Source organism: Oratosquilla oratoria, chromosome 37, assembly GCF_046742065.1.
Source record: "Oratosquilla oratoria isolate Oo_2021 chromosome 37, ASM4674206v1, whole genome shotgun sequence".
NCBI classification, from domain to species: Eukaryota; Metazoa; Arthropoda; class Malacostraca; order Stomatopoda; family Squillidae; genus Oratosquilla; species Oratosquilla oratoria.
In genome coordinates this window covers 18,218,239-18,290,327 of record NC_134813.1, presented here as the reverse complement: position 1 = coordinate 18,290,327, position 72,089 = coordinate 18,218,239, and the positions used below count along the sequence as shown (strand labels likewise).

General features: G+C 40.5%; 2 protein-coding genes across 8 annotated transcripts in view; one reads left to right on the top strand and one right to left on the bottom strand.

The window, feature by feature from the left end:
* The window catches only part of pds5 (cohesin associated factor B pds5), a 78,647-nt gene extending 68,178 nt beyond the window's left edge, over positions 1-10,469 (bottom strand). Inside the window, exons 1-3 of one of the 5 annotated variants that reach the window (XM_076175277.1) lie at positions 10,297-10,469; positions 2,158-2,460; positions 1,793-1,977 (exon numbers count right to left, since the gene is read on the bottom strand). In XM_076175277.1, the coding sequence (XP_076031392.1) occupies positions 1,793-1,977; positions 2,158-2,451 (479 nt within the window). In that variant the 5' untranslated portion in view covers positions 2,452-2,460; positions 10,297-10,469. Of the gene's footprint in view, positions 1-1,792; positions 1,978-2,157; positions 2,461-3,950; positions 4,237-9,828; positions 10,216-10,296 lie in introns of those variants that run through there. The other 4 variants (XM_076175279.1, XM_076175280.1, XM_076175276.1 and 1 more) reach the window with 4 other exon arrangements.
* Positions 10,470-32,928: 22,459 nt separating this feature from the next.
* On the top strand, positions 32,929-55,052 carry Vps29 (vacuolar protein sorting 29). 3 transcript variants are annotated; one of them, XM_076175273.1, is made up of 5 exons: positions 33,027-33,044; positions 35,272-35,301; positions 43,758-43,949; positions 50,154-50,386; positions 54,156-55,052. In XM_076175273.1, the coding sequence occupies exons 1-5, from the start codon at positions 33,042-33,044 to the stop codon at positions 54,274-54,276; spliced, it is 579 nt and encodes a 192-aa protein (XP_076031388.1). In that variant the 5' UTR covers positions 33,027-33,041; the 3' UTR covers positions 54,277-55,052. The 3 variants fall into 3 exon arrangements, with proteins under 3 accessions (XP_076031390.1, XP_076031388.1, XP_076031389.1); XM_076175275.1 differs by lacking the exon at positions 35,272-35,301 and having other exon boundaries at positions 32,929-33,044; XM_076175274.1 differs by lacking the exons at positions 33,027-33,044; positions 35,272-35,301 and adding an exon at positions 35,099-35,122.
* Positions 55,053-72,089: the final 17,037 nt, after the last annotated feature.

Sequence of the window (72,089 nt, the reverse complement as noted above, 5' to 3'; positions counted from 1 at the left end):
ATACCAAAAAGTCTTTATGCCCTTATAAGGAGGGTGGCTAAGTCAAAACATACACCCATCCAAAAACCCGATTATTGTCCATCTTGAATTCAATGCCCATTTTACCCCAAACATCCACTTCATTCTTGGTCTATCTCTAAAGTTCCCTCTATTCATTCCTCCTCTTCACCCTCTTTTTCACTCATCTCTGTTTACTCATTCAAGCACTGTCATCAATGCTATCTTCCACTCTCTCTCTCTCTCTACCCCAATACTCTCTCCACCTCACCTCTAAATTTCTCAATTTATCCATCAGCTTACCCCCCCTTCTACTTCTTAAGCACTTTATCTCAAACATATACATACATACACCAAGGCTTTCCCCCTTACAAGGGAGGTAGCCAAAAAGAAAAAGGCATAAAAATCATTCCCACCCATTCCATCCCTGAATACACTCCACACCCCTCCACCCTCCCTCTTATCTTAGCACCTCCCAGATGATGGGTCATCCCTGCACCTTGTCCACTGCCCTGGGTCAAAAGCAGTGTCGCAAGACAGCACATCCACAGCAAGGCCGCTTCATTAAATCGGCGACCCCCCCTCTCTGTCCACCCATGCAGAAAAGGAGAAATCCCTTCGGGCTGCGTCAAATTTTGCTCACACATACTACCTCACCCCCCATCCCCCCGCCCATTCCACCTCATGCATCACATCATCCATATACAACCATTCTCCATTAACCCCTGTCTTCTGTCCTCTCAAACACATTAGGACATATTTTTTCTGCCTTCTTCAAATTCAAAATATCCTCTCCATACAGTGGTGTGAGCTCAATCACACCCTTGTACAGTCTTCTATTTACATCTATCATGATATTTATTTCTCAACACTTTTCATCCCCCCCCCAACATTTACTTCCTTCCCTTACTCTGTAATTCACCTCCACCCCCATTCTTCCACTTCCTGCTGCATGTGATCCACCATACTTAAAGCTCTCCACCTCCTTAAGCCCCTTACCCATTAAAATTACCTCCAATCCACCTCCTCCATCACCTCTTGTACATTTATCCCCTTACATTTACTTCCATTGTCCTATTCTCACATACACTTCCAAAATGTGCCACCACTTCAGTCTCTGACAATTACTAATGCAGCGTTATCTGCAAAGAACTAGTTCACTTTCCGCTTCCCTTCAATTAGATATTACCAATCAAACTTTGTACCACAACCAAAAGGAAGACACATGCACACACAGAAAGAATGGAAAATGAAGATAAAAACAAAAACGAGGCTTTGAAAAAATAAGTGAAAGAACAAATAGAAGTGGTGGCCAAGAAAGTTGGAGTAACAATGTGAGAGAGAGAGAGAGAGAGAGAGAGAGAGAGAGAGAGAGAGAGAGAGAGAGAGAGAGAGAGGGGGGGAGAGAGGGGGGGAGAGAGGGGAGGGAGAGAGGGAGGGAGGGAGGGAGGGAGGGAGGGAGGGAGGAAGGGAGAGAGAGAGAGAGAGAGAGGAGAGAGAGAGAGAGAGAGAGAGAGAGAGAGAGAGAGAGAGAGAGAGAGAGTGGGGGAGAGAGAGAGAGGGGAGAGAGAGAGGGGAGAGAGAGAGAGAGAGAGAGAGAGAGAGAGAGAGAGAGAGAGAGAGAGAGAGAGAGAGAGAGAGAGAGAGAGAGAGAGAGAGAGAGAGAGAGAGAGAGAGAGAGAGAGAGAGAGAGAGAGAGAGAGAGAGAGAGAGAGAGAGAGAGAGAGAGAGAGAGAGAGAGAGAGAGAGAGAGAGAGAGAGAGGGCAACTATAAAAAAAAAAGATAGTTACTTACTTGACTATGTTAAACATAAGCTTGAAAAGTTTACAGAAAATTGTCTGGCAGTCTTCCAATTCAAAACACATGTTAAAAGACTTAACATAAGCTAAGTTCTCCAGCAGGTAAAAGTAGCGTTTGAATGCCGGGTCTTTTGGGTCCTTTAGACCACCAAGTTGTTTGATAAGAAACATGAAAATAGTCTGAAATGGAAAGAATAATTAAATAAAACCTAAATAAGCTCATGGTTGTAACATACCAAAGTAGTCACAATCCCTGGCATATGCTCCCAATCGATGAGGAAAATCCTTACAAATGATCAAAAGCTAATAATAAATTACTAAAACACATCAAAGACAAAAATCCATTCTTAATCAATTTACCTTGACTTGGGTGGGATCCTTGTATGGAGCCTCTGGGGCATACACACGGAGAATGTCAGCTATGCAGCAGGCGATGAGGAGCTGCACATCCCGACTAGCATATGACAAAAAGAAGTCATCTGCAATGTGCATGGCCAGTGGAATGTATTCCTGGTAGGCACCATCATCTTGTCCCATAGACTGAAGTGTATGGGCCAATGTCTTCAGGCGACGGATCATTTCATCTGGCCCCAAATCCTCCGTCACCTCTCGGCATCCCGGAGGATAAATAATAGTAAGCGTGTTCCGGGCCATCCCGAGAAGCTGTGGAGGGTAAATGGTATAAATTAGTTATATTTCAAATGATTCTCAAGATCAACTGTTGATAAAATGTAGCATCTAATGCAGTAGGCCATAACTTTTGTATTCACTAGTTTCTAAAATAATACAAGCCAAATGTGTGAATCAACTGAGTGTGAATTTCTATGTTTTCAAAACTAATTCTTAGGTTATGCCATGGGGCTTGTCCATACACCCCATTTCACTCCACAACATGCCACACTCAAAATTGTCCAACTTAACATACTTTTTATGAATGCATATTGGAAACACAAATTAGGAAATTAGGGCAGTACTAAATGGATCTGTAGCATTAAAAGCAATAATATAAACCCGATTGAAAAGTTAATAAAGAAATAATAAATATAAATAAATCCTACAACACACCTTTGTTCTTCAAGGTTTCCAAATAATTCTTCCCTGTAAGGGAGCCAAAGATTTATTATGCACATACACACATATACCAAGGGCTTTTTCCCCTTTACAAGGGAGGTAGTCAAAGTCAAGGGCATAAATCCACTCACATCCATTTCATCCCCACATACTCCACCCCCATTCACCACCCCTCACTCTTATCTTGGCTCCTCCTGGATGACAGGTCATTCCTGCATCTCACCCACTGCCCTGGGTCAGAAGCAATGAGGCAAGACACACAACATCCACAGCAAGGCTACTTCATTTAATCAGCAACACCCCCTCCATCCCCTCATGAAGAAAAAGAGAAGATGGGGAGAAATCCCTTCGGGCCGCATCAAAATATCATTCACACATACTCCCTCACCCCCCATCACCCACTCACTCCCTTCCATACATCACTGCATCATCCATACACAACCATTTTCCCCAACCACTCACCCCATCTTCTGTCTTCTCCCATCCTTCCTCAACAGACATTCCCCTCTTACCCCATCCATTCATCTCATCCTTGGTCGGCCCTTCATGTTCGCTCCCTCCACTTCTGCTTTCCACACCTCTTTTACTAGTCTTTCTTCACTCACTCTTTCCATGTGTCCAAACCATCATAATACTCTTTCATCAACCCTATCTCCCAGCTCCCTTTCCATTCCTTCTCTCCTCCTTACCTCTTCATTCCTCACTCTATCCAGCCTAGTAACCCCTACCATACTTCTCAGGCATTTCATCTCAAACATATTTAACCTCCCCTCTTATGTTCCATGTTTCAGCCCCATACAGTGCTGTCAGCACAATTGCCCCTTCATACAATCTCCCCTTAGCATCCATTCCTAAATGCACATAAAAAACTAATATCACAAACTATGCCACCTTCAATAAGGATGTTCCTATGAACTCCTTCCTCAATAAGGATTATCTATCATTTTACTTTAGCTGCTGCTTGGCTATTCCACCTCTGTCCTCCTCTTTCAGTAAAGAAAAAGCTACTAGGTTACTTTGGGTACAATGCACAAGATTATGTTACAAAAACACATCAAGATGATATGCACAATAAGAATTACCATCATGAAGTGGCTCTTCTAAGATGTACAGTGTTTTCACAATCCATACTGGTCTCAGTAAGGTATATATGACAGCAGACTCCATTTATTGTATAGAAGCAGGAAATCACTACCCCTATGGATCCTATCCATACGATAGACACATGCTATACAACTCAATACAAATTCCTTAAATAATATTAAGGAGGGTCAGACCATTTTTCAATTTTATTTTGTCTAGAAATGTTTAATGTATGGGAAATATGTTTCAAGATACCAAAGTTTGAAAAATACCATCTGACCGGGGGGGGCAGTAAAATGACCCTTGTTATTCCTGCTTTATGGCTACTTTTACATTGATAATCCCATTATTACCTGATGGAGACATTTGACAATAAGAACATAAGAAATAAAGGAGACTGCAAAAGACCATAAGGCCTACACTAGGCAGCTCCGTATCCATCACCACCTGTCATCCCCATCCATAAAATTGTCTAATCGTTTTTTAAAACAATTGATGGTTTCAGCAATCCTTGAACTGGGGTATACAAGAAGGTAAATTGAAAGAGGCTGTGGCACTCTAATCTTCAAAAAATGAGCATGTCACCCGAACCCCCTCTGTACACTTTGACGGGTTATAAATCAAAACTAAAAATTTTACAATAAAAAAATATCTAAAAAATCTACTTGTTTTATTCCCTTCAAAATTGGCAAATCTGTTCGTTTCGTAGTCTAACTCTATGAAAGCAATTTTAAATACTTGCATTATATGAATGGAAAGAATAAACAAACTACCATGAAGTTCTAAAACCATCTTTGAAACATTCCACAGGAAGCAAATCCATTACAAAGGCAAAAGGGGAGAAAGGCTTGGGAGGGTTGACAAAAGACAACTTGTCACCCGACAATATCTGCAGGACTATGGAAGAGACACATGGACTGCCGCAGAACATTACAATGGCCTTTTACTATATGGATAAAGATATGATGAAAAAAAAAATTATAGAAACCCTGCCCCTCCAACACTAGAATATGCATCAACAGCATGGTCCCCACACAGTGATGGGTATAATCAGGATCAAGAAAATACAAAGCCAACCTAACTGTTTTCCAGCCTTACAGATAAGTCATATGAGGAGAGACTTATAGATCTGTGGCTACCAACATTGAATGCTCAAAGTGAAAGAGGTAATGTGATAATAGTATTCAGGTCGCTGAAGAGGATACATTACTGTGAGAGATGAGATCTTTTGATTTGGGATAGGTGGGCTTTAAAAGGTCACAAGAAGAAATGAAAAAAATGCTAAATGTCTAAAGAATGTGAAGATATAGTTTCCCACATGGATGCATAAATACTTGGGAGTAACTTAGGTGATATAGCCCATGCTGAAACAATCCATGAATTCAAATCCAAGAATAATAATTAATTGGAAAATAAGAAACGATACATGAATTTGGAGCTAAGTATGACAAACTGGAGTGTAAGAGACAGGACCCCCCTAACATGTACTGCTCCTTTCCTGTATACTGCAATTTGGTCAAAGAAAAGGGGAAGAAAACACACAAACACACACTGGATACTAAAAGAATGTACAGTAAACCCTCGATATAATGGATGATATGGGGACAGGGGTCTGTCGTTATACCCAAAGATCCGTTATATCCGATGGAAATACCAGACAGATCCATTATATCCCTAATTTTGTCCAGTATTAGAAATTAGTAGGATTAAGAATTACAGTAAACCCTCAATATAACAGATGATATGGGGCCAGGAGTCCATCATTATATCCAAAGATCTGTTATAACCGAGGATCCCTCGCTATAACGGATTTTCATCCGTTATAGTGGGGGTTTGTCAGGTCAGATTTTTTGTCTGTTATATCCGATATATCAAGGGTTTACCATATAGATGAACTAATGGACACAATATATAAGATAATAGATTGCTCACTCAAAGAGAGATACTGCACGACTGGAAAAATGCCAATATTGTGCCAATATATAAAGGAGATAAGGAAGACACAACAAACTATAGACCAGTCTCCCTTACAAGCACAATAGCTAAAATATGTGAAAAAGTCATCAAAAGTAGATGGACTAAACATCTGGAAGAGAACAATACACTAAATCCAAAACAATTTGGTTTTAGACAAGGAAGATCACATGCCAAACTTCATTTGTTTTTATTCAAGGTTAATAGATATAATGCAAGAAAGGGATGGATTGGCAGATTGTGCTTTCTATGATTTACAAAAGGCATTTGATAAAAGTACCACACAAAATAAAACTATTAAGAAAACTCGAAACAAATAGCAACTGCTCCCCTCCATCTATTACTTTAAGTCAATGACACATACTGTCCCACACTAATACAATACAAACAAGTCCAGTGAGATCTATGGGAGACTCCAAGTACCACTGCTATAAAGCTGTCAGTTTCCATTTAGTGACAATTAATCAATCAATCCATTATCCTTGGTTTCTTTTGCAATTAACCTGTTGCCTCCACGTATCCTGCTACAGCCAGCCTCCTGGCAGGTCCACAAGCCACCAGCGCAAATACTACCTACTGTTTTTAAATATAATATCTGGCTGCAACATCAACTGTATATCGACACTCAGAAACCATTGCCCCCCCCCCCCCAAGGTGAAGGTAATACGGAACCTATGCTTGGAGGCACACAGCTACAGCCAAAGCCGTCATCTTTGCCTTATGTACTTTGGGGATTGTTAGGGCAGGGTACAGTCACTAATGGAAATGGGAATCAGAAGAGTGTGTAGGATTTGAACCCAAAATTAAGTGAAAGCATGACTATCACACTTTCAATTACGCCACCAACACACTAACAGAGCTGCACAATATATACTATGCAAGCACCCTCAAATCCTTCACATCATACAAATACAGCTCACCATGCACACCATAAAAACAACTTCAACAGCCCTCTATTCTAATATCTATGGCCTATCAAGAGTAACCCACAAGACATCCATACAAAATAAAAACATGTGACAACCAAATTCTATACTTCACCACTCCCTCACAAATCAGTCTAACAGAAAGATCACTCCCAAGACAACATGCACTGGCTTTCCTACATTCCTGTCACCATCCTTCACTGAAACAATAACAACAGAGAAATGGTTTACAAGCCAATACATCCCTAGGATACAATCACACTATTGACCCAGGTCTTTCTTGCAGGAGACCTATGGCTTCCAGGTAACCAGCAACAGCAACAGTGGCCCCTATGAGTCACTAGAGGAAGAAACATTGTGTTGCTGTCTGAGTTTAGCTAGTGTAAAGGCACAGAGGTATTCTGTCTTATGTGTGATGGTTGCAGCAGGAGCAGCTTGTTCCTGTAGCCAGGCCTATTCTGTGCTAGTACTTAGAGCAGGATCATAATTTGAATACAACCATGCTAATGTGGTTCTTGCTTATCTGTGATTGTCTGGGAGGTTTGAGGGTGTTGGGATTTTGGAGGCTTAAAGAGATTGGTGTTTTTTGTTTTGTTTTGTTTTTTCAATCTGAACATGAATGTTTTGGTGTGGATGTAATGTGTGGTACAGGAAGGGCAATCACCACCACACAGTGGACAACATGATTTTATACTATGCTGTCCTTCATCCACTTTACTCAGATCAACAAAATCTCTACATCAGTGACTTATGGGTACAATGACTAGTCACTTTTCTTGGGTTCATGGACTTCCTGCATGATAAAACCAAGGTAATGGATTGATTAACTGATTTGAATTCATAGATCAAAACCACTACCAAAGTTAGTACACAAAAGCATGGAAAACAATTACTTCACCCTTAGCTTCAATTCCTAACAAAGCTATGCAGGAGTGACATTCTATTCATTCCAACTGCTACCAGACAACTTTGTTCTAACAAGAACACCCCCACCTAATCAAAGGGTCAAAACTTTTGTGAAATTGAAGGAAGCACCCCCATGACAATAGAGCTCAAAAAGCAGTGAATCTAATGTGGAGGGGGACCACAAAATAACAGCAATGTCACCTCAGAAACCCAGCAACCGCCATGACGCTTTCATAATTTCTATGGGAATAAATTTTGAACTGTTGTCAGTGCTAGTGAGTCTGTTTGTCACCTACAAGCAGGTGAAGAACAGACGCATGTCAGCCCTCATTATGTGAAAAAGTTATCAAAGGTGATACGTCCCACTTCTGAAACAGAGTGCCAGCCCATCAGTTCATCTTTGGATGGAACTGAGCATGCTCATGGGTTTCAAGGATGGACAGCAAGGAGGCAATTCTCTCAGCCATCTTGCAAGACCACCTCCGACATATCTATTGTTGGTTCCTGAAAAGAGATTGCCCAGTACAAAAAGAACGAGTCTTGACCCTTTCTAAACTGAGAGTTGTTGTTATGGAATGTAGTTGACCTTCACCCAGCACACTGGCCTCATGAGTCGTACTTTTGCCAGCATATTTTTAAAAATGCAAACCTATACAATATAGGAATAGAATATTAAATAATAACCTTATAAATTATAATACATCAACATAATGTTATTCTTGATGGAAATTAATACCAGAAAAAAATTACTAAAAGCTATACATAAAGAAACATAGCCGTTTCAGCTGCTTGAGACACCATCTTTGTTTCGGTAGATGCAGAGGTCAAAGAAATTAAAGTATGATAAATTCATCTATTCTAACCTAACCTACCTGCCTACCCTAATCTGCATTTTCTAATTCCGTACTTGTAATTCCATAGCTCATCTGGGTTGTCATCTTCAACCTCCAAATCTACCAAAACAGAGATGGCATCTAAAGGAGTCAACATGACATTACATTGATATATCATAATTTACAAAATTAATATTTAACTTTATAATGCTATATTGCGTAGGAGTGCACTTCTGAAATAAATACCTTTTTGCCTTACTTTACAGTACTGCAAAGCTTCATAATCCTATTAACCAATATATTACATTTTCCTCTCCTGTAGGCAAGATTTTTTCCGAGATTTATTACTTCACTAAATCTATTTTTAATAGATAATCACAGTTTTTGTGACTAGTAATCTTGTATTTGCATGCATTAAGGTACAAATTTACCTCTATCTATAAAAGGATATACTCCTTAAAATAATTTCATTATAGAGAAAGTGATTGTGAGGCTACGCATTTTGTAACTAAACCATTTTTTTCTCTCCACAGCTTTCTATATCATATGTTCACCCACTGACTCCAAGGTTTAGCCATTACGATAATACTGCCAATGCTAAAAAAAATTAAATAACGAAATAAATAAAAAACTTAATAAAAATAAAATAAAATATCCAGCATTGGGCCTACTCAGCTACTGCAATGAAAGGACATGGATTTTGTCCACCTTAAAGTCAAGTGTTGTTTTGAATTTCCTTTTATTTTTATTTACAAAATACTAAGGTTTATAATGGAAATACCAGAATGGGTTTTATAGTTTTGGATTTTTTTTTATGCAGTGTATAGGAGAAACCAGAAAAGTCTGTGTGAAGTAGCATCACTTTTGTCTAAAAAATAAACAAGACCCAAAAGTTTCAGAATGAATGAGTTATTACAGATGAATACAATTATTTTAACCAGAAACAGATGAAGATGGCTTATACCTAATCATTGAAATCAACCAAATCGGTTCGAAAGCGAGATATGCCTACGGAGTATGACAATATTGCTCTAATTTCATAATCGTGAGTACCATATTTACTCCTATTTCTGACCATGAATGCTTATATAATCCTACGTTTACTGTTTGTTTCTTTGGGCAATACGCTGACCGTATTGCGTAAAACCCCATAAAAGAGTGAAAGAATAATTTGGTGATTTATTGCTACAGCTATATGATTTTGTAAAGTCGAGAACATGGAGAGCTGGTCACGGCACCTTGTTGAACTCGTCTGTAGCTTTACAGGTAGAACGCTTGGAGTGATTTTCCAAAATTCTTATAATTTTGTCTTACTCGTTCGATAGCCCCTTCCTACGTATAATGGGGCATAAGATCTTGTCTTCCAAATTTCGCAATTCATGGAAAATTCAAGTCTTCAACTTGTTCGTAGCGGTCCAATACAAGGAAGTGTTCTATAGATCTCAAATGAGGTATACATCCGTTACTTGCTTAAGGTACGCTAGGGCCAAGTACATTCCGTGACCAGGTCACCCTTGCCTTCACCTAATAAACTTTTTGATTAAACGACACAAACAAATAGTCATGTTAAGAAAGTCCGGAAACAGTCAACACAAAACATAGTGGTCACTGCTCCTGCACTCGCTAGCAACAGTTGTAAAAATTTTCTTCAAGAGATGGCTCTGACCACAAGTGTCACAAATTCAATTTTGCTTAATTCCGCTTACCTGTTTAGCTTGAGATATAATGCCGTTTCATTCGTAAATATAATTACTACTGGCCTGACATGCCAGGATGCATTTTACCACACTATTGGCAAAGATTTCTACGTAAAATATAACAAACTTCAGCAAATATGGCGGGAAAACGTGAACACCAGCCGCTCCTTTCTTTACAACTACACAGGCTTACAACAGATGGCGTTAGTGAATGTGCGGCGAAATTGGAGGATTTTTAGTGCATTTTTTGACTAGATTTGTGTATGTACGTTATTTACTCTTATATATCCGCTATCATTATGCTCCAACATGCACCATCTATAACCTAAATATCATAAGAATTTGTAATACCTCTTAGTTTAAATGTGTTCAAATAACTACTCGCGAATAATTATTGATAAACAGAAAATTTAGTTTATCTTGTCACCAAAAGATGGCTCTTACATTTGTCTGCGAAATTTGAATATCATAAACTTTACTTAATAAGGCTGAATAAAATACTACAATATATATTTTTTCTAATCCAAGTAATGAATTTCATGGAGGATAATATTTCATAATTTTCTGGAAGAGTTGAAAGATAAACATTCAAGTTAATCAGTTATATAGAGATGTATTTACTTACACTATACCTACCATTAGGTCTTGTTTTTGGTATGAAGTTATCTCAATTAACCCATTCTATATTGAGAGGTAATTTTTCTTTAATGATTACCACCAAACTATTTCAAACATTCCCATGTTCTTCAGTATGGAAGACGTTCGACCAAAATGGAAATCATACTTCTACCGCCATAAGAAAAAAAAATTATTGTAAGTAAAGTACACCAGTATGGAATCCAAGAAAATTAAATACGTTGGGCAAGGTGTACGACTTTGTATCAGAAGATATCAACAACTTGGTCATTATCCATGACTAAAGGTAATCCATCCAAGATTTTTATTTGGTAAACAGAATATACAATAATACGCACCTACTTGCCGTTCTTTCATAACTTATTTGTGTCGTAGAATGCATTATGTCAGCCATAATTACTATACATCTGAATACGATAGCCAACTTGTGATACCATCAGTATCGAAGAAAAGGATGCCACAGACCTGATAAAAATCGCCTAACGGCAAAATGGTGGGGATGAAAAGACTGCCATCTATATAATGTGTAAAAGATTGCCCACAAGTTCTTTATAAAAAAAAATCCTAAAAAATTGTACATCTCGCAACATTTGTAACTGTTATTATTTATTATTTATCATTTTTTTTTTTTTTAGAAAACATAACAGATATACTGGATTTTTTCTAGTATCCGAGAATATTTAATTAAAAAAAATTGTTCCGAATATCGAAAATTTTCACTAAATTTTAGAAATTTCCAACCGAATTTGAATGACATGTGAGATCATCAGTCATGACGACACCACGCTTTCTAGTTCCTTGAGACCACTGACCTTTGCCTTGGTCTCACATGACCGCAACAAACATGACAACAGCAGTTCTCACGGATTTTCAGGGTCAACTCACACTCGACATCAGCAACGCGTTATACTCACGCAAACTAAGTAAACTTTACCAATGTAATTTTAGCTAACAATGTGTAATTTGATGTTTTAAGAATTGGTTGGCCAATTTTACAAGCTCTCTAGTTTTGAGAGGAATCATGAAGATGTATACCGATTGGAAGTCGTAATGGTGGTTTCGGTGCGCATGACGCCCTGTGTTTTTCTTCAATTACGAATTAGTTCCCATATCCTAAAAAAATTTGCTAGATCGAATTTTCGCTCAGATTCAGTTGTATACTGCGAAAAACCGCCATGAGACCATTCACAGGCTATACTCGTATTTATGAAAATTGCTGGTATTTTTATAGATAAGATGGATAAACTTAATATGAGATTCAGATAAAAATCTACACTTTAGTTATTTACCAAGTTCGTATTTCACCAATTTTAGGCAAATTTCAACTTCACTTTGTCACACTTCTCATTTTGCCAAGCAGTTTTGAACTTTCACCAAACTCAACACAAGTGTTTGGCAGCGGCGGCGCCAGGAATTTTTAGTTGGGGAGGCTAAGGGGAGGCTGAGCAAATTTTTGGGGGGGCTAATAGTAATATGATAATACACATATATTATCCTCATTTCAGAAGGGGAGGGGGTTAATGGTAGGGCTAGCACTGATGGCTGACAAATCTTTAGCCCTGGCAATTAAAAATTCCACTTAATAAAATTATTTCAATTAGTGTTTTAAATTTTCAATTTGCTCATTTCAGTTGGGGGGGGCTGGCCACTTTTTTGGGGGGGCTAAAGCCCCCCAACCCCCTGGCGCCGCCACTGGTGTTTGGCGAAGAGTAATAGGTCAAAATGTAATCTGGCGAAGTGCAGTTTGGCAAAACGTAATTTGGCGAAGTCCAGTTTGGCAAAACGTGATTTGGCGCAATGCAATTCGGCAAAACTTAATTTAACGACGTATTATTGAACAACACGTATTTGGCGAAATGGGAAGACACTACTGGAGCCACCGACAGTCCCGGGACCTCCTTAGAGACCTGCATGACCTGAACGACCTGCCTTGGTGATAGGTCAGAAGGTAGACGAAACTCGACGCCTGGCTGGATTCCCCCTCCCCCCCCCTCAGCAGTAGGCGACGAAGTCATAGAAAATGGCGGAATCGATATGGAGATACACACGTGCCTCCTATAGAGAGCAGAGCAGAGAGTAATGAACAGGCATTCATAACCCGTCCTGCGCACATAATGTACACGCGCGCACGCACACACAAACACACATTATCAACAGATGTGTATAGGTGGGATCTTGTGTGATACAGAGCAAGCTTGAACACATGAAATCAAATCTAAATATGATAATTATTTGGAAATGAAGGATATTGACTAGTTGGAACTGTAAATGAATTTGAGACGAGGTACGATAAACGGAAAATTAGGAGACGGGGCTCAACGAGCGTTGCTACTTCCTTTCCTATATACAATAGTTAGGTAAACACACACATGACTTGACGGCGCAGTGGTAGCGCCCGCGGCCGCCACTACGGCGGTCCGGGCTCGAATCCCGCCCAGGGTTGAAATAATTTCAGTATCGCTGTGCTGCGAGTCGTTACTCCAACTCTCGTGGGCGGGGAGTTGTGTGTGCCCGTGTAAGGCGCATTACCCATAGATCGGTCATATATGAGCTCTCCTTCGGGAGGGAAATAGCTGTCGATCACGAGTCCAACACGTGATCCAAGACCATGGTGAATCACACACATCTCGATTGCTTCCATAGAGGTCTAGGGGCCTGTAATTACTCGTTATCACGAAGCCTGAGTACCCATCAGCTGAACTCCAGATAGAACCCTCACTATTTAATTTTATTTTGTAGTCAAATGTAGCCACCAACCTTTCTTTAAAATGTGAAAAGTTGGAATGTTATACAGTATAAATGTACGTTCAAACGTACATGCATGCATATTATATACGTACCTACCTACTTCCAAACACATGTGTACAGTATAAATCAACGTAACTAGCTATATACATGTATACATACACACACGCGGTTGGTAGAGTTCCCGGCTGCCATTACGGAGGTCCGGGCTCGAATCCCGCCCAGGGCTGAAATAATTTCAGTATCACTGCGCTGTGAGTCGTTATTCCAACTCTCGTGGGTGGGGAGTTGTGTGTGTGCGTGTAAGGTCACAGCATTACCCATAGATCGGTCATATATGAGCTCTCTTCCGGGAGGGAAATAGCTGTCAATCACGTGTCCAACACGTGATCCAAGACCATGGTGAATCACACACGCGGCTTGATAACAGTGATTAAGGTCTTGTATCACACAAACAAGCCCCGTCCATGGCTTGAAAGCTTCACTAACAATGCATGCCGTTACTGTTCCCCTTAAACAAAACTAAATATGTGTGTATGGTTCCTGGCCATAGGTCGGTCTATATTCGAACTCTCAACTCTCATTAATCGCGAATCCAATACGTGATCCAAGATTGGTGAATGCACACACGCGCGCGCGCACGCACATATACAAAGCACACAGACGCACATATACAAAACACTCGCACAGTACAAGCATGCTGTCTGTCATAATGTTGCACTATACGTCATTCTTTCAAATGAATATGAAAAACAAAAATCCGAACGGATTAGTTTCAATCAAACCACGACCAATTAACGACATCCAAATGTCGATGAGCATGAAGAGCGTGCACGCCCAATTACAAATTCAAAGGAGGATAGGGATGCGGAAGTTTTGGTTATTAATAAATTGTCACAAAACAATTATATACTTCAACAGAATATAAGGAAACATGTAAGCTGTTTAAAATGGCATTCCATTAACCTGACGAAAGGGTGATGAAAAATATATTCGAAAATCACACCCGCCCCCAAACATAATAAGCAGCAATGGCGTTATCCTCATATATAAGGGAATATAGAAGATAATACAAAAGACTGTAATTAAAATTGTCCCCAGCCTAACTGACAGATCACACGACGAGACTAGAAAAAGTGTATTTATTTATCATTATTATAATTTTTTCGCATCCGACCTAGTTATGGACCAAAAGGTCTCCTGTCAGCATGCTCCGCCTTTGTATGTAGAGAAGGTCATGTCTACGACCGTCTTCAGCTATGAAAGGCGCAAACAAAACTGGAATGAAAGAATATCAAGAGGGCACAGTAAGGAACTTAAAGAAACGAAGTAATCACAAGACATTAAAATACAGTTATCCAAACAAATGCATAAAACTGGTGTGATATATCTGAAGAACACAGTCCCGACGGAAACGTACAAGCAAAGTAATAATTATAATAGGAGATGCAAATACGGTTCCCTACTATCAAAGCTATCCTGTAAATTACAATCACGTGAATACAACCCAACATACTTAAGGAAGCCTGTTGAGAAGAGTAACATGTCATCTCTTATACACAGAGATTGCAGTTATCTTCTATGATAGCGAAGTTAATTAAGTTTAACCTCAGAAGGAACACGACACACCTGCATTACCGGTTGGTTCCGCCGCATTTGCGATCTGTTCCCTGGTGGCATTAGCAATCTCCCCCGAGAGGGCAGGACCTGCTCTATGGCTTCTGAGGGGCGAAGACACCGAATCTGGACCCAAATATGGCTTCTTGCTTTTGCCACCTCCCACTCACTCCCACGTTCACGAGGCCCATTAGTCGACGCTTCTCTTCAACAACTTTTCGTTCCAAACTGATTTGTTCCACAAATTATTATTATTATTATTATTATTATTATTATCATTATAATAATAATAATAATAATAATAATAATAATAATAATAATAATATACACCATGGGCTTTTCCCCCTTACAAAGAAGGTAGCCAAAATCATAATCCACTCCTACCCATTTCATCCCCACATACTCCACTCCTATTCACCATCCCTCCCTCCCTCTTTTCTTAGCTCCTTCTGAATTATGGCTCATCCCACCATCTCGCCCACTGCCCTGGATCAGATGCAATGAGGCAAGAATCCCCCCCCCCTCATGTAGATAAATAGAAGACGGGGATAAATCCCTTCGGGCTGCGTCAAAATGTCATTCCCACATACTCCTTCACACCCCCATCCCCAACTCACTCCCTTTCATGTATTACAGCATCATCCATACAAAACCATTCTCCACTCACCCCTATATTGTCTTCTCCCTTCCTTTCTCAACAGGCATTCCCCTCTTTCCCAATGCACTTTTTTACCCCATCCTTGGTCGCCCCCTCATGTTCACTCCTTCCACCTCTGCTTTCCACACTTCTTTTACTCATCTTTCTTCACTCATTCTTTCCATGTGTTCAAGCCATCCAATACTCTTTCATCAACCTTATCTCCCAACCCCCTTTCCATTCCCGCTCTCCTCCTCAATTAGTTTCTCACTTTATCCAGTCTAGTAGACCCTACCATACTTCTCAGGCATTTCATTTCATACATATTTAAACTCTTCCTCTTATATTCCATTTTTCTGCCCAGTACAGTGTTGTTGGCACAATCACTCCTTCATACAATCTCCTCTTACACATCCATTCCCAATTCTCTATTTCTCATTATACTTTGTAATCCACCAAGGCATTTACTTGCTTCTATTTACATTCTACCTCCACCTCCACTCATCCATTTCCCGCCACATTCGCACCTAAGTATCTAAAGCTATCCACTTCCTCCAGTCTCTCTTCCTTAATACTCACTGCCAGTCTGCTGTCACTTTCTCTCCTTGTACATCTCATCACCTTACTTTTACCCACATTTATCTTCAACTTCCCTTCTTTCACACATCTTCCCAAACTATCACTAACTTCCTCAATCCCTCCTCTGAGCCTGCCACAAGCGCAGTGTTGTCAGCAAACAGCAACTGGCTTATCTCCTTCTCTTCTCCATTTCCTTTAACAATCTCCAATCCCTGGCCCATTACCCGGGCATTTACCTCTCGCACCACCCCATCCATATGTAAATTGAACAGCCAAAGTGACATAACACATCCCTGATGAAGTCCCACCTTTACTTCAAACCACTCTCCATTTCAGATTCTAACACAAGCTCTTTTCGTGACTGTTCTTAAAAAGCTTTCCTCCTATCCCATATATCTACAATACCTCTCACAGTACCTTCCTGTGTACTCTGTCATAAGCTTTTTCCAAATACATAAAAGCCCAAAAACCATCCTTACATTTCCCTTAAGCTTTCTCACATATCTGTCTAACCACAAAAACCTGATCCACGCAACCCCTACCTGTCCTAAACCCACACTCCTCCTCCTGTGTTCCTCTCCTAATCCTCTCAATCAAAACCATAATGCTTCCCTACTACACTTAACAAATTGATCCCTCCGAAACTACTACGCTCACACTTGTCCCCTTTTCCCTTGTAAAGTGGAACTATACAGGCACTCCTCCAGTTCTCCGGCACTCTACCCTCACTTAGACAAACATTAAATAACCTCACCAGCCAGTCCATCATTGCGGACACCTAAATCTGACCCATATGCCACAACTATGTAGATAATTTATATTCTTCGTTTAGCACTTTATGTACTTGTAGATCCAATATTGTTAACTCAGTAAAACGGATCGTCATTGTTTTTAGCAATACAATGACGTGACGGTAACGAGATATGTTTGCATAGATTCGAGTCTCCACAACAAACGTCACAGCGTTGGCGCGGAAAAAATAAGTCCTCCCCCATCTCTCTATACTGGTCAAACCTCGAAGACGTGTTGCTTCTGCATCAACATCAACCGGGGAGCATACACGGAGGTGATCGCTTCACTCCCACGCCGACGGCAGCCCCGACAACAAGCCACCATGCAACCACCCTTCTCATCCCACACAGCTCTTGGGAAGATAGGTCGACTTGCCCTGGCCATGACTTCTATAATCGCCTCCTTCTCCTTCTCTTTCGATGGTTGTCTCATGTGGAGATTATTCCTATGAGTGAGATCATCAAGAGGGAAGTATGTTATTTACATTAATATAGTTTTTATTTATTGTTTTATTATTAATATGATTTTTTCGCATCCGACCTAGATATGGATCAGGTCTCCTGTCGGCGTGCTCCGCCTTTGTAATCCTTTGTATGCCATAAAGTAATGAATTATGTTGTGCCCTTGACGATTCTCACGGGGAAATTTTTTGTTTGCTACCAAAACATTCCAGGAATACCACGTCATGCTGCTTCGAAGACACTTCGATACCAAAGACGTCGACGAAACACCTCTTCCAATCAGTATTCAGGGTCTATGTCTTACAGCCGTGCAGTAAGACAGCACAGGTGACCTGAAGATTCGAGTCTTAGTCCTATATGAAAGTAGACAACGCCATGTACTCTGAGTGGCCAATGGGCAATGCCCCCAAAGAACTTTCCAAACACTATCCAACACTGTTATGCAGTCCACTACCAAAGTATCTGAACATTTTCATGACCTCAATGACATCCGCAAAGTCCTTAACCGCTATTCGATTGTACGAGTATATCTGTTCTAAATACAACCAGACGATTGTACCCACCTACATCAACGCAACTTGTGATTCCTAACCTCCTACGGTTCGTTACTTAATCTAATGATTATAAATCAAATATCACCAAGCCTGTTAATCCCATTTCCAAAACTGTGTCAATATTTATATTTACTGCATACGTAAAATCCTAGTTGTCTAAGAATGCATTTATTGTATGTATTATTTGCATTGCCCCTTTGGGGCTACAGAGAGCAGGATGCTTTGTCCTATCCTTCGTCCCGTTTTAGTCGCCTTTTACGACTCATGGGGGGAACACTTGGTGGTAGTATTCTTTCCCCCCTACCACAGGGTTCGGCGAAAATGAAAACATACATTCAGAGTGGTATAGGACAGTATTAAGAGTGGGGGAAGGGGGACAGCATCACGGAGGACAGTCACAGTATAATAAAGTTGCATAATTCCTCTATGAATACAGATTTCCTCCAACGCAGACAAAATTATGTGTGACTGATCCGTAGGGGCGCCCCATGTAGACCCTAAAGTATCAACTGCATGCTACTGAGTAGATTTCAACCTCACAATAACATGCAGCCAATACCCCAGGGCAGTTGGCGGATGCAGGGATGACCCGTCATCCACGAGGAGCCGAGATGGTAGGGGTGGGAAGGGCGGTGGTGGGGAGTGAATTGGGTGGGAACAGGTACGTGCCCCTTTGTTACCTCCTTTATAAGGGGAGGGAAAGCTCTTGGTATATAGAATATAGATGTATTATTTGTCGCCATTAATCAAAACGCAACCCACTCAGTCAGGCACTCGGTGGGGTGGCTGGACCAACATCTCGGCAGTTGATTGGAGACCTTGGTTTCGTGACTAAGACTGCCAGCGTGCCTGGCATCGTGTGACACATCCGAGCGAGGCATTTTCGTTGTTTGCCGTCGCCATTAAGGCCGAGTGTCCCTTCCCGTAGAGATACGATGTCGAAAAGTGATAACGACCTCATCTATCTCCACCAAGAGTTGGAGTCAGGTTAATCATGAAATACAAGCGGTGTGCGTTTTTTCTGAAATGCAAACTTCGTGATTTATATATTCTACACGTGACTGTATTATGCCATATGAAATATCCCGCCACTAAGCGTCACGTTTTCTCGTTGGCCCCAATTCTTATATATATATATATATATATATATATATATATATATATATAATATATATATATATATATATGTCACCCTTCAGAAATTCCTATATTATCCTATATTATAAGCGCTGAAACTATCAGTTGTTTTAAAAAACAATTAGACAACTTTATGGATGGGGACGACAGGTGGTGATGGATACGGAGCTGCCTAGTGTAAGCTTTATGGTCTATTGCAGTATCCTTTATTCTTATGTTCTTATGCAACTATAACAGCAATACATGGATAACACTGAAAACACGCATTAGTGGTGGAAATAGTTATAACTATAATAACAGCAGCAACAATGTGAACCACCGTTATCACAAATTGCCTAATTAGTGACAATAACGAAGCCAGTGGCTGAGTTGGTGATTTTAATAATGGTGCATGTATTTAACTAATTGTAATATATGGAGTTGGAGCTGTGCTTTAGGTCTCGCCTCTGTATCTCCAAGTAACTCTTCTATTCATCAATGGTGTCCGCCTAAATTAGTTCATCAAATTTGTTCCACATAGTGAAGTTCCTGCGGGGTACATTTTGATTCCTTACAGCCTTCAAGCGTGTGTGTGTGTATTCACTTGGTCTTTGGATCACGTGTTGGACTCGTGATCGACAGCTATTTCCCTCCTGGAAGAGAGCTCAGAGCCCGTAGGTCCGATCTATGGGTAATGCTATAACCTTTCACACACACACACACACACCCCTAACTCCCCGCCCACGAGAGTCAGAGTAACGACTCGAAGCGCAGCGGTACCGAAATAATTTCGACCCTGGGCAGGGTTCGAACCAAGAACTGCGGGCCACTATCGTGGCAGTTCAGCGCTCTACCAACTGCGCCACCGTGTGTGTGTGTGTGTGTGTGTGTGTGTGCGGTCATTAACTATGTGTTACAAGACCACCCTTATACTTTACACAGTACTTAATTTGAGGAATCCATGACAAAAACTCAGAAGATATAAGCTCAGGAAACGATATTTTCATATTCTTAATAAAACCACAATATTTATGCAACAAAACCTTTTTATTTCTCTTTCCGTTAGTTAGAAATACTTACTCGTATCTTTAACAGATTCAATGTAGCATACAAGAATACTAGCATTAATAAATCCACCCATGGAGTTTAAGATGAACAACATTAAATTCAACATAAATACAGTATTGGAACATTTTATATCTGGTAGCACGTTCGATTTAATTTGTAATTCTATGTTCTCGAATGCAATTTGTTTTTGTATTCGATGAATGGATATAATTAGGAGCGTGGATGGACGTGATTCTTCTGAATAAAATAGTCTGGGGCTGTCAATATAGCATGAGCTGAGTTCGGATGGGAATTCGTAATTCACCAGCACTTCTATCTAGAGCAGCGTTTCTCTATTAGGGTTCCCCGGAACCCTAAGGTTCCGCAAAAGGTCCCCAAGGGTTCCGCGAGAACAAGTGAGATAAGCTAATGCACTTTTGATTTCTTTTATTTAATTCCATATACGTAATATAATTAAACACGCACGACATATTCTTGGTTATTGTAATAATTAAATATAGACATCATCCTATCCAACCTATTATTACGATGAAAGTAAAATGAGAAAGATATGGATTTTTTTTTTTTTTTTTTTTTTGCGCTTGGGTTTCTTGGGACATTCAATTTATTAAGGTTACGCAAGGGTAAAGGTTGAGAAACGCTGGTCTAGACACTGCCGCCGAAGAGGAAGTGGTGTCGTAGAGATTTAAGGAGGGTTAGAAGGGTATATTCTTCTCTAAATTATCTTCAATCATAAGTACAGCCTAACTGGTCGGTAGGGTATCACAGGTAGTGCAATGTAGTTCAGTTCGAAGCTTTAAGAATCATTTAGATAAATACCTAAGTAAGATGCTGTAATGAAAAAAAATTATCTTATATTATTTGTTTTTGTTTTGTTATCATTTGTCTGTCTGATTTTCATTTATTATTAGTTATGTCAATTTATCATTATTTACTATTTACCTTTGTTTATTATTTAACTATACCTATGCATTTATTTATGTATTTTATTTGTTATTTACATTGTTATAGTTTTTATTTATTATTTTATTATTAATATGATTTTTTTTTTTTGCATCCGACCTAGATATGGATCAAAAGGTCTCCTGTCGGCATGCTCCGCCTTTGTAATGCCCCTCAAATGTCCTACAGCAATACCCTTCGGGAGACCTTCCCGTTTTCAAACGTCCGATGTTTCCATGGGATGAGCGGCAAGATTATCATGACCCCAAATCTCATTCATGGCGTCGTCATCACTCCCTCCGGCCGTGGATCCTTATCTCAGCCGAATAAACGCAAGTCTTATCCTAAAGCAAATTTGATAAGGCCTGCAATAACCAAAGCTTCCATCCTTAGGGCAATATCGCACGTAAAACGTGAAGATAACAGAACGACTGAAACAGTATTTTTTTCGATGGCTGGGATACGGTAATGCTATTAGACTGAACATATAAATGAAAAACTTCTTGGTTTGTCTTAAAAAGCACTTGGAGAAAATGTCTAAACAAAAATACTATATCTACATTTTGGTTATTTCGTTTTCTTTCTTTAACCGACCTCGTTATGGTCCGAAAGGTCACCTGTTGACATTTAGGATTTGCCAACCGATATGATTTCATTCTGGCTTTCGCCTTGCAATTATTAATTTCACCAGATGAGCGACCTTCACCTTGATGGGCTTTGATAGTTTCATTCTGGTTGACAACTTTCAAATGATATCTTGAGGTACTGAATTCACCTCGTCCCTTGCGCTAGCGATGCCATCAGCCTACTGTTTACCAACCACGATCTCTACACCACCCTCCTCCTCTCTTCCCCTCCCCACCCATTCCCGCCTCCCGGGGACGAAAGGCGGGAAACGACGTCGCGTCAAGAGCAACGGTCATCCTGATACGGTTTTAGTAGGATAAAGGCAAATTCACAGATGGAACCGCTTTAGCTACAGCCGAAGCAATCACCTTTGCCCTGTGTGCTCGAATTACCAGGGAGACAGGTCACCGGTAGCCGTTAGATTCGAAAATTCTATTTAGTGTGGGGCTGCAACCGAGAACAGTATGACCATCCCTACACAATTAGTAATAGTATTGCGGACGACCGTACCCGACACTAGACATCTTAACTAAAAATAAGGTTGGGCGTCCTCAGCGCGAGTGATTTAATGTCAAGGGAATGTTAGGTTAGGAGGTCTGGTGGTAATATATCTATAGAATTATCTAACTTACATGTCAAAAACCAATTCGAGTTTATTTTTAGATATTCCTACCCCGAGAGGGCATCTAAAGTTCGTGAAAGCGGTGGATCCCCTCTCGGGATAGGAACATTTCAATTTTAGCCCGATGTTACATACATTTCTGATTTCGTCAGAAATGCTTTCAACATTGGGCTAAAATTAAAATACCATAAACAATTCCCTGATATTGCGTACAATTTTGCAAGGAAATTATTTTTAACTTCCCAACCAAAATCATTGTTACGTTATCATAATGTTTTAATTTTGCCATTTCAAGAAAATTCAAGTGCCATAGAATTATTAAAAAGATTTAACGTAAAGGTAGTTTTTGAGAATAATAGTATAGGAAAACATATGCTGATCAACAATGGTATTAAAGTTAAAAAAGGATGCTTTATAAAATTCCTTGCAAAACGTGTAATCAATTTTACATAGGTCAAACTGCCAAACCCTTAAGCATAAGAATTGAACAACATAAAATGTTAGGGATGGCAATAACTACTGGAATCTTCAAAACTGTTGAATTAAATAATCATCCTGTTGATTGGGCGTAATGCCCATGCCATTTATCACACCAATAACATAATAGAGAAACTTAATAGAGTGCAGTTTGATTCATACTACAAGTAATCAAAATACAAACTTACATAAAGGCTTATACAAACTTGACAATTGTATCTGCCAAGAATTAAATAAAATAATAATAAAGTAAAATGTAACCCTGCGACTGTGTCCTGATGTCGCCCCTCCCTCATTAGTGGGACGCACTGATCCTTGCGACCTGACCTACCGCTTTACAGGGGGGTAAATGTCCTCAACTCTTGTGTAAACTGTCCTTGTTCCTTCTTCATGTAAATATAAACTATTCATCCAACTATGTACTTTTTGCACTGAAGATGCAATATACGAAAACGTTCTGCTTCGTTAGTTTTTTCCAAGTCTAATGAATCTAATGAAAATAATTCGTTGTCTATTTTGTACGCGATTAATTAATCACGTTTATGCAAAGACCTCTTGGATGAAACTAATCTAAAGCTATATGACGTTTCTTGTCAAGTGTTGTGAATGGACGATTTCGTTGACAGTGTTCTACATTTCCCAAAGGACAATTAAGCAATCTGTCCAATATTCGTATTCTAGGTTTAACTTCTCTTAATTTGTCATTCAGCTTCTCAACATATGACGCAAAGGTAACTTGACATTTGGATATTCTAGAAATAAGAAATTGTAAACAAGCTTGTTTGTACTCAAACTCGTGCATGTATGGCCGGGGCTTAACCAACAACGCAATAAATCAACTGAAACGAATCCCTAACCAACAACGCAATAATTCAGCCATTCTGTTTACAAAACTACTAATCACCATATACATTAAAGTAATTTGATAACAAAAATACAGGCCAATCTATGTAGATGACACTAAAACATTGATAAATAAGCACATGAAATGGGTACATGACAGCATGGTCAAAACTGCATCATCTAGTTCAATTTTTTGGAATAAAATGACTAATTCAATATTACAGTATTTACCCGCCTCGTGGCGAACATGCTTTCCTTTTGAAGTGAAAATGTAGACACCAAGAAGGTTCCAAATAACTATTTTCGCTTAAATAAATACCACGTGCCCGCATGCCTCTCTTTACGTTCGTCTTCGTTCGTACACTACCAGTAGAGAATCGGCAGTTGCTTACGGGAATCCAGAGGTGACACAAAACAGTTATAACCAATTTTCAATCTGATTTTTGTACCCAAGAAATTGTAATTATTTACCCTCGTGTTTCATCCTAGCTGTCACATGCAGTGTTTTATTCGTATGGAAGAATTTCTTTATTTTGAAGCAATTATGTTTGTAGAGTGAAACGTTTGCTAACGGCATCTGTTAAAACAGTTATTACTTCGAGAAATTCATTTTGGATATTGTTTGTAAATGGGACATGACTTCAAATACAGGCCTCCAAATTTCTGGCCATGAAATATGAAACGTAACGCTCATTGAAAAATAAAGCAACATGCAAACGTGGCTTTTACATCGTACAGAAATTCAACAGATTTTGGTCTTTTACACATAATAACAATGATAATAATAATAACGATTATAGTAATATTGATAATAATAGTTATAAGAAGATTAATAATAATAATATTAATAATAATAATGATAATAATAATAATAATAATTAATAATAATAATAATGAAAATATTTATAAGAAGATTAATAATAATAATAATGACAATAATAATAATAATGATAATAATAATGACAGTAATAATAATAATATTAATAATAATATTAATAATAATAATATTAATGATAATAATAATAATAATAATAATAATAATAATAATGATAATAATAATGATAATAATAATGATAATAATAATAATAACAATGACAATAATAATAATAATAATGACAATAATAATAACCACACATACTCCCTCACCACCCATTCCACCTCATGCATCATCATCATCCATATACAACCATTCTCCACTCCCCTGTCTTCTGTACTCTCCTGTCCTTCCTCGACAGACATTCCCCTCTTTCCCAAAGCCCTCTTTACCCCATCCATCCATCTCGTCCTAGATCGACCCCTCATGTTCACCCCCTCCACACCTACTTTACTAGTCTTTCCTCACTCATTCTTTCCATGTGTCCAAACCATCCTAATACTCTTTCATCAACCCTATCTCCCAGCTCCCTTTCCACCCCCGTTCTCCTCCTCACTTCTTCATTTCTCAGTCTTATGATGATAATAATGATATAATGATAAAAGTTACAGTAATAATGATACTAGCAATAGCAATAATAATAGAATTATGATGACCTTTGGTCATGATTTCATGATCATTACTGTTTTCATGTCAGTTACCCTACAGAAAAGACCAAATTGACTCTACGCTCAATCACACTACGGAAAATATTTAAACTACAAGACTGGTGTCATTTTAGAATGAGGTGTAGTTCATTCACTGATCATGAAGAAACAATTACTAATATGAGGTTACGCGGGGACATACCGCATCCCAGATCTGTTTTAAACTAAAAAAAAATGGCAAATTTTACGTTTTAGTGAAGACATATACTATTTCAAATAAATCCTGAAAACATAGTGTATTCCTATTTGCCAAAATTAATATTTATTACTATTACAGTTCCCATTCCCAGGCGCACGTGGTGCTAAAGCAAGCATGGTTTGCAGCCAATTGTTTACTCCAACTACTCGACGGGTTGAGTTAACGCGATGGCGCGAACCCGCATGGTAGGGGAGGTGTATATGCACATCCAGCTGCTGCAGTGCACCTGCCATTCTGCTCTTTAGAGTCCCCTTTCTACACACCTGCCAGGCCATATGCTAACCCTCCCACCCTCCTGTCCTCATCTCTTCTCTGTGTTCTTTGTTACCCGATGGATATTTTCCCCGAGGTTCTGTTGCCACATTTGCACCACGCCAGCATCCACATACTTGGCACGCGCAGTGCATTATGTGCATCGTATCTTCACTAGAAATACTAAAAGCATAGTCTTGATAAATTTATTTGAATCAAACAAGTAGCATCTAAAAATAAATAATAGGGTGAAAGTGAATCGTTCACAACTCGCCACATCTGAAACCAACGAATTTGTTTTATGTTGCATTACCAATCAATATGAAGAAAATATTGTTGGTGATTTTTTAAAGTTTATCATAAAATTCTCGTTACAAATTGAAACTTACAGAAACAACGTAAATATGCATGAGTGTATGAACAAGACAAAAGACTGGGATTCATCGATTATGTTTCAAGCAGCAAAAAGCACGAGCAACATGCAACACTAAAAATCTAGTTGCTTATGGTTTGCCTGCACCCAGCGATGGGTGGATACATTGAAGGTTGTAAAGGGAGAGTGTGTATATAATAGGAAGCCATTGTGTTTGCATTTCAATTTCGATTTTTTTACACATTCTATATTAACGGTCAATTATTGCGCCGTTGTTGAAATGCATCCTGGGTTCACTGAGTTCACGGAGGTGGGCGGGTCAGTTGGTAGGGTGCGGGTAGTTCATAAGGGAGCATGATATTCCTAAACTGCTGGAATGTTGGGGCGCTACATCAGGTGTGCATTGGGTGAAATGATTAAAATCTTCAAAGAAGGTTCGTTTCCGGAAGAGGAGTATGGAGAGAAAATATAGTTATTGGGGGTTTCTCCTTTAGTGAGATGACATTAAATCGTTGTTTCAGGGGAAAGTAAGAGATTATTGCGAGGGGTTGAGTAGTAAGGGTAATGAAGTATGACGTATGATGACTTAAAGACAGCACCACAAGAGCAGCTGGGAAAGACCCTTACCACCATAGCAAAAAAACATGGGTGAGGTAAGAGTGTACTGTCTATGCGCGTCATTGCTGTCTCAGCTTATGTTGATAGAGAGATGGATACTATATTCGTAGGTTTGTCCGTCTTGAAAACTACGGGATGTTCCCAGCAATTTTGCTAAAAGTTTTGAAGTGTAGAAATGAGTGTGAGGTAGTCTGTTGCAGGCATTGGGTGAAAACATCGATCTTTTGCTGTCTTGGCGGCATCCGACAAAAGAGCACATATTTGAAGCGGGAGGAAATTCGGATGGGACACGAGTGGATGTCATGGATGGGTGGCGGGAACGGAGGGTGGAAAGAGCTTGTGCGGGGATGCGCAAGTCAGAAATTATTGTAAAGAATGAGAGGGGAGTTGAGAATAAGACTTACAGAGGCAAGAATGGCAGAGTTCAGCAAAAAAGATGGAAGGGAAGGCGTGGGGTGGGGGCATCCAGTGTATACATTTTTAAGAGATACTGTTGCATAACTATTCCACGGTCAAAGCAGCTGTCCATGTGCAGTTGTAATGATATGTCAGACAGCGTTTGGTTTTTCAACAGCACAACCAAGGCAAAAATTGAGAGGAAAAGAAGTTTCCAGAGGGACTAAGTAGGTGTTCTCACTTCTAGTGTGAACAGCAAATCTGCCGTTTTCGTACTGAATGGACGGGTACAGCGCCGACATCTGTCGAATCCATGAAGGGTTAAAGGGTCGAAGAGCGCAAAAAAAAAGGAATAGTGGGGGGAGCTCTTGATGAAAAAATAGACATATTTCAGTGATGTAAAAAAGAGTAGGTGTCTAAAAGTGGTATCAGATTTTTGCATATATTTTTCCTTTGAATACTATTGAAAGCACTTGTACTGGAGTGTAGACCGAGAGAGTTTATAGGCTGTGGACGAAGCAGATTAATAGACTTGGCATCTGTAAACAGTTCTTATTAATGTGGTGTTGGTAATTCCAGAGGATTGTCTGTGAGTTAAGAAGGTTGTGTAGGTCAGTAATCTGAGGAGGTCCCGTGATAAAAAAAAATGGAATTTTGAAATACATCTTAGATGAGGGATCGGAAAAAAGAGACAGGATCAGACCGATATCGATAGTTCAAAGAAATGCGGTATAAATCGTTTCTGTTTGCTGCGACAATCTGAGGAACCAGACTGAAAAATATATAGATTGAATTGGTGTTCCAGGAGAGTAAAAATTAAAAAATTTCCTAAGAGTTTACAAAAACAAATTCTCAGAATGATGGGGCGGTAGATATTTGGGGGAAATTTTCATTTTCCCCAGTTTGATGAAAGAGACAACGTTTTGTTGTCTGTTAAGGTGGTAGGGAAACTATCCTCTACACAAATTTAGCTGAACAAAGAAAATACATTATCATTGTCGTATCACACAAAAGTGTATGTTATTTGAGCCTGAGAGCCTCAGTCGATTGCTGTCTCCGAATGTGTAAGATGCTAAGTTAGGTGGTGACTGGACTTCAAGGGTAGTCTTGAAATTTCAAGACAGCAATTTGGGTTTGTTATTTGTAAGGTAAGTTGTTGGTGACAATGTTTCTGCTACCGTCTCTGCCACACACCATCAAAGACAAAGTTTTCGAGTGATGCTGGCTTTACAGGTAAATGTGCACGCTTGGTGTGACGGATGCATCGTTTGATGGTTTCAGCTGTACCCAGCTCAGCACGAACCTGAAAATATATGAAATGCATGCATATTGAAATAACAGTAATAATAGAAATAATCACAATGAATCTTTTCAACAAGTTCAACAAAAAATTTACTTCTAATGGAAACCCTTTCAGCAGCAACTGCCAAAAATTGACGTGGCTTGACAAGGATTGATTTGGCACCATCCTCCTTTATGTCATTTCGTAACTTTGCGGCCTCGACTTTGTTTTTATCTGATGGATGACTATGTTCTGTGGATGAGAGAACAGTTTCATATTTTTTTTTGAACAGTTGTGACTGAGCCTTTACATGGCATGGCTCTTCGCTGGGAACATCACCATCCGATTCCGTTCTTTTTCTCGTTCTTCTTTGTGTACATAAAACCTTCATGACACATTTTAGGCCGATGCTTATTGTTTTTTCAATATCATGAAAATATGTTTTTTAAAATAAACACTATATGAGGACGGAGCCTTTATTGTTATGGCGTCTTGTTTACTGCAGCTCTTTCAAGCATATAGTTGTAATACACATGACTGAGATTAATTGTACATACATATACCAAAGGCTTTTCCCCCCTACACGGGGGGTAGCCAAAAAGAAAAAGGCAGAGAAACCACTCCCACCCATTCCATTTCCTATATATTCCACTTCCTTCCACCCTCTTGGCACCTCCTGGATGACGGGTCATCCCTGCATCCTGTCCACTGCCCTGGGTCAGAGGCAGTGTGAAAAATTGAAGTCACGTAAGTGATTATCAGTTGTAATTTGGAACACCTCCGTTTGTATGACAAAAATGGATTAAAAGAAGCCATTCATTTGTAAGTGTAATTTGATTTTTGCACCACCTTTTTTCCCAGAGGTCAGAGAGAATACATAAATAATTAAATACTTAATAAATGAATAAATGTACCATGTATATACCTGGGGCTTATGTCCACCTTTGGTGATTTCAGGTAGGGGGGCTTATGTCTAGGGGGAAGGGGCTTGTCCAGGGAGCTCTTGTCCGTCCATCCATATGTTTAGTGGGGAGACCTCTGCTAAAACAAATTAAATGTTCTCTTTAGTAAGGAGATCGATAAAATGTTTTCATCAGTAGCCTACATTTCGCGATTTGTTGTACCGATCTAAGCAACGACAGTGGTATGTTTAGTAATATCTGTGCTCAACTGTCCGAGGTCTAGATGATGAATGCAGAATACACGGGAGGGGGGGGTATTGATTACATACTATGTGCTTGGAGGCCAAACTATAATGTTACAGATAATGCCTAGGGGCCAATATGATTCACGAATGGAGTAGGGGTGGTACAAATAAAATTAGTCCACACTTTATAAATAATAGATGGCTGTGATAATATGTTTTTATTGAATATGGTTTATGTTTCAGTGGTTTTTTTTCACCCTGCATCATAAAGTTTATGTAGTTGAGGTAGACTGCACGGTAAAGTGGCAACAAGGATTGCAATATATTTTGTTGTCTAACCTGACGGCCAGTGCGGCGAGCATCAGGGATGGCCCTTCATCCACAAGGAGCTAAGAAACAAATTGTTGTAGGATGAGTGATTGGTCTGGCTCGGACAGCGGCAGTGCGGGGACCAGAAGAGGAATCAAAGGGTTAATGTATGTATATATGTATACATGCATGTATACATGTATATGTGGATGTATATTTACCTAGTTGTAATTTGCAGGAAGGGGAGCTACGCTCGTGGTGTCCCGCCTTTGTATCTCGCAGTGTCTAGTTTGCTCTTAAACTCATGAATGGTTTTTGCTCACACTATCTTATTGTCCAGTTTGTTGCAAGTGTCCACCACTCTATGTAGAAAACTGTTTTTCTTCAGATCTCTTCTGTAGCTATGTTTTTTCTCTTTCCATGTCCTCTTGTTGCCTCTCCTGTCCCAGTTTAACAAGTCCTCTCTGTTGAATATTTTTGTGCCTTTCATGATTCTGTAGATGGTCAGTAGGTCACCTCTCTCTCTTCTTTGCTCCAGAGTCGGTAACTCCAATTTAGCTAATCTTTCTTCATATGACAAGTTTGCAAGTGCAGGTGCCCTTTTTGTGGCTGCTCTCTGGATTCTTTCAATTTTCTTTATATCCTTTTTGTACTGGGTGACCACTGTGTCACCGCATATTCTAGTCTAGGCCTTATCAGTGTGACCAATATTTTTTTTTAATAATTTCTTCGTCCAAATATGTAAATACCACTTTTATTGATCTTAGCAAGTTGTAGGATTCTCCGACAATTTTGTTTATCTGTTTGTCATAGGACAAGTCGTTTGAGATAATTACACCCAAATCTTTTTCGGATCTCTCCTTCTTTACCTCCTTGGTTCCAATTTTATATTGTCCTGATATTCTGTTTTTGCTTTTTCCAAACTCCATTATGCTACACTTCTTAATATTGAAGTCCACTTCCCATTTCTGACTCCAGTTCCATACCTTATTCAGGTCTTCCTGCAGTGATTCACAATCCTTTTCAGTTTTTACTTTCCTTAACAGTTTGGCGTCGTCTGCAAAGAAGCTCATGTAACATTTCACATCATCATTCATATCATTCACATAAATAGCAAACATTATTGGAGCCAATACAGATCCTTGCGGTACTCCATTGATCACCTCTTTCCAGTCTGAATATTTTTCTCTGAACACTACTCTCATCTTTCTACCAATCAGGAAGTCCTCCATCCATTTTAGTAGGTTCCCTTATATCCCTCCTATATGTTTAATTTTTTTTTAATAATTTTTGTGTGGTACTTTGTCAAATCAGCCCATCCATTCCTTTCTTGCACTATGTATATTAATTTTGAGTAGAAATATATTAAGTTTGTGGTACTTAATATGTTTCTACTCAAGATTAATAGACATAGTGCAAGAAAGGAATGGATGGGCTGATTGTGCCTTCTTGGACTTACAAAAAGCTTTTGACAAAGTACCACACAAAATTTAAAAAAAAAAAAAACTGGAACATATAAGAGGGATATAAGGGAACCTACTAAAATGGATGGAGGACTTCCTGGTTGGTAGAAAAATTAGTAGTATATGGATGTATACGTGTAAGTATACATGTATGAATGCATGCATGGATGAATTTATACATGCATCTATAATTATGTATAAACGTAGTATGTATATATGTATTCATGTACGAGGCATTTTTAAAGTACCGTTTTTAATTAAAAATGAAACAAGTAGACTTTTCGTAACAGTTTTATTTTTACATGAAAGCCTGTACTGTAATCTACTTTTCAACATAATTCCGGAATCATCTGAACGCGTTTAAGTTTGTTTGCGAGTATTTGAAATGCCTCCTTCGATTGAGAATGCCGCCGACTGTGAAATACGCGCTGTGATTCATTTTCTTATTCCTAAAGGCGTGAAAGCTGCTGAAATTCATCGTCAGATCAGTGGGGTGTATGGAGAAAACATTATGACTGATGGGATTATGCGGAAAAGGGTGAGAGCTTTTAAAGATGGCCATACAAATGTGCATGATGAGGAACGAAGTGGACAACCTTAATACACTCATTACTGATGGTTTGGTGCACATTTGTACGGCCGTCTTTGTAACTGAAATGATGCATTTCTGTAACAGAGCCTGGCAGTGTTAATAATGTAAGAAAATAATATTCTAAAGCGAATGGTAAGTAATTTGGACAAGTTTACATTTTGGAAACATCGCCGATGTGAATGTTAGAAAAGGCATATTTTAGCACTGGGAAATATTCCATCTATTTCTCGTCATTCTTTGATATGAATTTCTGTAGATGCAAATTAATTGCCATGTTATTTAGGAATTAGTTATCAAAGGCTATACAAAGTAATGGAATGTCACTTGTCTTATGAGTCTTGCAGCAATGGGGCAATGGTTGCCAAGACCTGTCAAAAATTATTTTCAAACCCAGCACTGGAATATCACTCGTATTTGGTAATGGAAATATCCTCATTTTTTCGTATTGAATTTCATTCATATTTATATTTCTAAGAATATATTCTGATATAATTGCATTTCGCCCATATATTTGGCTTAATTAAACTTTTTCCTTGAAATTACAGTTCTGTTTTTATAAACATCGGCTCAAGGAAATAGTCACTGTACTAACTTATTTGAGCACAGATTTTTTTAAATTTAAGTAATTATGTGTGTATCTTAACATGAAATTAACAATATACGAAAAATATTTTTGGTTAAGATATCTATAATATTACCTTGGTATTTTACAGTCGATCAGGCACGTTTTCATAAACAATCAGAAATTATGGAAACACTAGATTAGACCTAGGGCAACTGTACGACCGCTGTTGATTATTGTCACGCCTCCCAGGACGTCAACAAAATGGTAGGTAGAACTCAGCCATGAATAATCATATTTTCATTTTGCTGTAGACTGCATTATGTTCATATCATAACTGCTGAGAAGTAAAATCATGATTCATTAATATTAACAATTCTGTGGTGCAACCATAATTTTTGTAGGTGTTTGTTTTCGTTCAGGTGATTATTTTTACAAAGTGTGCCAGAATGATTTTGATGAGTTACATATAGTCTTTCATTTGCCCACATGTTTCTACATGCAATACCAGATGAATTAGCATAGGTTAAATTCTTATAACAGTTTGAGTGACGTATACTTTTTATGCATCTTGTTACAACCTTTACAAAAGACGCCCCTCGATTCTATTCCAGTATGAGTATGATTATCACGCAAACACATTTTTCACCTAAGTCTTTTTCACATTTGAATGATCTATTTTTCCTACGGAATGGTTAATATAGCTCAAGCTAGGGTAGATTAGCGTAGAACCTGTTGGACAATCATTGTCCAATAGCTTCTACACTAATCGTCTAATGTAACCTACTAACCTAGCTTAAGCTAATATAACCATTCCATAGGAAAAATAGATCATTCAAATCATGCAAACACGGGTAGTTAACATGAAACTTACATTGTGACAATGTAAGTGTCATGTTAACTATCCATGTTTGCATGTTTCTGGAATTTTACCTGCCCTTCAATTCATTATAGTTATGAAAACATACACAATATAAACATTCCTCTATGGGGTACTATTGAATGCATGCTTTGCACATTCAATATCTACGGGACTTCATTGACATCCATAGTGAGTCACTAGTCGTCCTATATGATTGGAGATGAATTTCCAATCGAAAAAGAATTGGTTCCTTTCTAATATCATGTACATACATTTTTCACTTTTCTTTTTTGCATTTGAAGGATTATTCTATTTTAATTATTATTTTTTATGGGATGGTTAGGTTAGGTCAAATTAACCTCTTCAATACAAGTCAAATTCTTGTGCGCAGCATCGGCTGCCTAATGTATGATGCATCACACAACTCACATTATAGAATATAAAGTCACCACTGTATTACTTATTCTCTTTCACTCTAAGTAATAATAAACACCGAAAACATGATCAAGCCGGCTCAGAATTTGGGGTTACTCGGCTACAACTACAAAATAAATATAATCAAGATACCAATGCTGGCATTCCTGTATAACCTCTCGTGCCTCATGATGTTAAGGTAGGAGCTATTGGAGAACATAAGTTTCAAGTTAAATATCCATGTTTGTGTGCCTATTTAATTTTACCCAAGATTGTTGGTTACTTTTAAATTCTGCAATCCTTCCATTCTACTGCCTTAAATCTCTCCTTTACTACCCCTGTGACTACCTACTTCATTGGTGCAGTATTGTCCCTGTGGGTTAAATCTGTGGCTGTTGGTGACAAAATACCATAACATGAATGTGTATCCCTTACTACGTGAGAAAGATTAGGCATATTGATATTGTCACTACTGACCGTAGTAAATATAATAATTGTCATTTAATTTATGCCCATAGTATGTTGGTAGTAAATGTAAGGTAAGAATATTATTGCTGAAGCTGAGAATGTCTGCATTGCTATGTGGAAAAAGTATATTTGATTGTTTTCACCACCACTAAGGTGATATTCTGTAAATTCAAGCCCACATTTGGCAAAACCATTTTATCCTAATGTAAGATCAAATAGAATAACCTAACAAGGCCAAAAGTCTTAGAGAACTTGATACATGACTGCAATCCTAACATAATTTAATTTACCTAATGAAAGACATTCAAAAGGTTGCAAGCATTTCAGAGTCATGGTCTGGTGGCTTAATAAGCCATGATATGGTTATATGTTTTCCAGATTTATTGCATGTAATATTTTAATGTAACACCTTGTTAATGTTTTAGCAATTTCACTAGAGCACATACTAAAGGGCTTCTTCCAACCTATGAGGGGCCAAGGGTAGTGCAGTGAGACAGCACCCCCCAAAGCAGGGCCTGGCACCTGGAGCTGGTATAACCCTACCACTTTAATATATGGCACCCTCCTCCCCTCTCACCGACTCCAAAAACTTATGGAGCAGGCAAGAACCATCATTTCTGCACCCATTTCCATCCACTATTCACCCCATATTGTTTTCACTCTCTCTACCTTGCTTTTTACATATTTTCTTTCTCTTTTTCTTTCATCCATCCATCTCTTCACTTAACTTCACTTCTTGGTTTATTTCAGGGGCTCTCCCCCGAGATTCAATCTCCTCAGGTGAGCCCTGTCTTCAATACAATTCAGTTTTCCATCCTATTTACTACAGAGTAGGCTTCGTCTTTAACCTTGTTTTGTAGGTCATAACTTAACAAAACAAATGTATTTTCAGATGTCTTGATTTGAAAAGTATCTCGTAAGCTCATTCTATCTACTTGTGCTTTCCACAATGTTTTGCTAATCATTCCTTATTCTTTCCAAATATCCAAACTACCTCAGTAATCTTTGAGCTGCCCTATGCAATAGCTCCTATAACACCTCCTGCTTCACCATTGTATTTCTGACTGTTCCTCATAACACCGACTATACATCTCAGACACTTCAACTCAAACATGTTTTGGTTATACCTTTTTCCCTCCCTCAGATTCTGTATCCCTAGGTCTCTGGCAAAAGAGATCTGGGGCAGTGGATTGATTGAATGATCAGATTCCAAGTCTGTGCTTTATATACTACCATGGATACAATCACTCCCTTGTATAGCCTTCTCTTTGCATCCATTCCCAGACATCAAGTTCTCATAGCATTTCATTCCCCTGACAGAAATTTATTTGATTTTTGTGTGCTGTAATTCATGTGTACCTCCACTCCTCCATTCACCGCTGCATGGGAACCCAAATATGTAAAGATCTCCACATGCTCCAATTTGTCATAGTTCAAACTCGTGTCCAATTTGACACCATCATCACCTTATTTCTGACACATATACTTTCAACTTTCTCCTCTTACATACCCTTTTAAATTCCACCAACTACTTCAGTCTATACTTTGACTCTGTTGCAAGTGCTTTGTCATCTGCAAACAACAATTGACTCACCTCCTACCTGCCTCCATTCCTGCATACCAGCTCCAAACTCCTGCTTAGTGCTGTTGTGTTTAGCTCCCTTACCACCCTCAACCCTATAGACTCAACCATCAATTTAATGGACTCCCATTTAACAGATTTAGGAGGCAATGGACAACATCCAGTGACTCAGGAAAAATATCATGAGCCCCCCCACTGTACAATCATGGCATATCAAGAGTCCATCTTCACAATCCTTGATGAGTCCATTAAATTATAATTAAGTTGAATTGATTATATTTATCAGATTGATATCCTGCCCCATTTTGTCCTTTGGATTGAGGGATATGTGTAGAATGTTCAGATTACCTTGAAGGTGTTTGAGTTGAGGTATTGGTAGAAGGACAGCTAATATAAGTATGTTAGTATTGCATGCAAATGAAGAGAGAACACTTTTTTTTCAATATCTGTCATGCGGATCAGGAGCAAGAGGGGTTCTAGTACTGTTCCTCCAGTACTAGTACAGTACTTATAGAACTGGTACTCTTCCAATGACCCCACTTGTGTCTGATAGATACCCTACTACTGCTACTGATTGACCTCTACGAGTCCGTAATTGGAGTAATCATACTTTGAGTTTTCTTTTGATGCTAATGAATTGTAGCTTGTGAAGCAGGATGCCATGATCAACATTATTAAAAGCTTTCGTAATGTAAAAAAAATGCATAATTTTTCCATTTAGCCATATTGCCTAGAAGTCATTTATGATGGTTCAGTAATTGGGTAGACATGATCTACCTAGTCTGAACCCACATTGTCTCATTAAATTGATGTCTTGTAAATGTTATAGTATTTTGCTCCTATTGCATTTCTCAGAAACCCTTATAATATGTGAAGCGAGTGCCACTGGCTTGCAGTTTCTTGATCAGTTATGATAACTGGTTTCAGATCAATCATCAATTTGTTGCCCTAGGTCTTTCACACAAGAGACCCATAAATACCAGGGTAATCAACAGCAGCAATTGGATTGGCTCATAAGTCACCCAGGAAAAAAAAAATATTGTACTATTTTTTGAGTACAGCTAGGGTGTGATAGTATAGAATATGGTGTTTGGTATTTTCTCTGTGATGATTGCATTTGGGTCAGGTTATGTGGCTAGGCCTATTTTCTATTGGTACTGTCTTAAGAACTGGTTGGTGTCCTGAATGCAAGGTGCCAGTGTGATTCTTCTCTTGAAAGGTATTTTTCTGTGGGACTGATGTCATGTTGTGGGGGGAGGGGGGATTGATGGAGTAGGAAGTAGATGTTTGGTCTTGAGCTTGTTTTGTGATCTCTATGTGAATGTGTTTTTGTGTAGATATATTGTGTGATACAAGGGGAAGTTTATTTTAGATGTATGGGTAGTAGGCCTATTCTCCTTTTTTTTTTCTTTCCAATCAATTGGTTGTGCTTCTGTGATATAATGAGGGCTCTTGCATAGAATTGTGTACCTATTATTTTCATATGTATTTTCTGTGGTATTTTAGTTTTTGTGTGCAGGTGTTCTGTTAGGAAGATTTTTTGTTTCTGTTTGTAGGTGTTTTATTGAGGTGTATCTTGTTATTCTTAATTATTTATTTTGTACAGTTTGTAAAGTGTCTTTGTTTTCTTGATTGTTGGAACCATGCTGTAACAGGAAGCAGTCAACTATGGTTTTAGAACTCTTTGTAGACTGACTAGACTTTCTTTTTACTGTCCAAAGCCCATCCTTGTGAATTATATTAGTATGTTAATTTTCACTGCCACATCTTTGATGTGTGAACTGAAGATTATGTGGCCATAAAAAATTAGGCCTAGAATTTTTGGTTCTTTTGAAATGAAAGGATTTGGCCGTTGAATTCCATTGTTGGGTATTTCTTTGATTCATGGTTGTCTGGAGTAAGCAGTGTTATTGATGATTTCAAGGGTAAGGCCTCTATACTATTATTTATAAATTATTGTTCTAATTTGTCTAAGTGAGATTGGGTGTTCTTAGTTGCATTTTGTAATTGCAAATCCGGATTATCATCAAACAGAAGGCTTGTGGGAAGGTTTTGATTGAGAGGATTAGGAGAGGAACATAATGAGTAATTGGTGATGAACAGTGTGGGTTTAGGACAGGTAGAAGTTGCATAGATCAGATTTTTGTGGTAAGATATGTGAGAAAGCTTTAGGAAAAGTTAAGGATGTTTTTTGGGGCTTTTATGGATTTGGAAAAGGCTTATGACAGAGTAGACAGGAAGGCACTATGGGAAGTATTGCAGATATGGGATATGAGGAAAGATGTTAAGAGCAGTCGAGTTTTTATGAAAATAATAGAGCTTGTGTTAGGATTAGAAATGGAAAAAGCCAGTGGTTTGAGGTAGAAGTGAGACTTCATCAGGGATGTGTTATGTCACCTTGGCTGTTCAATTTATACATGGATGGGATGGCGAGAGGTACAGTAAACCCTCAATATAACACATACATACATACATATACCAAGGCTTTTTCCCCCTTCCAAGGGAGGTAGCCACAAAGGGAAAGGCATAAAAACACTCCCACCCATTTCATCCCTAAATACACTCCACACCCCTCCCACCCTTCCTCTCATCTGAGCACCTCCTGGATGACGGGTCATCCCTGAACCCTGCCCACCGCCCTGGGTCAGAAGCAGTGTCGCAAGACACAGTACATCCACAGCAAGGCCGCTTCATTTAATCGGCGACCCCCCCTCTCCGTCCCCCTTTGCATATAAGGAGAGGATGGGGAGAAATCCCTTCGGGCTGCGTCAAAATTTACTCACACATACTACCCCACCCCCCCGCCCATTCCTCCTCATGCAGTCACAACATCATCCATATACAACCATTCTCCACTCACCTCTGTCTTCCGTCCTCTCCCTTCCTTCCTCAACAGACATTCCCCTCTTCCCCAAAGCCCCCTTTACCCCATCCATCCACCTCATCCTAGGACGTCCCCTCATGTTCACTCCCTCCACATCTGCCTTCCATACCTCTTTTACTAGTCTTTCTTCACTCATTCTTTCCATGTGTCCAAACCATCCTAATATTCTTTCATCAACCCTCTCTCCCAAATCCTTTTTCACCCCTGTTCTCTCCTCCTCACCTCCTCATTTCTCACTCTATCTAGCCTAGTAACCCCCACCATACTTCTCAGACACCTCATCTCAAACACATTCAAACTCCTTCTCTCTTCTTCTCTTATGTTCCACGTTTCTGCCCCATACAGTGCTGTTGGCACAATCACTCCTTCATACAGTCTCCTCTTCGCATCCATTCCCAAATGTCTATTTCTCATTACACTCTTTAAACCACCAAGGCATTTACTCGCTTCTCTCAATCTACATTCTACCTCCAATATAACGGATCTCAATATATTTGATAAAACAGACAAAAAATCTGACTAGACAAACTCTCATTATAACAGATTTTCATCTGTTATAACAAGGGATCCTCTGTTATAACGGATCTTCAAATATAACGACAGACCCATCCCCATATTGTCTGTTATATTGAGGGTTTACTGTAATTTCTAATACCGGACAAACTTCGGGATATAACGGATCTGTCCGGTATTTCCATTGGATATAACGGACCCTCAGTTATAATGGATCTTTGGATATAATGACAGACCCCAGTCCCCAAATCGTCCATTATATCAAGGGTTTACTGTAAAAGCAAGAACAGTGGGTTGGGGATAGGAGATGGTTAAAGAAAAAGGAGAAAAGTAGGAGATATGCCAGTTGTTGTTTGCTGATGACACTGCGCTTGTAGCAGGATCAGTGGGATTGAGGATGTTAGTGACAAAGTTTAGGAAGGTGTGCAAAAGAAGGAAGTTGAAGATAAATGTGGGTAAAAGTAAGGTGATGAGATGTACAAGGGGAGAGAGTGGCAACAGACTGGAGGCGAGTATTAAGTGAGAGAGACTGGAGGAAGTGGGTAGTTTAGAATACTTGTGTGCGAATGTGGCAGGAAAGGGTGGAGTGGAGGTGGAGGTAGAATGTAGATTGAGAGAAGCAAGTAAATGCCTTGGAGGATTAAAAAGTGTAAAGATAAATAGACATTTGGGAATGGATGCTAAGAGGAGATTGTATGAAGGAGTGATTATTCTGATAGCACTGTATGGGGCAGAAAAATGGAACATAAGTGAGGGGGAGTTTGAATGTGTTTGAGATGAGGTGCCTGAGAAGTATGATAGGGGTTACGGGGCTGGATAGAGTAAGAAATGAGGAGGTGAGGAGGACAATGTGGGTAGAAAGGGAGTTGGGAGATAGGGTTGATGAAAGAGTATTAGGATGGTTTGGACACATGGAAAGAATGAGTGAAGAAAGATTAGTAAAAGAGGTGTGGAAGGAGTTAACATAAGGGGGTGACCTAGGATGAGGTGGATGGATGGGGTAAAAGGGGCATTGGGAAAGAGGGGAATAACTGTTGAGGAAGGACGGGAGAGGACAGAAGATTGGAGTGAATGGAGATTGGTTGTGTATGGATGATGCTGTGATGTATGCAAGGGAGTGGGTGGGGAATGGGGGATGAGGGAGTAAGTGTGAAAAATAAATTGACACAACCCGAGGGATTTCTCCCCGTCTTCTTCTTTTCTACATGAGGGGACAGAGAGGGGGGAGGTCACCAATTTAATGAAGCGGCCTTGCTGTGGATGTGCTGTGTCTTGCGACACTGCTTCTGACCCAGAGCAGTGGACAAGATGCAGGGATGACCCGTCATTCAGGAGGTGCTGATAAGAGGGTGGATGGGAGTGGAGTATGTTGGGGATGGAATGGGTGGGAGCAGTTTTTATGCTTTTGTTTTTTGGCTACCTCCCTTGTAAGGGGGAAAAGCTTGTGGTATATGTATGTATTAATTTTATTATTATTACTATTATTTTATGTAATACAAAGAACTTGTTGGTGAGCATGGTGGAGGAATAAGACCTCATGTGATGATAGAACGAGGAAGGAAGTGTTGGTTGTGCGCCATTTTGGATTTCGACATCAGTAGCTCTCTTGTTTGTGTTCGTTATTTGGGGACTCCAAAGCATAAGGCCAACTCTTGCAATGACAGTGCATCAAAGAAAAGAAAAGCAAATACCATGGAAGGTACTTATTTAGGTTGGTTCTCACCTATGTTGAAAATTGTTTTGCAATGTTGCATGTAACTCCAGGACTTTTTTTTTCTGAGAACTTACAGTATTGTAGGTGTAGAAATACTTAAGATTACACATAATATTTGACATAGATTGTTCTTCTGCTATTTGCTGATACTTGTATGATTTATGTTTTCATTGTTCTTCAGTTTCATCATGATGGTCTGCATTTTGTTCTTCATGTAGTCCATTGGAGTTGGGCATTCCAAGATACCCTCTTCCTCATTATGACTTTTCATTCTACTTGGAATAGCATGTTGAGTCTTGTTCCTTCAACTGATTTCCTTGGGTACATAAGAACATAAGAATAAAGGAGACTGCAAGAGACCATAAGGCCTACACTAGGCAGCTCCATATCCATCACCACCTGTCATCCCCATCCATAAAGTTGTCTAACCATTTCTTAAAACAACTGATAGTTTCAGCACTCACTACATGATTACTAAGTCTATTCCATTCGTTGACCACCCTATTAGTAAACCAAATCTTGCCTATTTCCCTCTTAAATTTAAATTTGTCCAGTTTAAATCCATTACTGCAAGTCCTGCCTTGTTGTTTTAGTATGATGACCTTGTTTGCATCACCATTGTACATTGGTTTTGTTTGTTAGTTTATTTTTCTTTTATTGGGGTGGGTGTATCTGGTGTACAGCTGAGGTTGTGTTTTTTTTCTGTAGCCTCTGGGAATGTTTCTCAGTAGCTTTCATTATGGTGCTTGTATTATCTGCTGCCTTTTCTATGGACGTACATTAGTAAAACTTGCCACAACTTAACCTGACTGAAGGTGTTGTTGTCAACATAATGTAATAGAGAACAAAACTATTTCCTGGGTGAGCCCATAAGTCATCCAGGGAAGCAATATTGTGTTGCTTTAAAGAGATTTTTAGTGTGGGGCATGGTAGATTGATAATGGCTGACCACACTGTAAATGACCAAAAACATCCCCACAATCATAATACTCGCCCTTGATTTCATTCCTCTACACTGCCTGTAATTTGCTTGAGCCATACTATCAAAGAATCAAATGCCAACTGAAATTGTCCAACAAGAATTTATTCCACTTACCAAACCATTCATTTACCATAAACAGCACATGTGAATGGCTCCCACTCCGACTGGGGAGTGGGTTGTGCAGCAATATTTCTTAGACACAAAATTCAAATTCCATTCCCCCTGCACCTCAGTCTCTACCACTTTACTGTTTGCTACCCTCACTGCCTTTATATATGTAGGTATATATTCAAGCTTAGAATTGATATAGCTCAAGCTAAAACAGTAAACAAATTCAAAACAAGCTATGATAGTTGGAAATGAACCCACAAGTGTAACTCCTTGCCAGTATGTTACAATTAGATATTCTCCAAAATGGAGGTTGCTCCTTTGGGCTAGATATAAAAGCAGTAACCATAAAATTAAACTCAAAATACTGTTAAAACCCACGTGAAACATGTGGTATGTAAAGAAATTGGTCACTGACCTCCACAAAATTACTGTCACTACAGATGATAATGTGCTTATGGTATTTACCATGTTCCATGCTTCATTGATAGCATGTCAATAAATTAAATGATATACAGCATAGGTGTAGTAGGGACGGTTGAGATACTGGGGGTGCACAAGGCAAGCTGAAGGGTATAGCAAGCAACATGGAAGGAGAGTGCTGTGAGGCCCCCTTGAAGAAAAATATATATAGATAAATAAATGAATAAATAAATTGAGAATTCAAAAGATTCAGGGACATTGAAGCTGTATGGATTGGGCAACATATATTGTCCCCAATATGCCGCTGCTGTATGTAACTGTAACACCCTTTGTCTGGTTCTGGTTAAATACAGTACAACACATTTAAATAATTTTCCTTTGCTGTGGACCACCTTTTGGACAAGAACTTTAAAATTTAATGACTGATGACAAGGAACACTAGTGGCTCAATGGCAGAACTTTGAAATGAAGAAATTAATTAATGAATATTGTCCTGAACAAGTTGTTGTCAAGGTCACGGTAAGAAATTTTAGGCACTGTGATGTTATTTTTATGGAAAAAATATTGGGTAGGCCTGGGTACCCCTGGCCTTCTGGTTCTATGTACAGGTAATACATTTGTGTATTACAGTAATGTTTTATTCATTATGTTGGTCTCTCACTGTATCATTGCCTAAACTTTTCTGCAGATGTTTTAGTAACTTTGTAGTTGTTATATATTGCCAAAATGAGCTAAAACTATGAAATTTAGGCTTAAATTTAGGCTTTATCTTGTATGAAAGTTATGTACATCAGAATGTCCAGTAATTTTTGTATTCTTAAATTTCAAAATTTTGTTGTAAAGAGTTCAGTTTTTTTGTAACTAGATTTTATGTTTGAAGCTCTACTTTCAAGCTGCTTGTACATATTAGAAGTACTAAATATGATTAAAATTGTTTAGTTTTAGTGAATGGAAAGGGTATGATTTTGTGAAAGAGTACTATAATCATTCTTTATGATATAGATTAACTGATTCTCCCTTTTAATTTCAGCTTGTTCTAGTGTTAGGTGATCTGCACATACCTCATCGTGTGAATTCTCTCCCAACAAAGTTCAAGAAACTCTTGGTCCCAGGTCGTATCCAACACATTCTCTGTACTGGAAATCTGTGTACCAAAGAGAGCTATGACTACCTCAAGACATTGGCCTCTGATGTCCATGTTGTACGAGGAGATTTTGACGAGGTAAAGTATACACAAGAAGCTAAGATATAGGGTAACAGATGGGTGATGAATGGGAGTGAGATATGGGAGGTTTGGGTGCATGCCTTGGCTGGCTACCTCTCCTATAAAGGGGAAGAAGCTTATAGATAGAAAATATACAATCAAGATTTTTTATTAATATTCCAACTCTGTTATGTAGAGCTGTATAAAGTTCAGACTACCCAATTTACAAGTGAGATGCATTCCAGAAAGTTGTTCTTATCTTGAATTGTTCTTAGATTTATATTTTGGTGAATATGGACCCTACAAGTACATATAAGCTAACACCATTTTATTGCATATGCACATTACTAGACACAATAAACATGTATAAAGTAATAAATTGCACAATGAATATCTACAGCATACCACCAATCATTCAGTATCAACATATACAGTCGTGGCAAAAAAATCATAACACACCCTAATGGCGATGTTCTGAAGGATGTCTGGGTGTTTTTTCTTGAGTGCCACAGCTGCTATTGAAGGGTTTAACACCACCTTGCATTTTAACAGCTCATCTGTCCTTGCTGTCATCTTTCTTGGTGCTCCAGAGCCTGTTTTCCTTGGGGGGTGAGGTCATGCCTGGTGTTAATGTCGCCACCGTGTCCCGGACACAATAAATGGCTTGTCTAGACACCTTCAGGTTGGTGGCTACATGAATCACAGACATGCCCCAATCTAATAGAGTGATAGCACGAGACTTTTCCTCCATGCTGAGCTTAGTATGTCCCATTATGTGCAGGTTGAATGGAATTATACGGCTGCAAAGATAGGCCTACAGTCAGGATTGGCACTAAGGGGAGTAGTCTAATATACAACTTCTCTACATAAGCACTCATGGTGCACTGAGACATGGCTGGGTGGTGTGGTGTAGCTACATGCTCATGAAGTCCACAGCGCCAACACAAGCTCCACCCACACACTCTATGCTGGAATATCAAATAAGATTGGAACACAGGAATTCCATGTTACAATTTTTATTGCCAATGATGTGTTATGTCTCATCTGAACACACCATTAATTCACACATACTTCTTGGGAGTTTGATCAAGGAACTGTGGGGTTTGCCTCCGGAGTTGCTCAGTAAAACACCAACAACAGCTCATGTTGGATATCTGAACAAACCACATGGATGGATACCATTTCAGGAAGTGATTTAATCATTAAACACATACATATGTATATCAAAGGCTTTTTCCCCCCTTACAAGTGAGGTAGCCAAAAAACAAAGGCATAGAAACCACTCCCACCCATTCCATCCCCTACATACTCCATTCCCTTCTACCCTCTTCCCTCCCTCTTATCTTGGCACCTCCTGGATGACTGTCATTAAACACACAGACTGATATAAACACAATGGTGTCACAATGAAGACATTAACATTCTACTTAGCTTGACCCAACTGATATTCTGAACTACACAGATCAGTAGACATATATGCCATGCCAAACATATTTCACTTTTCTTCACCAGACAACCTTCGATACACCAAACCATCCAACATGACATGGACTATAGTGTCAAATCTACCATCAGACCATTTCCTCGATATAATTACCACAGGCATCACATGCAGACCTAATTCAACTTTATTTAAACCAACATTCACCAGCTACAAAAGCATACATATACCAAGGCTTTTTCCCCCTTACAAAAGCATGAGGAGGAATGGGCGGGGGGGTGGGGGGTGGGGTAGTATGTGTGAGTAAATTTTGACGCAGCCCGAAGGGATTTCTCCCCGTCCTCTCCTTATATGCAAGGGGGGACGGAGAGGGGGGGTCGCCGATTAAATGAAGCGGCCTTGCTGTGGATGTGCTGTGTCTTGCGACACTGCTTCTGACCCAGGGCGGTGGGCAAGGTGCAGGGATGACCCGTCATCCAGGAGGTGCTCAGATGAGAGGGAGGGTGGGAGGGGTGTGGAGTGTATTTAGGGATGAAATGGGTGGGAGTGTTTTTATGCCTTTCCCTTTTTGGCTACCTCCCTTGGAAGGGGGAAAAAGCCTTGGTATATGTATGTATGTAGGTATATGTATGTACAAAAGCAATTGGACAAATTTCATGGCATACCCAGAAAGTTCATCAGTGCTGTGAAGCCAATTGGCAACTTTGTTGTGGTTAATATCTGCTAGTTGTTTTCATCTGCATTGTTCATTGTTCATCCTCTAGGGAATGGTTAGGGACTGAAAGATTGAAAAGAAACAGCTGGTTCAGATAATGACTACAATTTAATAGACTACAGGTATATAAGGAGCTTCCCTCTCTTGAAGAAAATTCCCCGACAGCTATTAAAGTAGGTCCATGATACAAGTTATTGTGCAAGGATTCATCAGGATAAACTTAACACATTGGTGAAGTTTTCTGTTGGTTGAGTGGAATTTCTTGGCAGAAGTTAGAATATATCAATGTGATCCAAATGACAGATAAAACAACATTAAAGTTAATGTCATGAAAATTGGGAACAGTATGTTATACAGAGTTGGGAGCATAAGCAATTATATTTTGATATAGAATTTATTGCAAAATATAGGTTGAAATAGATTGGACCTAGCAGAGAGGAATAAAATGTCCAAACAACCAGTTTGTAATATTACCAACACATTATCCAAGCCTTTCACTGCCAGGAGGGTGTCATGATAAATGAATGGGCCTGACAGCAGCAGGAATAGAAAAAGTATGTGCCAGGTCCTATGGAGGTGGAGTGTGATGGAGATGGAATGGGTGGGAGTGGTTTTTATGCCTTTGTTTTTTGGCTACCTCCCATGTAAGAGGGAAAGAGCCTTTGGTATGCTATGGAGGTATGTTTTACAATTCTATCTATATACCAAAGGCATTTTTGCCCCCATACAGGGGAGGTAGCCAAGTCAAAAGGCAAGTACCCACTCCCACCCATTTCACTCCCATCCACCACCCTTTCCTTCCCCTCACCTTAGCTCCTCATGGATGACGGGTCATCCCTGTATCCCACTCATTGCCCTGAGTTAGAAGCCATGCAGCAAGATGCAGCACATCCACATCAATTGGCTTCACTTAATTGGTGACGCCCCCTTTCTGTCCCCTCATGCAGAAAATAGAGAAGATTGGGGAGAGATCCCTTTGGGCTGCATAAAAATATCTTTCACAGATATAACCACTCCCATTCCCCACCCCCTCCCTTCCTTGCATCATAGTATTGCTTATACACAGCCATTCTCCACTCATCCCTATCTCCTGCCTTCTCCCTTCCTTGCTCAATAGACATTCCCCTCTTGCTCAATGCCCCTTTCACCCCATCCATCCATCTCATCCTCGGTTGCTCCCTCATGTTCACTCCTTCCACCTTTGCCTTCCATACCCCTTTTACTAATCTTTCTTCACTCATACTTTCCATGTATCCAAACCATCCCAATACTCTTTCATCAACTCTATCTACCACCTCCTTTTCCACCCTTACCTCCTTGCATAAGGAAAACTCCATCTCACTTTATCCATATAGATAACGAGAAATGGGGAAGTGAGAAAGAGTGGGGTTGAAAAAGGAGCTGGCAGGTAGGGGTGATCAAAGAATACTGGGATATTTGCATGAGTTTAAGATGAACAGACAGGTTTATACCCTGGCTAGCTACCTCCCTTATAAGGGGAAAGAAACCTTTTGATATGTGAACAGACTAGAAATTTGTGGCAGAATTTTTTTCCCCCACCACAGGTGTATCAGGAAGAAGTAGTCAGAAAAATGGTAAAGGACGGGTTCAAAGGGAAGAAGAGAAAGAAGGGACAACAGGAGTACCAAAGCATCATCATTCCATGAAAAGTAGATTTCAACTAACATAGAATAATGACATATGGCTCTGGTTCATAGGGGCACCCCATCACAGTCCCTTAACCCAATAGGGTTTCGACAATCAAACCCGTGGTGTGCAATTGTTTGGTTAAAAAAAAAAAGTTCTCAAAAGAAAGTTTTACTGTTATGAAATGAAATATTGTACAGAAAATTGTAGGAAAACCAAATACTAGTTAATTATTTGCCTTAGATCAGGTGTGGGGGTTCAGCAAAGTTACACATTTTGTCACTTCAAGGTAGTGGGCGGTGAGCGGCGGTCATGTAGGGGTGAGCTACGGGAAACTTTTCTACTATTTTTTAACACTGTTCCTCACCACTGCTGCATTAAGTGTCCACTATTTCTTACTCTTTCATATGAATATTTTTGTGTAAGTTATCTCAAGTCTTACATCAGGGGAAGTAGAGAGTTGTGGGTCATGTGGAGATGACTGACCTGCCCCTTCCATGATGTCTAAGGAGGAGAAGGATGCATTAGTGGATAGGTGTAGTGTGTGGACTCATTCACCCTGAGTTGGCAAACTTCATTTTAAGACATATGGGAGCAAAATATAAATTGCCAAGTTTAAGAAAACCTTCACATTATATGATGTATGTTGCAGTTACATGATGTGATACATGTCGCAGTTTAAAAGTTAAAGTATTGGCTGCATATTACTTTGTAGTCAATACCCCAGTACACTATCTGGGTACAAGAGGAATGTCTTTTGAACAGAGGATAGAATAAGAGATAAGTGTGAGTAAAGAGTGGTTGTGAAGGGATAACAGATTGGTGCAGGCTGAAAGAATTTCTTCTAAATCTGCATTATAAATCTTGGAGCTGATGAAGGGAGAAGGGCCTTGTTGTGAAGGTTGTCATACAAAATTTTTCTTCTGACCAAAGCAGTGAGTGGAAGACAGGGATGGTCTTTCATCTTCTAGGAGTTGAGATAAAAGAAAAACAAATGGATATGGGATGGGTGAAGGATGGGTACATGCCTTGGCTGGCTACCTACTTTATAAGAGGGAAAGGGAGTTTTGGTGTGTGTATGTATGTATGCTTCATCCATGAGGAACTAAGTTGAGAGGGTAACAAGTATGGTGGGTGGGAGTAGATGTGTACCCTTGACTTTGCTACCTCCCTTATAAGGGGGAAGAACCTTGTTATATAGGTAGGTAGAATGTATGTTAGGTAGGGGTTTGGAGTTTGTGAGAGATAAGTAAGTTGTTGTTTGTAGATGACTGAAGCAGTTGATAGTGAAGCTTGAGTATGTGTGTGTACACCATTTTTATGTTTGTTTCTCCCCGCAAGCTCGGGCTATATAAGGAGTAAAATGTTTCTCAACTGTGTTATTTCTGAAGAAGCCCTGCTGGGCGAAACGTCAAATATACTGGATCCCATACTCTGCGTTTGGCCTCTCTCCTACAGTGCTGTTGCAGTCGTTGCTGCTTTTACACATGTGGGAAGAAAGCTGAAATTATATGTGGGCAAAAGGAAGAGCATTATAAATGTGCAAGGGGTGATGATGGTGTGGGTTGAAGATGATTTTAAAGGGTGAAAGGCTTTAAGTATCTGGGGCTACATATTGCAGGGAATAGAGGATTGGAGGTGAATTATTGAGTAAGGAAAGCAAATATATGTTTAAGGGGAATGAAAAGTGTTTTGATAAATAGTGGATGAATACAGAGAAAAGACTGTATAAGGGAATGATTGTGCCCTTGGAGCACAATTGAATTTTAAGGAGGCAAAAAGAAAGAGCTTTAACTTATTTGAGATGAAGTGTTTAAGAAGTATGGTGGATGTTACAAGGATGGGTAAAGTGAGAAATATAGAGGTGAGGCTGAGAATGGGGTTGGAAAATATGGTAGATAGGGTTGATCAAAGAGTATTGAGATGGTTTGGGCATATGGAAAGAATGACTGAAGAAGGACCAGAAAAAAAAGCAGAGGTGGATGCGGAGAACTCTAGTGGAGCAAAAAAGGGAGAGTGGAAAAGTTAAAAGTGGATGAAGAGTGGTTGTAAATGGATGAGTGAATGATGCAGCCTTAAAGGATGTTCTTGCCTACTATATAAAGATTCTTGAGTGGATGAAGGGAAGGTGGTCACAATGTTATGAAACAGCGGGGATAAACCAGGTTCAGTTGCCGTTAGGTCCTGCTGTGGAACTGCTGTGTCTTGTGGCTTTGCCTTTGACCCAAGTCATGTGGTGGTTGATAGGGATGAACCCCCCAACCATGAGGGATAATGGATGGGTTTTTAGGTGGTTGTATTCTTTGATATAGCCATCCTCTTTATAAGGGGGAGAAGGACTTTAGGTATATGTATGTATTATCTCTAATTTGATTTCATTGCTATCTGATTTCCTTAATTGGTTGTTTATGTGTTTCAGACAACATATCCAGAACAGAAAGTGGTAACTGTGGGCCAGTTCCGCATTGGCCTCTGCCATGGCCACCAAGTGGTTCCATGGAATGACCAGTTGGCCCTCACTCTTGTAGCCCGACAGCTGGACGCAGACATCCTGATCACTGGCCACACTCACAAGTTTGAGGCCTTTGAAGCGGAGTCCAAATTCTTCATCAACCCTGGATCTGCCACTGGTGCCTTCAATCCTTTGGAAGGGTAAATTTTACAGTTGCGATCAATTAATCAATAAATTAATCAGTCCATTGCCGGTGGTCTCTTTTGCAGAAGACATCAGGTAAGTGGCATCAGCCTCTTGGTAGGACCATGAGTCACTCAGGGAAGATACGTAGTTGTCTAAGGATTGTCAGTGTAGGGCATTGTAGTATGAGGTGAGCTTCATCCTCTGTGTGGACACTTGTAGCTTATGTGAAAAAAATTGCTGCACACAAGCCAGAATTAGGTGTGTGAAGATGTTAACTGCTGCTGTTTGACTCTAGTATTCTTGGAGGGGCAAGATCTGCTGGAAACTTGCAGAGGTTTTGGGGAAATAGCACAGATGTCATGACTTGCAGTAAATTGCAGAAATAGTGGTAACCAGGAGAAGAGTAGGAAGAGTTTTGGATGTACATGTTCTGAGGGGAGAGAGTGAGGTGGAAGGTAAGTTGAGAGTGGAGGATAGATGGAGAAAGAGGAAAAGGACAAGTTAGGGAGGTGCTTAAAATAAACTGCTTAAATGAGAAAGAAAAGGAGTACAAGAAGAAGCTGAAAGAGGAGTGGGAGTGAAGGATAGAGTAGAACTAGGAGTGGAAGAGGAATGGGGATGGTTCAAGGAGGGAGTTGCAAGGTGTTCAAAATTGGTTTGTGGAACAAGGAAGATGGGAAGAAATAGAAGGAAGGGTAGTGAGTGGTGGAATGATGAAGCAAAGAAGGTTGTAGAAGAGAAGTGAGCATAAACAGTTTGGTTGCAAAATAGGACAAGAGAATCATGGGAGGAACAAAGAAAAGAAAAGAAGTAAAGCATAAGATAAAGTAGACAAAGAGGAGAGCTGATGTGAATGGGGTAATAGTATGACAGAAAATTTTGAAAGTGACAAAAAGATGTTTTGGAAGGAAATAAAGATAGGAATAGGAGGCAAATTAAATAGAGAAGACAAAGTAAAAGGTGCAGATGGAGAGATGATAATGGAAGAGATGTAAAAGGAAGATGGGCAGACTATTTTAAGGAGTTGCTAAATGTGGAGGAGGATAGGGAGGGAAATGTAGTTGCACTGGGAAGGTCTAAGGAAATGACCGTGATGAATGAGGAAAATGGAGGAGAAATAAAAAAGGATGAGGTGAAAGCAGTTATTAAAATTATGAGACCAGTTAAGGCACCTAGGTTAGATGGGTGTCATGCAGAGTGTCTGAAAAAGGGAGATACAGTGATGGTGGACTGGCTGGTGAGGTTGTTTAATGTTTTTCTAAAATAAGATAGAGTGCTGGAGGAGTGCCTGTATAGTTCCACCTTACAAGGGAAAAGTGTGAGTGTAGTAGTTTCAGAGGGATCATTTTGTTGAGTGTATTTGGGAAGGCATATGGGAGGGTCTTGATTGAGAGGATTAGGAGAGTAATAGGGGAGGAACTGTGGGTTTACGACAGGTAGGGGTTGTGTAGATCAGGTTTTTGTGGTAAGGCAGTTATGTAAGAAAGCTTTAGGAAAATTTAAGGATGTGTTTTTGGCTTTTATGGATCTGGTGGTTTAAAAAGTGTAATGAGGAATAGAAATTTGGGAATGGATGCTAAGAGGAGACTGTATGAAGGAGTGATTGTGCCAACAGCACTGTATGGAGCAGAAACATGGAACATAAGAGAGGAAGAGAGAAGGAAATTGAATGTGTTTGAGATGAGGTGTCTGAGAAGTATGATGGGGGTTACTAGGCTTGATAGAGTGAGAAATGAGGAGGTGAGGAGGAGAACAGGGGTGGAAAGGGAGCTGGGAGATAGGGTTGATGAAAGAATATTAGGATGGTTTGGACACATGGAAAGAATGAGTGAAGAAAGACTAGTAAAGGAGGTATGGAAGGCAGATGTGGAGGGAGTGAACATGAGGGGACGTCCTAGGATGAGATGGATGGATGGGGTGAAGGGGACTTTGGGGAAGAGGGGAATGTCTGTTGAGGAAGGACGGGAGAGGACAGAAGACAGGGGTGAATGGAGAATGGTTGTATATGGAAAATGTTGTGATGCATGAGGTGGAATGGACGGGGGAATGGGGGGTGAGGTAGTGTGTGTGAGCAAAAATTTTGACGCAGCCCGAAAGGATTTCTCCCCGTCCTCTCCTTTATATGGGGGGACGGAGAGGGGGGGTCGCCGATTTAATGAAGCGGCCTTGCTGTGGATGTGCTGTGTCCTGTGACACTGCTTCTGACCCAGGGCAGTGGACAGGGGGCAGGGATGACCCGTCATCTAGGAGGTGCTAAGATGGGAGGGAGGGTGGAGGGGTGTGGAGTGTTTTCGGGGATGGAATGGGTGGGAATGATTTTATGCCTTGTCCTTTTTGGGCTACCTCCCTGATAAGGGGGAAGAAGCCTTGGTATATGTATGTATGGAAAAGGCTTATGTCAGGGTAGACAGAAGGCACTGAAAGAGTTATTGCAGATATATGGGATAGTAAGAAAGCTTTTAAGAGCAGTCGAGAGTTCTTATAAGAGTAGTAGAGCCTGTGTTAGAATTAGAAATAGAGTGAGTGGTTTGAGGTAAAGGTGGGACTTCACCAGGGATGTGGTATGTCTCCTTGGCTGTTCAATTTATACATTGATGGGATGGTGCGAGAGGTAAACGCAAGGGTAATGGGCCAGGGATTGGAGAGGGTTAAAGGATATGGAGAAAAGTGAGAGATAAACCAGTTGTTGTTTGCTGATGACACTGTGCTTGTGGCAGGATCAGAGGAGGGATTAAGGAAGTTAGTGACAGAGTTTGGGAAGGTGTGCGAAAGAAGGAAGTTGAAGAAAAATGTAGGTAAAAGTAAGGTGATGAGATGCACAAGGGGAGAATATGGCAGCAAATTAGAAGTGAGTATTAGGGGAGAGAGATTGAAGAAATAGACATTTGGGAATGGATGCTAAGAGGAGATTGTATGAAGGAGTGATTGTGGTAACAGCACTCTATGGGACAGAAACATGGAACATAAGAGAGGAAGGGAAGACAAGTTTGAATGTGTTTGAGAAGTATGGCAGGGGTTACTAGGCTAGATAGAGTGAGGAATGAAGAGGTGAGGAGGAGAGCAGGGGTGGAAAGGGAGTTGGGATATAAGGTTGATGAAAGGGTATTGGGATGGTTTGGACACGTGGAAAGAATGAGTGAAGAAAAATTAGTAAAAGAGGTGTGGAAGGCAGAGTTGGAAGGAGTGAACATGAGGGGGCAACCAAGGATGATATGGATGGATGGGGTAAAAGGGGCATTGGGAAAGAGGGGAATATCTGTTGAGGAAGGACGGGAGAAGACAGGAGTGAGTGGAGAATGGTTGTGTATGGATGATGCATGAAAGGGAGTGTGTAGGGGATAAGGGTGTAAGAATATGTGTAAATAATATTTTGATCCAGCCTGTAGGGATTACTCCCCATCTCATTTTCTTCATGAGGGGATGTAGAGGCGTGGTTGGCCAATTAAATGAAATGTCCTTGTTGTTGATTAGCTGTTTTTTTTGCTACATTGCTTCTGACCCAGGGCAGTGGGTGATATGCAGGGATGACCCGTCATCCAGGAGGAGCCAAGATAAAAGGGAAGGAGGGGGTGAATGGGAGTGGAGTAAGTGGGGATGGAATGGGTGGGAGTGGATTTTGTGTGTCTGATTTTTGGCTACCTCCCGTGTAAAGGTGGGGGGGAAGCTGTTGGTATATGTATGTATAATTATGAAGAACTTATGAATCCTTTTTATGTGTGTTTGTTCTTCATTGGACTGCCACTTGAATATGCAACAATTTTGTTTTTCTTACTTTCATTGCAGGGAAGTCACACCCTCCTTTGTTCTAATGGACATCCAGAGCTCAACAGTCGTAACTTACGTCTATCAGCTAGTGGGGGACGAGGTTAAAGTTGAAAGGATAGAGTACAAGAAGTCTGCGTAATTGTCACCTGTGGCTCCTAAGGTTATACATTATAGGAAGTTTTGTATTGTTAAAGGGCAGGCATTATGTGAAAGTTAATCTTGATTGTCTTCATTTACAAAAGAATTTTATACTAAGATGTTTAAAAGATGATCCATTTTCCTTTAATGAAATATATATCAGTAATGTCAATGTCCAGGTCCATACCTAGTTTGTTAACCCCGATTTCAATGTTGACGTGTATATTTGGCACTTCGTAGTAATGTATTACAGATCTGAATGTCACAATATCAAAAGTCGAGACATGTTGCTTGTCAGAATGCCAAAGAGAAATGTGGCTGCTTGACATTTTGAAGATCTTGTGTTTTACTTTTTTTTTTTTAAGCCCCTTTGAATGATTAGTTTTATTAGAGGGAAAACTTGATATAAACATGATATTTCTACTCTAGGATGTTTTGTAGTTTGATGAGTTGAAGTTATGAATTTTCCTTGTAAATAATTGATTGTCATTTACTTTGGTGGAATGGTATCTGTGAAGCCAAATGTATACATATAACATACAACAGACATATATATATATATATTTATATATTCTAAGGAAATTACTTGAAATCAATTTTCAGCCATATATTATTGTTAAGCCTTAAAATTATTGCATCTCTATTTTGCTAAGTTTGCAATCATGAGCAAATTGGCTGCTACTCTGGATAAATGAGTTAATTCATTCCATTACCATTGTATGTATCAGTGACATCCTCTGTAGCATTGATTTGTATACATTAAAACTACAAAATTAACTCTTGAAGATAATTTGCTTCAGTCGAACCACTCAATCCACTGGCCTTTGACTTCGGTGATCTCTGGCCACCTTCATGAGCTTCCTCCAGGTTGATATGACAAGATCATCAACCCAACATCTGCTTTTATCTTGAAATGTTAGGTTTTGGTATGTACATACATATACCAAAGGGTTTTTCCCCCTTACAAGGGAGGTAGCCAAAAAACGAAGGCATAAAAACCAATACCACCCATTCCATCCTTAATATGCTCCACTCCCCTCCACCCAGTTTTTGGTAACTTCTGTTAAGATGGCTGATTCACATTTCCTTGGTCTCCCGTGTGATCTTGTGCTACAAACTCGTTTTATTCTATGTACCAGGGGTCTGTTTCTCTTTATAAGGGAGGTAGCCAGTCCAGCACACACCCACTCCCACCCATTCCACTCCCATCCATTCCACTCCCATCCACCACCCTTTCCTCCCTCTCATCTTAGCTCCTCTTGGATGAAGGGTCATCCCTGTCTCCTGTCCACTGCCCTGGGTCAGAAGCAATGCAGCAAGATACAGCTGAACCACAGCAGGGCCTCTCCATTTATACAGCAGCAACCCTTTCCTCATCCCCTCAAGTGAAGAATAAACTCATGCAAATACAATACAGAGAATAGTCCAGCATTTCTTTCTAGAGGGATCTGAGAACCCATGAGCGGGAAGTGTGTCTTGAGGCAACATTATCATGGTAAGAGCCATGGACGGAACATCATTTGAGCATGTAGGCATGGCATCCCAGAATCATTCAATCATTCCGTTGCCTCAGGCCTCTCTTGTAGGACACCCTCAGTTCCATGGTAAGTGGCAATGGCTGCTAAAGTGGCCCACAAGTCACTCAAGAAAGAAATATGTTGTCTTGGTAGGACAAGAGTGGAGCGGTGTAGGATGTGTTCGCTGTTTTCTGGGTGGTGATTGCATGTGGGGCAATTTGAGTTGGTGGTCAGGCATTGTTCTGTATTGATGCTATTTCAGGGGGTGAGGGAGGGATTTCTCAGATGGGTTGATGTCGGGGGGAATCAAGTGGAGTTTGGCAGTCATTCTTGGAGTTGTTGAAGATGTATGAGTGGTGTAACCTTTCCTCCTCCACCTCCACTCACTTGGTTGTACTTGTGTAATGTGGAGGGCCCTTGCATAGAACTACATGCCTTTCATTTTCCTGTGCTGTTCTGTGAGGAAATGTTCTCTATCTCTTCTCTCTCTATCTCTCTCTCTCTCTCTCTCTCTCTCTCTCTCTCTCTCTCTCTCTCTCTCTCTCTCTCTCTCTCTCTCTCTCTGAATTTTCACTGTCAGGTTCTTCATGCATGGAATAAAGGACATGTGCATATCCGATTTTAGTGATTTTGTCCAGTGATGGGAAGTGGTTGTTTGATTTTATTGTTGGGTGATTAATGATTGTCTGGGATGAGCAGTGTCACTGATTTGTGGAGTAAAGTGCAGCTCTGTTTTGTGTCAGCCACTGCCCCAGATTGTCAATATTTGTGTGTTCTTGGCAGCTGTTTTGTAGTTGTGTTAGACTTATGATTGCTGGTCATCCACATAGGTGAGAGCTTTTATGTCTGCTCTGGATGATTGTTGGGGAATCATTCATGAATAGATTAAACAGCACTGGTGATAGATTGTTCTTTGAGGGATTCTGTTGTACAATCTGAGATACTCTGCAGTTTACCAGATAAGACATATGTCAGCTAGATTTTGTAGTAGTGGTTGGTCCATCTTGGCGTGAAAAGGGAGCAGGCAGATATGGTTGATCAAAGAGTACTGGTATGGTTTGGGCATACAGAAAGAATGAGTGAAGAAAGACTCAACAAAAGTGTGGAAAGCTGAAGTGGCTGGAGCAAACTTAAGGGGAAGATCAAGAATAGGATGCATGGATGGGGTATAGGGTGCCTTTGGTAAAAGGAAATGTTGAATAAGGAAGGGAGAGGGCAGGAGATAGGTGTGAGTGAAGAATTTAAGGCAAAGTTTGGTGATCGGAGCCAAAGAGATGAGACCTCATGAACAGAACACCAACTCCATATACTACAAGAAGGTAAACAGCAATGTTCCATGAGGTTTGGTACTAACTCCTGTATCATTTCTTAGCTACGTGAATGGCACAATGGAAGGTACCAGAAGCTATCCTAACATGCTTGCAGATGATACAAAAATCTTGAAAAGCATGAAAAATAAGGAGAACTGTAGGCTATTGCAGAAAGATCTAGACACTATTTATGCATGGAGCCAAAAATGGGAATTTAATTTCACTACCAAACAATGCAAAGCACTGGAAATGGGTAAAAGCAGCAATAGACCATCCTTAAAATGTTCCTTGGGAAGAAAACCCAGTACAGAAGCAAAAGAGGACAAAGATTTGAGTGAGTTGATGAAAGATAATCTATCACCTGACACATATCAGCAGGACTGTGGAAAAGACATGATTGGTGCAGAAGACCGAAGTAGCTTTTCACTATATGGATGAAGAGATGATGAAAAAACTCGTTGAAACCCTGATCCATCCAAGACTGGAATATGTATCAGTGGTATGGTCCCCTACACAGAGTGAAGGATGTAAACAAGATCGAGAGAACACAAAGGACAGTAACCAAACCAATTCCCAGCTGGCCAGGGGTAGTTGCTGCTGATTGGCCCCCAACTCTTGGGGTTGGGGGGTGGTCCCACGACGTAGACGTTCCAGCTCCAGACTGCGATGCGGTCACCACCCAGCACTTCTAAGCTACCAGAAGAGGCTGGACGACCGTGTTGTGAACAGCTGCCCAGGATGTAACACTTCACCCCATACCATACAACACATAATGGAAGACTGCATTATACACAATCATGCACGCAAACAACACAACATACACTCTATAAAGGATTTGTGGGAAAACCCAGTTTCGGCTGTGGCCTTCCTTGGGGAGACGGGACTGCTCGGACAGACAGTCTAGGGAACGACAACAACAACAAATTCCCAGCTGGCGGATAAACCTTGAGGAAAGACCACTGTGTCTGTCAACTTTGAAAGGTGGAAGAGAAAGAGTTGATAGGATTGCAGTATTCAGGTCACTAAAGGGGAAAGATTGCATTGAGAGAAGAGATCTCTTGATTAAGGATGAGAGGGCTTCAAGAGGTCATGAGACCAAAAATAGACTAACAATTGGGGGTGTAACTCTGCTGTCAGAATTTCGAAAATCCAGATCTTTCCAAAGTTATATAATAAACCCAAATTAACTCTTATTTATGCAAATAAACCTGTAGATATAGCATGTCAATAATTCACTGTATAGGTCTATACTTTTGTGCATTTGCAGCATAAATATTAAGATTGGTTACAGGTTATCACATGCCAACATCTCAGCAGGGACCAATGACTGGTTCCTGCATGTGGTGGTTTTGCAAGATGGACAGCAAAGCTGCCTATTTTCAAAACCTGTCGACCCCCACTGATGGAGGTGCAACCCTGAGAGGCTGACACTAGGTTTCCAGACTGGGCCCAAGATGTCTGTTAACTTCAGCTGTATTTATAAGAGGGAGGGTGGAGGGGTGTGGAGTGTATTCAGGGATGGAATGGGTGGGAATGATTTTATGCCTTTTCCTTTTTGGCTACCTCCCTTGTAAGGGAAAAAAAAGCCTTGGTATATGTATGTATGTATTTATTTCACTTTTTTTTTTACACTTGTGGATCTAAAAACTGGGGACACTTTTCCTCTTCCAACCACTTTCAGCCAATGATATAGAAACCATTCCACACTGATACAACACATCAATCCAAAGTCTCTCTTTTCCAAGAGAAATCTGTAGGATGTTCTGAGGACCATTTCCAGGCACTGTGGGGCTGTGGGTTTTCTGTTTAGTGAAACTCAAGGCAACATTTGACTGACTGACGTCTTCAGTAGTCTACATGAACTACTTTCATCTGGTAACTCCCCAGCTGCTTCATTATATATTCAAGTGTGTACATACAACAAAGGTCCTTTACTTCCTAGATGGGGGATGGCTAAGTCACTCCACACCCAATCAATCAATGTGTTGGACTGGGTCTGTCTTGCAGGACATGCATGGCTCCCAGGTACCTGGTAACAGCTACTGGACAGGGCCGTTGGTCACTCAAGTAAGAAATATTGAGTTGTTGTCTAGGGATTGTGGGGGTCAGTGTAGGATAAAGGGCTCATTGTCCTCTCTGTGAGGGGTGTATCTAGGGCAGTTTGATTCTGTGACCAGACTTATTCTGTGCTGTCACTGTCTTAGAGTCGGATGATGTTCTCGTTGCAGGCATGTTAGTGTGGTTCTTTCATCTCTTTAGATGGATATACACTTTGAGAAAAAAAAAACATTTAACATTCCTCCATCTTTCACCAAGCAGATGAAGGGTCATCATTTTCACCCACTACACCATTTTGTTAAAGGGCAGTGCAGCAAGGCATAGCTCTTTACATCAAACTGGATCTGTTTTAACCCCACTGTGTCATCATCTGACACCCCCCCCCCTCCAGGCACACAAAATTATTTATGTACCAGATGAGAAAAACATCCCTTCTAGTAACAGTACAAGTATGTGGTCATGTTTTAACTTGAAGGCATGACATGCCTCCCAGTTTGGTGAGATTGTGTGACAGTGATTTAGGGCAGGGGTTTCCAACTTAGGATCCATGTGAGATTTTGCATCATCTTACCCTTTCTCCCCTCCTACAGAACTCTGACAAAGAATGTCATTTAGAACCAATGTGTCTTGTGAACATATTTTCTAATGAGAATATACTAAGTAAATCATTACAAGGTAGGTGTGCAATATTTATCTTTTGTATGTATATATGATTTCTCCCAGTCTTCTCGATTTTCTGCACGAGGGGACAGGGAGGGGGGCCGCTGTTTAATTGAAGCAGTCCTGCTGTGGATGTGATGTCTTGCTGCATTGCATCCAACCCAGGCAGTGGGCAGGATACAGGTATGACCCTTCATCCACAAGGAGCTAAGATAAGAGGGAAATGAGGGTGGTGGATGGGAGTGGATGTGCATGCTTTTGATATGACTGCCTCCCATACAAGCTAGTGTATAGGGTCTTTGGTGTCAAAATTGAAAAAAAAATTCCAGTATAAAAAAGAATGTATGCATTGTAAATCAAATCAAATCAATCGTTACCTCGAGTTTCATGAAGCGGAACTTGCATCCTTTTGAAGAAACTTGAGACTGAAACATGAAAATTCAGACAAACAGACTTCTGTGTTGTATTAGTGTGGAACTATTTCTGTGTCACTGGCTGGAAGTGGTAAAGAAAAGGGAGCACTTGCCAGCTGTCTTCTCCCCATAGGTGAAAGATGTAAGACAGGGGTTCTCATTACGGGTGAAATTCACCCCCAGGGGGGAATTTTGGGTTTTCTGGGGGTGAATTGTGACCACATTAAGTTTACGGAGTGAGGAAAGCAAATATAGGCTCTGGCCTATCTGGCCTGTCACCTGGGCTGGAATTATACCAGTGCTGACCCAGGTTAATCTTAGGACTAGAAAAGTGTTACGCTGTGCGATAATATCTGCATATTATTTAGAATGCACCTTTTGAAACAGGCAATCTTGGAAAGGAGGGGGGGAATGACATTCTGGCAAATGGTGAAAGGGGTGCATGAGCCAAGCAAGGCTGAGAACCCCTGGTGTAAGATATACAGTTGAAGTTGATAGAGAGAGAAAGGACCTGGGCACATATCAGAGACTGAGTGTCAGCCTTTCCAGGTCACACTTCCTGATGAAGGTGAGAGGGTTGACAGGTTTTGAAAATGGGCAACTTCTACGTCTGCCTTGCACGTGCCATCAATCTTTTCCCCTTAGTAGGAAGGGCCGCAATCAAAGCATGTCTGAACTCCTAGGAAAAGAGAAAAAAGAGAGATCCCCATTCTCCTCACTTGACCCCATTGTGTTGCCTTTTACAATATGCACCAGACCTGTGGTAGCATTTTTATTGCTTCGTCACAGGAGTATAAGAAAAGAGGAGATGGGGTCTTATGAGTGACGAAAGAGATATTCAGGAAGGAAAACAGAAACAAGGTGTTTGTTAGCCCACAATATCACTTTTTAATCAGAGATAATGAAAGTTAAAAAGTAGCTACGCATTCCTGCATGAATGAAGATTTGGCAAAATATTAAAAAAAAAAAAAAATTAACTTGGTTTTTTAGGTTCTCTTTTGGGCTAGCTGTGGCCTGCTACCTCGTCTCTTTCTTGTGACCCTGGCAACTCCTACCAGAGGAGTCAATGTTGAGAGTGAGGTAGCAACTGACTAGTTGACAATACAGTGTGTCTATAAAATCTTTCCCAGATTTCAGACCTTTATTACACACAAACCATATTAGGTAGAGGTATCAGGTTTTCTTCAATTTCAACAACAATGACTAAAGTTTTTTTTATATTACAGTACTCATAAATTTCAACACGTGCTTCCTTTGTTGCCAGTACATTTAAGCAAAATACTGTCTCATGCCAGGTATTCTCCAACATCTCCATAGTTATCATTGCTAGAGTTGCTGTTTAAGGTTTCAACATTAGGTACTGGTGTAGTGTCCACTCTATCCTTGGTATAACCCCGATTTAATGAGGCAGCCTTGCTGTGGATGTGCTGTGTCTTGCAACACTGCTTCTGACCCAGGGCAGTGGACAAAATGCAGGGGTGACCCGTCATCCAGGAGGTGCCAAGATAAGAGGGAGGGGAGTGGAGTGTATTAGGGATGGAATGGGTGGGAGTGGTTTTTATGCCTTTGTTTTTTGGCTACCTCCCTTATAAGGGGGGAAAAAGCCTTTGGTATGTATGTCGGTATATGTATAACCCCGTAAGGAAAAATCAAGAGGGGTAATGTCTAGTGAATGTGGTGGTGATTGTGTTGGGCCATCTCTCCCAATCCAGCAGTTGGGGAAGGTTGCATCCAGAAAGTTACGAACAACTAGGCCCACAGCTTCTCTTACGATCTGCAACACTTCCAGTCTCTTGTCAACTTTTAAACCAGTCTTTAATGCTTTTAACATCTGGTGGATCTCTTTGATACTCATTTCTGAACTTGCGTTGAACTGCAACAGGTGATTTTGTTTCGTAGTACCAGAACACACTCTGGGCTTTCTCCTGCAGTGACACCAATTCTGCTATTCTTGACTCAGCTGGCAGTTAGAGTGATCACAGTGGCATCTGTAGGCAAACAAAAGAAACTTTAGTAATTGCTCAACAGTGTGTGAAAGTTGTACAGTCATATCCACAATAATTTTAGAGTTATTTTATTATTTAGGGAAAACTTTATGGACACCATGTATATTTAAAAATTCATCCTATTATCTAACGGTGATTTCATTCGTCCTTTTACAAGCAGTAGCAGCCTTAAGGTTACAATCCTTGCTGAGCAACTGAAGCTTTTGTAGATACTCCTCTATTGTCTCCCCTTCATGCTGCCTATGAGTAGCCAGTAAATGCCTTGCGAATACTTCATTTTTGGGCTTGACATAGAGGTCTTTGAGAAGATTTATTTGTGAATTATAGGTGGCACACACTGCAATGTAACCACACACAGTTGGAGAGAGAAAATTGATCAATGTATCCAGTTTATTAGGATTAAGGCTTGTGATGGATTCCAGGAATGCAGAGAAGGTATGATTCCAGTGATTCCATTCTCGTGCAGCAGTAGGTGAGTTGGAAGATACATCCAGGTGATCGGGTCTTAGGAATTTGTCCATTTTTGGATCAGACACAGCTTTTTGGTTGAATAAAATGAGGTAGTTTCAGACAACACTCAGAACCTTACTTTAGGCTTTATTCAACCAAAAGCATCACCATAGTCTGAAAACAAAGCAGAAAATAGTGTAAGAAAACATACCCAAATTAATTAGGTTAACAAGTACTATCAGCTATATAAAGCTCAGGTCACCACACCCTCAAATAACAATCATTACAACTCTTATAGGAGAATTTACACTATAATACTTATTTCCTCTTCACACATTTCTTCAAAACATGGGCCTTCTTTTCAAACTATGAGTATGATTACCCCATACTGTACACACCTTTTGACATCACACCAATATTTCCATAATTTAATAATACCACAGGGACTGACAATGGATATCTGCATGAGATGGTTCTACAAGGAGTCATCTCCATGCTGTGCATCTTCAGATCCCATCAACTTCATCACTTCCATTTAAATGTGTAGTCCTGAGTGGCAAACACTCCTTTGGAATGAGCTCAAGATCATTCTTTATCAGCTTTATATTTCCACCGATTTTAAACACAAGGTGAGCTTACAACTGGCTACTGATGTCCTACTACTATCAGCCAATGACAGAATCTGTCCCACATTAATAGTGCTGATATCAGTCCAAGATTACCCAGAAAGACCTATGGGAAGGCCCAGGGACCATTGCCACTTGTTGTGGGGCTGCAGATTTCCAGTCAGCAAAACTGGAAGCTGCAGTTGATTGAAGAATAACACACAACCACATATACCTACAGCCTATTAGTTTACCAAGATTGTTCACCTAACACTATGAGCCCAAGTTATTTATGAATATATGTAACAGTGCAGGATTGTTCATCAAGATAGAGACAGGTGAATTGTCAGTGACAAAATACAATATAATTATATGGGTTCCTTCATTTATTACTTGACAGTTTAATAGTCAAATATCTCGATAGTAATGTTTGAAGGTTTTGTTTTGGATGATTTTTAGGTTACAATCTGTCCACTAATGGGTTAAAAAACTATCAGGAGTGAAGTAACAACTGGCTATTTTCTCCTTGTAAGGGGTGTCAAAGTCAAACCATTTTACGCCATGTATTAACCATTCTTTCTTTGAGGAAGAGAAGTACAGAAAGAAGAGCCACATTCACCTCACTCAACCCTATCCAGTCACATTTTACAACATACATGAGAACATGGTGTCTGCAACAAAAATCTTAATTGGGATCTCTAAAGATTTTGTTTAGCTCAATACTGGACAATTGTATTTGACTTAGAGGAACCTCTTCCCATTAAGAGAAAATTAAACACAAAAATGTGAAGGACATTAAATTGTATTTATACTGGTTGCTGGGGCATAAATGTAAAGGGGTCATGTGGTAGATCATAGTGCCTCTACAAGTAGGATTCCTGGTTCAATTCTCACTGGGATTCAGGCCTCTTGAAACTATATGCCCCGAATTTTGGAGACAGAAGGGTTTGCATTCAGAGCATTACACATGCAAAGTGGAAAAGACACGGCAAGGTTTTGACTACAGTTTGTACAGGCTTTAGACATGAAGAACAATGTGCAGGGGCTGAGCAGTGCATGCATATTCATGTGTGGAAGAGACTCGGCTGTTTAGTATACCCAAAGCACTGGCAGTTGATATGACTGTGGATGCAGGAGTACTCTCTTTGTCATATTGTAGGTATCCTGCAGAAAGTTAGGATGGGAGTTTGGGTCAGGTAAAGGTTAAATCAGTGTGGAGGAAAGGATTGTTTATTCATTTTGTGTAGCAGACGGATTACTCATTATTCTGAGAGTTTATCTAAGAGTTGATTCTGAGTAGTCATGTAGATGGGATGTTGACAACTCTCATGTTGCTGTTGGATGCTGTATGTCATTATTTGATTATCTATTTATTGTTATTTTTTATTTGGATAGCAGCAAGAGTTGAGAGAATTTGTACTTAATAGGAACACTGTACAGGAAGAGAGTTCATTGGTATTGGTACTGGCACTGTATTGGTATAGTTTAGTGGCTCATTTAGAACCAGAAAATCTTGGAAGTCCAGGTCTGGGTCCATTTCAGGTTGGGAGTCAAGGAGAAAAACAAGAGAGACGTCAGGAAATAGATTTAATTTGGAAGTTGATAGAAACAACTTTGCCAACTGTGTAGTAAATGAATGGAATAAACTTCCTACAGAGGCAGTGCGATGTAGGAAAGTTCGAAATTTGATTCATTTAGATAAACACCGAAGCAATATGATGTGATGTCTGTCATTCGTTTTATATTATTTATTCATTATTATTTACTTAATTATTATTTATGTGTATTATCATTATCTATTTGTTACTTATTTTATTACATTTATATGTATATATTTTTTCCAGATTTTTTTTTCGCAATCGATGTAGTTGTAGACCAAAAGGTTTGTCGGCATGCTCTTCCTTTGTAATCCTTTATAATTAAGAGGCCCAGCGGGTGGCTGTGGCTCGGTGGATGTTCTGTTGTCGTATTAGCGGTAGTTATTCCCTTTGGGATAGAGATGGCGGGATAACCAACATTGTGTCGTTGCATCAAACTGGTCTAGGGTGTGTGTGGTTAGGGGTTGCATCGCTCTGGTGATGGGGGGGGGGATATTGTAGAGCGTGGGTTGTTGTTTTTGAGTCTGGGAGAGCTGCTGCTGCTCCCCTTCCTCTTGTTTACGTTGTATCATTATTGTGGCGGCAGATTGGGTGACCTTATTTGGGTATGGCTCCCCAGCCAGGTGAAGGATATGTTTGGGGCACCATTTTTAAGCTCTGTCCCTATACAATATAGAATGAACAGTGTGGATCCCGTACGAGGTTGCTCAGTCGTGCAGGCATCGAGATGCACTGCTCCCCGGTCACTCTGTGGGGCAGCCATTGGAACGGTTCTGCCCACCGTGTGGGTTGTGATTGGAAGCTTCCAGACATCTCCACCTCCCCTCCCCCCACACGCTGTCATGTACCATCGGTAGTGGACTAGTCAATAAGATTAGAAGTTAATGATATTAATAATAAATAGATATTAATGGGAGGAAATTGTGACAATAAATATACTGTCAGTCGCTACCTCGTTCAAAACATTGACTTCCCAGGTGGATGTCAATCCCGGAAAGGGGAGGGGGAGTATAAGGAAGTGGTTTTCATTTCTCAAGGTCTTTGTTTGTTCACCCGTTTTCTCTTCTACTGTATTTCAGCAAGAGATGCCGACAGGAGACTTAGCTACATAACGAGGTTAGACGAAAAAAGAAAAAGTCGCAGAAAAAAAACGTTTACACACACGCACGCATATATATATATATACATATATATATATATATAATATATATATATATATATATATATATATATATATATATATATAATCATAATAAAAAATATACAGCAAAATACTTTCCTTCTTTTATCCCTCGCTCTAGCGAGCCACCTCCTCCAGCCGTCTTTCCACTTGCAGCACCTCCCTCGTCGACTCCATTGTTCCGATGAAATGTCTTTTCCAGAAATCTTTCCCCACGCTTGGCCTCAGGCACCGGGGGAAGGTGCATGCAGACGGACAGCCCTCGAAAACGTGGACAGGAAATCCAAAAGAAAAGGTCGAAATGGCTATGCATAGTTGTGGATACCCTAGTGTATCATCTATACATATTTCTATATAAACTAGTGACCTTACAATTAAAGTTATTTTGTCAAAGTTATGTTGATATAAAAACAATGAAAATGTATTTGAGTATATCTGAATCAACGCCGGTTTTGCTCGGATGTCCACTCACTGTATACCCATCGGCTGCATAGGCAGAACCCAAGGTTTACCAAAAATGGAAGACAGTCTGGCAACTCTTATAGGGGCTCACCGAAAATATGTTTTATATCAGTACAAGTAAAATAATTATGATGATGATTAAAACCAACCAAGAGCATTTATTTTGGAAAATGAGACACAATGAAAATTAGATAATCTACACGTAAAATAAAATTGGAAATGTGTAGGATTTAGCTTTCATGCATACTGAACCCAAGGCCCAGAAAATGTTAATCCGTTGCAGTGTCTGCAGAGATATTATCTTATACATTTATTCTTGTCCAACATGTGTTCACATGGCTCGGCAGATTCGCTAACATTTTCTACGTTAATATTCATTAGTCATCACTTCGATTGTCTTTTGTCTTCCTCTGCGCACACGTGTATTTCTCTTATTGTTGTCTTATTATTAGTGGTGGTGAAGATTAGTTAGAGAGATAATGGGGGAGAGGAAGGGAGGGGGGATTTGGGGGTTCAGTGTAAGGAAAGAATGAAATGGAAGGAAGTTAGATATGATAGATGTGGGGCAGACCCACTTGCTCGGCTATTTTTACAGTCTCGTGGACTTGTTATTATTGTGCTGAAGATTCGTTTGCAATGATGAGACAAGTAGCTGCGGACACCCGAACCTAACATGATGTAGCATGGGTATGCAAATATACCTTTCGTCATCGTTACATCACTAGATTTTTTTAAGGAGGTATTGTTCATATAGTTATAATATATTCGGCGATGAAATATGGATTTACATATTCCTGATACATCATGGGTCATACATAGATACAAGTGTTCATCCTTGACTATAATGATTGCATTTGAGACATGGAGTCTATCTTAACCGCACTCTTTCGTGACGTCACCGCAATTTTTCCTACATCCGAATGATCCGACCTTGTTATGGACGTGAAGATCCACCAAGGAAGTCGATGCTAAGAATGAGGTATATTTTATCACTGTCATAACTTCCACTAAAAATAACTTCTTTTTTCCTTTTACTAACTAAAATCCACTGGCGATAGTGTGTTGCGGGGAGGGGGGTAGGAGATGGAGATTTCTGGAAGCCCATAATCCACACGTTGGGCGGTGCATACTGCCGAACCCAAAGGTTGCCCGACAGTGGGACTTGGGAAACAATACAACTCGGCAGGCACCACGTTCGAGCAGCCCCGTTCAGGATCCACTCTTCTCGCCCTGCATGGGAAAGGGGCTTGAAAAGGTGCCTCAAACATAATCCACACCTGACTAGGGAGCCAACCCCCCCCCCCGCCCCTCCAGTAAGGTTATCTAATCTGCGGCCATAATCACAATACAACGCAAACAAGAACGGAAAGGGAACGGCAGTCCTTCTAGACTCGACAACCCCTCCGGTTGCACCTCACCCGTCCTCCATACCCGCCCCGTTCTGTGATGCCTCCCGATGAGCCCCCTACCAATGTTGCCACTGTGATCTATCCCAGTTCCCACAAATGAGTAAGATTTTTACCACAAAATTCCTTCAAGGAAATCTGGATTTCCACATTTTTCCCACAAAAAGAGGGAATTATTATATACATAAATAAGTTCATTGCAACATATAATTTGCTACCATGTGAGCACATTTTTCCCACAAATTTGTGGAAAATTCCCACAAAATGGCATCGGTGCGGCCCCTATCCCCATAACACGCACACAATGAACGTATTGGACCTGATGATGACACAATATTGGTTATTCCATTCACATACACCCAACAAAGGAAATAATCGCCACGACAGAATGGTCACTAAGATGCAGTCATTAACTGCGCCTTTGATATCGCTGACATCACATTTACCGCTCTTCTGGCTTTCACCTCGACTCGTGCCAAGATGAAATGGACCCCAACCTGGAGTACTCAAAATTTTGGTCCGAAATACTACCAGTGAACTATTTATTGCTGTATGTTACCCCCATTAAAGTAAATAAAGTAATGAAGATTTTATCTCTTCATGTGGGAAACCCCATCAAATGTGAACACCAACAGGCAAGACATTTGTTAGTGAAAAATTAACCCAGTCTGACAGAGTTCAGTCTCTTAACTCTTATGCCTAAAGAAACAAATCGGCATCCTAAACTACCACATTATTCAGAATCAGAACTCTTAAAACTACTCCCAGGACAAAGAATGATTGTAAAGACTCCATTCTCCACATTTCCCACAACCCAAACCCCCATCCTATATTTATGTAGGGTACCTACGTTACGACATAAGAAAGCACTACTCATGCCCACGTCGCTGTTTCAGTTGCTAGCTCTTCGGGCATACCAGGCAGGCAAATGCACGCACTGCTTGGCTCAGGCATATCGCTCTTTGTACCCAAACCCTGTCAAATGAATGTACAAACCGTGACCAAAACCACACAGCGTCTTCTTCTCTGCACAGCCCGCTTTGAACGCAAAATAATCTGCCTCCGAGCTTCAGAGTATATCCACTTCCGAGAGGTCTGAAGCCGAGTGAGATCAATGAATCAGGAATCACAGAAGCAATGAGATCCACCATCCCAGAGCGACACCCTCCAAAGATTCCCACCCAGCCAATTGAAACCACGAGCTCCAGTTCCCTCACCTCTGTCTATTAACAGACTTAACAGCCCAGAACTAGTGACCCCCATCAATGCCCAAACTCTGACAAATTAGGCTGTGGACATACGAAATTATGATAACCTCAACACTGCACAAGCAACTAACTCTCATTAGGCCACCACGTCTTCCCACTATGAACCCATCCTTTCCTTGCCGCCAACCCGTTACCCACAATCCTCCCCTCGCCGTTCAGAAAGGAAAACGAACTCCCCGCCTAAAATGCCAGGACAAACAACACAATGTGCAGTAAGTATTACACCTTGTGTCAAAAATGAGGAGAGGAACACTCGACAAACCAAGACCATCAAGCCACGCCCGTGTCTCCCACGGCCATAAAGGCCGCTTTGAGGCAGGATTAGCAACATTATCGTCTCATCTACGGCATTCTTGTGACGTGTGGCGACCGCCCCCCCCCCACCTGTCCTTGTGGCTCTCTCCCTTTACTATCACAGGTTTTACTGAAATGCCCTATCCACTCATATCCTCGTAGTAACATTATTTCTCATATTTCCTCTCAAACTTGGCTACCTTCATTGTAAGGGGAAGCAGGCCCTTGGTATATAGGTCCTCTCAAACAACTCATTACATCACCTTTTAGAAGAATCGACACCTATCTTCTCTGTACCTGTGGCCTCAAAAGACGAATCTTTTTTCCAAACCACTCCATGCCAAACACATGAGCTGATGTGACGTGGCGCTACATTTTAAGATTATAATACTCCCGCAGTTGTCCCCAAACCACAAGAGCTTCCCCAGACTTACCATCTAACTCCACGAAAAATAATTATATAATCGATAACGGCGCGATACTGGTGATTTGTCAGTGACGAAATACATTTAAATTCTGAGGATATCCAACAAAGGAATCTGTGGTTACGAACTACTGACCAAGGTTAGACTCGAAGAAGAGGAGAATTGGCTTTCCTCCACTTCCAAGTACTATGGAAGAGGAACTTCTACGTCTCGACCAATGGCGCGAACGAGTCTATTATAACCTCGTAGACGTATTCGTACATCTTCAACGGAAATAGATATTCTCGCTACAGCTTCGCAGAAGGTAACAGCCACTGCAGTACGGGTCTTGGGGAAACTGTTGGAGGCAAGTTTGAGTTCAGGGTGGATTCGAGTAAGGCGGCTAATTGATCTGAAGGTATGATGGAGTGGAGGCAGAGGAGGAGGAGGAGGCAGTGGCGGGGCGGGGGATGGGGGAGGGGGGGTTGTCGTTTGTCGCCTCCTCCCGCTCGCTCTGCTACGCTCGCCTCGCATGCTGAGGCTGCCACCCATTCCACCACGCTAACAGCACCATCTACACCAAATACAATTACATCACCACCCACTTGCACACCACCGCCTGCACTTCCACCACTGGCATCATCGCCATTACCACCTCTACTTGCACCACTACCATCACCAGCATTCAACTACCACCTGCACTTCCATCATCACGAACTCTATCACCGACAGGAGTGGTGGTGACTTCTGACGATGCAGCTACTACCGTCCGGCCATCTGGCGCAGGTTCCATGTTGACTGCCACACCGGGTGGCTGTGGTCGTCAGCGCGCTCGAGTTGCAGTGGCAGCAGTTGCCCTTTCTACGGTGGTTGAAATGTGTTAAAAAAGGAACACGATAAGGTGCAACCGACAGTGGGCAGAATCTGTTCCCCTAAGCAGCCATGAACTCGGTACGATCTTCGCAAAGAAGGCTGTCGGTATCCAACAGTAGGATGACCTAACCAGGCGGTGACCAGAAAAGCTATGTAACAGGCCAACCCCACTGAGCGTGCTGATTCGCGGCGGCAGGAGGAGGATGTGTCAGCAGTGGGTGTGAGGGCTGGCTGACGACCTTGCCGAAGCACGTGGCCACCATCGTGCCGGGAGTAGAGTGATCAATGAAACAACGCCTCCCAATGGGAGGTCAAAACCTCTCAAGAGAAGACTGCCGATGTGCTCTTGTCGAAGCCTGTCATTGAACTGAACAAACCCCGCCCCTTTGCATGCATGGAGTCTGCTGATTGGCTGATAGGTCAACGCCACTATGTGGCACTATCCGCGTCCATAGACACCCGTGGTTATTTGAGAGCACGACGTTGTGTCGTGGACGGCGCAGGGCGAAAAGTCGATACGTGTAAAGCGAGCCTTACGATGCGAAGAAGCTTACGAGGTCGTTAAGGACGACTCGATCCCGTTGTAAATCTACGCTTCGATTCCATGAAGATCACCTTCCTCGGGGGTGGAAGGAGGCCAAACGATACGAGAATCAGCCCTCGGGGTCGGCCCATTTTTTGCTGAATAAAATCGCCTGGTGACAATCAACACTGAATTTGTAAAACGCAGCGGGTTGGCTCGTTTTATGTTCACCACCTTTGCTGCGGAGTGGATCCCCCTCAGCTGAATAAAATCGTTTGGCAGCAGTGGGGAGAATTACATACGACCCAAGCACCCTATCCATGGCTATCTTCACGTCAACAAACTGACATTTTAAAACAGCACTAGCGCGTTAAAGATCAGGACATTCCAGCCTAGGCCACCCACCTCATGACAGGAAATGACACCTCCGCCCCCCAATTTATTGGCGTAAAACCATCTTCACAACATCACACATAGACCGCCTCATCTACACCCCACCCCACAATAGCTTCCTAATCTGTCTTCAACCCCCTCGAACATCACTGACCCTACATCAAATCCTGGGCGACAAGGCAGCAATACCTCTGTCAACTCTCCACAATTTTCTAAAGAGAACAGGACGATTAACCAAGCTATGAATACCCATGGCTGACTAAACCAGCATACGAAATGTGACTCACGACAGCGGCACAAGATTGCCCATAAGGAAAGAAACGCTTGTAAAAAGCAATACTAACCCAACTTAGCCATATGAGAATATTAAATAACGGACAGGCGATAAGTGTCG

Bases quoted from the DNA above. Each gene is read 5' to 3' on its own strand.
- Vps29 (XM_076175273.1), top strand. The intron at 43,950-50,153 runs GTAAAGTATACA...TATGTGTTTCAG, and splicing joins TACGAGGAGATTTTGACGAG to ACAACATATCCAGAACAGAA. The intron at 50,387-54,155 runs GTAAATTTTACA...CTTTCATTGCAG, and splicing joins GCCTTCAATCCTTTGGAAGG to GGAAGTCACACCCTCCTTTG.